This window comes from Leptosomus discolor, chromosome 7, assembly GCF_034619465.1.
Source record: "Leptosomus discolor isolate bLepDis1 chromosome 7, bLepDis1.hap2, whole genome shotgun sequence".
NCBI lineage: Eukaryota > Metazoa > Chordata > Aves > Leptosomiformes > Leptosomidae > Leptosomus > Leptosomus discolor.
In genome coordinates, this window is record NC_141397.1 from 64,076,785 (window position 1) to 64,145,534 (window position 68,750).

General features: G+C 48.6%; 4 protein-coding genes across 12 annotated transcripts; 2 read left to right on the forward strand and 2 right to left on the reverse strand.

Annotated features, from left to right (window-relative positions):
• Positions 1–3,349: 3,349 nt before the first annotated feature.
• Positions 3,350–13,585, forward strand: RARRES1 (retinoic acid receptor responder 1). Its single transcript, XM_086467550.1, has 6 exons — positions 3,350–3,583; positions 10,692–10,754; positions 11,667–11,844; positions 12,276–12,412; positions 13,222–13,284; positions 13,379–13,585. The coding sequence occupies exons 1-6, from the start codon at positions 3,350–3,352 to the stop codon at positions 13,535–13,537; spliced, it is 834 nt and encodes a 277-aa protein (XP_086323676.1). The 3' UTR covers positions 13,538–13,585.
• GFM1 (G elongation factor mitochondrial 1) lies at positions 13,486–40,879 on the reverse strand. Of its 5 annotated transcripts, none has more exons than XR_015183549.1 (19): positions 40,823–40,879; positions 40,034–40,186; positions 39,192–39,324; positions 38,768–38,972; positions 37,929–38,045; positions 37,227–37,377; positions 33,026–33,180; positions 31,995–32,079; positions 30,843–30,980; positions 30,053–30,154; positions 29,355–29,411; positions 28,818–28,955; positions 27,725–27,807; positions 20,668–20,830; positions 19,420–19,564; positions 18,761–18,921; positions 17,863–17,916; positions 16,776–17,097; positions 13,486–13,514 (listed from the first exon to the last, which is right to left on the reverse strand). XR_015183549.1 is itself a non-coding variant. In XM_086467547.1 (19 exons), the coding sequence occupies exons 1-19, from the start codon at positions 40,877–40,879 to the stop codon at positions 16,966–16,968; spliced, it is 2,253 nt and encodes a 750-aa protein (XP_086323673.1). In that variant the 3' UTR covers positions 16,671–16,965. The 5 variants fall into 5 exon arrangements, 4 of the variants coding, with proteins under 4 accessions (XP_086323673.1, XP_086323674.1, XP_086323672.1 ...); XM_086467547.1 differs by lacking the exon at positions 13,486–13,514 and adding an exon at positions 40,736–40,760 and having other exon boundaries at positions 16,671–17,097; positions 40,034–40,189; positions 40,827–40,879; XM_086467548.1 differs by lacking the exon at positions 13,486–13,514 and having other exon boundaries at positions 16,671–17,097; positions 40,034–40,193; positions 40,833–40,879.
• Positions 21,573–27,489, forward strand: LXN (latexin). The gene is made up of 6 exons (XM_086468104.1): positions 21,573–21,701; positions 22,650–22,712; positions 23,305–23,479; positions 24,083–24,219; positions 26,189–26,251; positions 27,382–27,489. Exons 1-6 carry the CDS (start codon positions 21,573–21,575, stop codon positions 27,487–27,489), a joined length of 675 nt encoding a protein of 224 aa, XP_086324230.1.
• A 1,457-nt stretch (positions 40,880–42,336) lies between the features above and the next one.
• MLF1 (myeloid leukemia factor 1) lies at positions 42,337–58,937 on the reverse strand. Of its 5 annotated transcripts, XM_086467805.1 has the most exons (9): positions 58,891–58,937; positions 53,270–53,432; positions 50,265–50,309; positions 47,830–47,919; positions 46,839–46,967; positions 45,597–45,756; positions 44,876–45,008; positions 43,421–43,571; positions 42,337–42,501 (listed from the first exon to the last, which is right to left on the reverse strand). In XM_086467805.1, exons 1-8 carry the CDS (start codon positions 58,935–58,937, stop codon positions 43,469–43,471), a joined length of 870 nt encoding a protein of 289 aa, XP_086323931.1. In that variant the 3' UTR covers positions 42,337–42,501; positions 43,421–43,468. The 5 variants fall into 5 exon arrangements, with proteins under 5 accessions (XP_086323931.1, XP_086323933.1, XP_086323932.1 ...); XM_086467807.1 differs by lacking the exon at positions 42,337–42,501 and having other exon boundaries at positions 43,059–43,571; positions 50,268–50,309; XM_086467806.1 differs by lacking the exon at positions 42,337–42,501 and having other exon boundaries at positions 43,059–43,571; positions 47,830–47,916.
• Between the last annotated feature and the right edge of the window lie 9,813 nt (positions 58,938–68,750).

The window sequence follows — 68,750 nt, forward strand, 5'->3', positions numbered from 1 at the left end:
GTTAGAGGACGTGCTTTCAGCTTTTAAGGGCTGCAGAAAACCAGGGTTTGAAATAAATACGTTTTCTAAATGTTGTGGAAGCAGCAAATGCCTGTGCTTGTAGCATCATCCCCTCAGCCCTGACCTGGGCCCGTTCAGCATTTGAGCTTTTGTCTTCCCAGGTCAAAAAGCTTTGCAAATTCAGAGTCACGTCTGGTCAACGGTGAATGACAGCAACACGATCTCTGCAGCAATTCAGGCAGTCGCCACGGAATTGCCCCCGCTTTGTGACAGAGGCCCTGGACATACTGACCCTCAGGTCTGTTACTCACAACCGCTTTGTTGCACCCGAGAGGAAGGAAACGACCGTATCAGGGACAGCGATGCTGACCAAGAAAGCAGGAAAAGGCACACAAGAGGGAAAGGGAAGTACACAGAAAGGTGCAGGTGGGGTCAAAGCCTCACAGCTCAGACATCGGGGGTTTGCAGGCTTTTCCAGCACGAGTGACTAAGATCTACGAGCTCTTACCTCTTTTTTTAAGCTCTTACCTCTCATTTAAGCCTCTGAACTCCCACAAACCCTAAAGCATCAAGACCGTGAGCGCGAAACCTCTGTGCAGGGTGGGTTTCACTTCTTCCCTCAAACAGGGACAGCTGCAGGACACGCGCACACTGCCGTGGCGAGCCGGTGGAGCTGGCCCCTCGCAGTCCTCGCCTCCGCCCTCCCCACCCTGTCACGCATCCTGCACCGAAGCTGGTCTCACCAGCGATCCCTCGCTTCACCTCGCTGCTTGCCCTTCCGTGGCCTGCGCTTCCTCCGCTCCCACGACGTCCTCAGCTGCCCGTCCTACCTCCAGAGCGCTCCTCTGAGAAATGGAGCGCGTGGAGCGGACTGGGAGCGTCAGGAAATGCTTGGCGCTGCTCGAAACCCCTCCAGTGTCAGCGAAGGAGGGTCACGCTTTGTGGTTCATTCTGAAAGCGACGGCGGGGCTGTCCTCGCAGCGGGGATAAATGAGAAAAGATGGGGTGTTGCTTTCTTCCAGCTAAACAGAAAGTATTGGGGACAACCATGGCAAGCATCCCGATAAGGAAAAAATTAGCCAGCTCCCTCTGCAAAATTTTGTAAACACTTTCCCCCCAAAAAAGGTATGAGAAGTGCCATTACCCTCTGGTAAGCAGCTGGGTGACTCCAGATATGGTGTTAAGTAAAGCAGTGCAGTGTCAAACTGAGAGAGATGTCAAATTAATCTAAAGTTAACCTTTCTATATGGGATATAACTCAGCTGCAGATGAGAAGTTTGGCCCCTAGATTAGATAAAAGAAACTTAATTTGCTGCATAAGTTATTGACAGTGTCAATTAAGACTGCAGGCAAAACCCCCCGGAACTGTGTAGCAGCACGCTTTCTCTTGGATGCTGAACTTATCGAAATTGAATTTACTAAAACTTTACCATCTTCTAGTATGACTGGTATCAGAGAACAAATGATTTTTATTTTCCTAACACAAGTCCTGGAGGGAACTGCCACACAGGTTGCACAGACTCTCTGAGGATGAAGACAGACAGCTAAATAACGTCGAAGAAAGGGATGGGAAAAGAACATGTTTGTACTTCTCTCTGCAACCCGTCGTAGCATGTTACAGAAAAACAATCATCAGACTAGGGTAGGAGTACCGTCAGCAGAAAAGAAGATGACCTTAAGTCATGTTCAGAGCCTTGCTCGCCTGCGCCTGACACGGGTTCATGGGGAAACCGGAGTGGTTTGCGGAAGAGAAATCTACAGAAGGTTACTAACCACCCAGAAAATACCTCTGCTGTCTCAGGAAATCACGGAGCTGTAAGCGGTGGGAAGCTGGGAGCGTGTTCCTGGGAAGCCTCACCTATTCTTGCCTTGTTCGTACAGCTTTCACAAAGCAAAGGCGCTGTCAAAGCATACTGGGCTAGACGAGCTCTTGGCCTGACCCCACACGGCTGTCTTCGTCTGACATTTTCACTCAAAACACGGCCCATTTCTCTGGAGGTACTTCAGAATTTGTAACAAAGAATTTGTTAACAAGCAACAAAAAGGAATAAAGCAAGCGGCAGAAGGGACAAAACAGAAACAGCACGGGGTTTCTGGGAAGGAAAGGGGAAAAAAAAGAGAGGAATGACATTTGCATTGCTACCCCAATGGAAAGAAAGAAAACAGCATGTCAGAGAAAGTATACAAAGTATTATCTATTGAAAAGTTTATTGAAAATATTTCAGGTAGGAAAATCGTAATCACTAACAAAGCCAGGGCAACTAAATGAGTTGGGTGACACAGACAACGGTGTGATAAAGAATGTTATTATGCCTTTATTGTAATAATTCTTTCCCTCACTTAGGAAAGCCTCAAAAATACTGAATTTCAAGTTCTATGACAAAGCGTTACAGTAATAAAGGCAACTTAATGCTCCGTGAGAGACAGTTTGGGTCTTTAACCAGAGTTCTGATTTACTTCTTTGACGTCCCAGCCCAGAAACGTGCCCCAATACACATGCAGAAGCATAAACACAGATTCCCAGCTGCGCATACTAATACCCATCTGCTTGAATGGTTATAGAGTAGGTCATTAGAAAAAAAAAAAACACAGCGTTTTTAACCCAGGAAGTATTGCAATCTTTTACTATATACCACACTCAGCCTTTCCAAAAGAAAGAGATGCTTCCAGGAGCGGCAAGGCAGCACTTGTGTCCTAAAAATCATCTTAAGGGAAGCTCTGGCTGCCAGGCTGCTGTCTTAGTTCATTTTCTTCGTGCTACAAGAGCTATGACCATACCGGTTCCAAAAAAACTTCACTTGGTGAGATTTATTTCAGGGAGGAACGCTTCCTTCTGCTTCTTGTGCACAATTTTTGGAATATTTCAGCTGCATCTCAGGAAAAGTCTCTCTCTCTCTCTCTCTCTCTCTGATCCAGCCTGGGAAGTGTCGAGTTCTTGAAACTCTGAGGAGGAGAGAACTGGGTTTTTTTCCCCCCACGTAATTACCTGTATTTGTTCCGATATGTGTTATTACGGTTGCACATCTGGCTTGGAGTGGGTCTCTCACCTCTCTCCTGGCTGAGGGGGCTGGGGGGTGGTCTGAGGGGAGCCGGGGGGCCTGAGGGGCTCCCCTCAGAGCACCCCCAGCCCCCCTCAAGCCCCCCAGCCGGGCTGAAGCAGGTGGGAGGGATGAGGGGAAGGGGAGTAGCCGAAGAAGCCAGAGTTTCCCCGGGCGCTTCCCGGCACTGACAGGGAGCGGAGGGAGGGCGGGAGGTAGCGGGCCGGGCTCCCTCCTCTATTAGTACCGGCCCTCAGCGGAGCCCGCCTCAGTGCGGAGCCTCCCCGGTCACTCGCTGCCCTCTCAGCACCATGCAAGGGCTCAGCGCCGCGCCGCCCGCTGCCTTCCTCCTCTTCCTCCTCCTCCGCCTCAGCGCGTTGCTGTTACCGGCGGTCGCGGCGCCGGGCGGCGGCGAGCGGGAGCTGGACCCCAGCAGCCCCCTGGCCGCCGGGGCAGCGCGGGTGGCTCTGCACTACCTCAACTTCCACACGGCTTCCCCCGGGGCGCTGCAGGCGCTGGGGCAGGTCCGCAAGGCCACGCTGAAGGTAGGGGATGGAAGCCGGCGGGGAAGGAGGGTGGCTGCGGCTACGGAGGAGCGCGGTGCGGGCGGGGGCTGTCCCCAGGCGGGCAGGCGCGGTCCGAGGCTGGGAAAAGCATAATTAGCAGTAATTTATTGTAATAAAAGAGTGGGGCAGGGATGCGGAGCTGAGCCGCACGGAGGTTAGCGCGGCCCCGCGCGGGGCACCAGGCGCCTTCCCGCCTTCCTCAGGGGGCTGCGGTCCCGCCGCCCCTTCCCCCAGGGATCCCGGGGCACCCGGGTCCCCTCAGGGCGCTGCGGTCCCGCCGCCCCTTCCCCCAGGGATCCCGGGGCACCCGGGTCCCCTCAGGGCGCTGCGGTCCCGCCGCCCCTTCCCCCAGGGATCCCGGGGCACCCGGGTCCCCTCAGGGCGCTGCGGTCCCGCCGCCCCTTCCCCCAGGGATCCCGGGGGACCCGGGTCCCATCAGGACGCCGCTGTCCCGCCGCCCCTTCTCCCAGGAATCCCGGGGCACCCGGGTCCCCTCAGGGCGCCGCTGTCCCGCCGCCCCTTCCCCCAGGGATCCCGGGGCACCCGGGTCCCCTCAAGGGGCTGCCGTCCCGCCGCCCATTCCCTCAGGGAGGGTCGGGGCACCCGGGTCCCCTCAGGGGAGGAGTGGGCATCCACCTCGAAAGGTCACGATTTAAATATCCCCCAAGCCCAGCGCCCTGTATGGTGGTTGAGGTTGCTCCGAGTGCCCCACGGCCAAAAGCTGTGTAGCGCAGAGGAGGGAAGGAGGAAACCGAGGCACTTAGTGGGCACAGGATGGAAAGAAAACAGGTTGATATGGAAATATTTTCAGCAGAATGATTTCTGGGGTGGCCATCTACTTTGCCTTGAGTAGGGATGGCAACGGCTTGGCTTTCCATCTCGGCAGACAGAGAACTTCAACTAAAAGCAATGCAGTTCCCATCAGAAGTCATGCCTTTATCTTCCAAAAAAAACCACGTCAAGGTGAAGTGGTAAAAAGGGGTGGGAGTCCCAGACAAGAGCAGCTACGGGGGCAGAGCTTTCACATCACGGAGACTTGCCAGGGATGCTCGAGGCGGTGCCCAGGGCATGCCCCGTGTACCTGCACCCTGCACACTGACAAGCAGGGCTGCTGCCCTTGAGCACCATGCCATGCAGCCCTATTCACCCTCCAGCCACAGGTCTGGGGTTTGGGTTTTTTTTTTACAGCTTACTCTGTTTCTGAAAGTAAAAGAACAGGCAAAAACTTCTGGGGAACATTTGTCCAAGGCTGTAGAGCCTGGAAGGAAAGCACTACCTTTCTGGAGAGCCGAGGAGGGTCTAAGCTATGGCAGTGGATGGGATTTAAACCCAGTTTTTTTCCTAGTTTCCATCGCAGTTTTTCCCTCAAGGCTAGTGCTGGGCAGCTCCCTAGAGCGAGGGCTGGTTGTTTTGGATTCCCAGTCTGAAGTGCCAGATGCAGCACCGGATTCCACTGAATCCTTTTCAGAGCTTACAATATTTGTCCTTCAGCATCTGCGTGGCATGTTCAATTCAGGCCCTCACTCCTAAAACTGAGAATAAGATGGTGTAGTGTAAAATCTTCCCTTTCAAGTAAGAAGTTCCAAGCTTGCCTAAGGCGCTTAGGACGTACTGTTGCGGTCCTTACACCATTGAACTTGAGCCTCAATCTTTCACATACATCCCCGTTGACTGTGGTTCCACAAGACTGAGTTGCACACAGTATTTAACAGACCAGAATATTTTCCAACTAAATTTGACGAAACACGAACCGCTGCGTAACTATTTAGAATTTGTGTATTACTTTGGGCGTGAGTCGTGCTACCCGCCCGGGAACGCAAACACAGGGTCCTGCTGTAGATTTATCCCAGACCACACCCTTCATGTAACTCTTTGTCCTCATCATCACGCCCAAACGCGTCATTAAACGTCCAGTTTCACAGACGCGGAGCGGGGATGTGCTGGTGTGATGTTTCATTCTTCCTGTGAAAAGGCTGCAGACGCCTGTGACACACGTTCACTGCAATATTGGATACTTCTCTCGAAACCGGCAAGTGCTCCTGCTGGATTTGCTGGGCACTGTGCATATGCATATATTTACATATACAAATGCTCGTGTCTCTTTTAAGCACGGCCCCTGTGCTCCTGGAAGCACGCGGGTGTCTAATAAACAGGCGCATCAGAAGTAAGGGGTTGGTGCAGATCCTCTTTCCAACCACAGTGCAACTGAGTATTTCTGAGGTGGGTTTTGTTGTGGGGAGGGAAAGGGAGTTTTTTTCCGCCGACTATCAGCCACCTGCCTTTTAATACAGGAAAGAAAAAAATCGGTTCATTATAGAGAAGTGAAATGCCTCATTATTTCCTCACAGTACTTGATGCTGTTGGAGCTTGCAGTAACCACCTTCTGCAGTTTAGTTCCCCTTTTTCTTTGCACGCTCTGTGAAAACAAGATGAGAAATATACTAGACACGGTCACTTCCTTCTTTCCTGTCCTCCACCGTATAAAAATGAGAAGAATTTCCTGAAAGGAATGTGCTATATTACATGAACGCAAGAGACAGAGCTGTTGGGGTTTGGGGGGTTTTTGCTTGATTAGTTGGTTTCTGTTCTTTCATTTTTTTTTTAAGAAGGCCAGTTGCCTGTTGGTTAGTATGTTACTGGAGCTAGTAAGAATACAATAATTTTCTAATGGAATTTAATCATGAGCACTGTATTTTAAGAAGAATGTTATTAGCCCACGAGCCCGTGAAACCCTGGTAATTAGAAACAGGACTGGAGATGGTCACCAGTACGGTGCCTCTGCTAGATGCGAAGGATTTTTCAAGCACAGGTAGAATGAGACTTCGGTGCTTTTCTCTCCTAGCAACAAACAGTAGGGATATGCCAAACATAGAATAATCCCTGCCTTGCCATTGGCTGCAGTTTTCTTTTTGTTGTCCCTTCTCATTCACGTGGTTGATTTTTTTTTTTCCTTAACTTAAGCGAGTATCTTCTAGGAAACACCAGCGTGCACCCCACGGAATTGCTGACAGCTGCCCTTTAAAATACATTTTTGAGAAGAGCAGCAGCGTTAGCGTGTGCCAGCTGGAGATCCCAGAATCCAAGAGAGAACCTTTCAAAGCACTGACGTAGCAGCCTCCCATACCAGGCTGCCCTGGAAATGGTAACTGAGCAGTAGGTAGGGGAACCGGGAGGTGAAGAGTACGGGTCAAGCCAGGTCATCCCTTGGCTAAACTGCACCGTTTGTTTAAACTGGACTACAAAATACAGTTTTACAGCTGGGTATTTCTCTTCACAAGCTCACCTTGACACAAAACAGTGTAAAACCAGAGCTATGGTCCTAATAGCAGAAGCCAATTAAAAGATTTCCGCTTATTTCCAACAGTCAGGACCCCACGTCAGGGTGGGAAAGGTAAAAATCAGTTGCAGGGTAGGTAAATTGTCTCAGGGAAGCTAGATACAGAGCGGGTGAGAAAATAGCCATCTCCGCTGGCTTTTCCCTCCTGCCTGGGGCAGCCCGAGAGCTCAGCTGGCTGCTCGTGGGTCAGACGACTCCAGCACCCCCAGAAGCCACGGGCCACCTGAGCTGGCTTGCAGGGACAGCGGCAGGGCTGCGAGGTGGGACTGGCCCTAGGCAGGCCCCCAGCAGACACCTCTCTCTCACGGCTTCTCTGTGCCCAGTGCCCAGCCCAGCCTTCTGATCCAGCGGCCAAAAAACTGGTCGCAGGGAAGAAACGCTGGTGGGGAAACACACGGAGGAAGAGATGGAAACCTGTGGCAAGGGGCGACAGAGGGATCACCCCTTTCCGTGCCAGCGGGGAGGCAGAGCAGTGTCAACCAATTTCGAAACCACCTCCTTTGGGACCTGGAATGAAACTGCTCTTAAATTGCTGTTCTGGCCTCTACAGTACTCAAAATCGGTTATGAAAGTTGCATTAATTTTGAGCCTGGAAATAAAACAATCCTGTGACCCAGCTATTCAGTGGAAAAATGAATTACTCACTTGTTTTCTTCTCTTTTGGACACTTTTATCTTTGGCTGCTTTCAGCCAGCCATCTTCGTGCGATGTCAAATATTCCTGAGCTCTGATTTAACTTGCACTATGGGATGGTTTACAGTGATGCATTTTGGGATGAGAGTGGAAAATAACCGTGGAAATAAAAGTGATGTTTTCCTTCAAACCTAGAAATAGTTTTGTAAAAGTTGAAATTATTTGATGCCAAAAGTACCTTCTCCCTCTCCCTGGTACGATCAAAGAAGCCCTCTTGTATCATACCCAGACTGGGTCTGTGTGGTGGCCGCGTGGCGCCATTTGAAAGCTTTCTAGGCGAGTAGTACGGCTGTGGTGGAGTTGTTGCAAATGAAGGGACAATATCTACTTCAAAATCCATGTAAGCCCAGAATTACGTATTTTTCTTAAAGTGAGTATTTACCAAGTCATTAGCCATGAAGCTTTTCTATCGCCTTCTATTGAGAGGAATCAGAGACTGAAAAATTAGTTTACAAAAAGTCCCCACTGACTTTGTTTTCTTCACTAATGCTCGATATCAAGCAAAGGCAATGAAACTGCTGAGATATTGTGTCAGACTGATTACTGTACTCAAAGTTATCACAGCTATAAAAATGAGGTTTTCTTCAGCACAGAGAACGGGTGACACCAATACAGGAACAAATCATACTGGAAGACTAGCTGGCTGTATTTTAAATGCCTGGATATGCCGGACAGCAAAGATCTGACTTAACTACAAAAGAGCTCCCGTTACAGACTTGGAGACCCTGATGCTGTACCTGGGAGTGCAGTCAGGCTGCTGTACGGTGCCCCCCCAGGCAAAGGCTGAGCAGGAAACCCCGTCTGCTCTCAGCGGGTCAATCAGAGCGAAGCTCCTGCTTCAGCAGCGCTGGGGTCCAACTGACTCTGTTTCAGGGTCTCTCATCTGCGGTACTCACGGCAAGAAAAGGAATAAGCCTGGGTCGCTGTGCTTCAAAAACACCCATACTTGATCAAATGGAGAACGTTAGAAACACGAGTGACGGCCCCTCTCGGGCAGCTCTGCAATGGCTGGAACTTTAGACTTCACTGCAGTGATTATCGTGAGAGATGAGATCTTTCTTTCAGCACCACGAGTTACCGATTCTTTTGTCAACCTGCTTTCCAGAAAGCTAGTTTCTACTATTTTAATCTATGCCAAGAGTGTCTCCTCACGTCACATTCTCGCTCATTTTGAGGACAACGTTTTAGCTGACACAGAAAACGGGGGCAGGAGACGGGGAGAACGAGGAGGCAAGAGAAGAAAGAGATTACGAGCGTCTGAACTCACCCTCTCTCCGTTTCCTCCATTCCCTTCGCAGCGTGAGCTGGGCCCAGCTCCACACTTGCCTCACCGTAAAGCTTCATTCTATAAAAGTAGAGCAAGTGACTCAACCGATTTGTCCTTTTATCTGCAGCGTGTGACTCCACGTCCGCACTGAAGGCAGGTGCTGGGCTGGTGGCTTTGCCCTGGGAATGAAGCTTTGCTAACATTATGCTGGAAGTAAGTAGGGTGGGAACACAAAGGCTCAAGTTTAGATAAATAAAACACACATGTTTGCTTTGGGTTCTAATCTTCACAATTACGTAAACAGCCAGAATTCCCCCCCCTCCCATTCATCTGAAGAGCATTGTATTCAAAAAGCAAACAAACAATCAAATCAGGGCTGTTGCTGGAATAATTTGAGTTAAATGTACACTCCAGGAGGCAGCGAGCATTCTCCAGCAAAACGCTGCCTGCCTCACCCGTGCCCCAGCGTAACAACAACGCCTACACCAGCAGCGAACAGACGAGGTTCATGACAAGGGAGAATGTCTCGTATCAAACCAGGTAATAGATGCAAAAGGAACAAACTTTCAGACACAGAAGTGACCTGGCTCGTAGAGCAGAAAGCTTGTCTACTAAATCACAGTTTAGCATACAAAAAGACTTATTTTCTTCCCTTATTCCTTTCTGATTTAATCCAAGGAAAGGCTTGGAAATGTACCTGTCAGGTGATACGTATTGTCATTTTACAAGGAATTAGCTGAATGAAGTTTTTCCACACTATTTGTTACTTGGGACTCCCCACTCAAAAACAAATACAGACATTTCAAAAGTGAATATAAAAGTTGGTAAGAAAATGAGAGACTGACTGATGAAGGGAAGAGCACATAATGCCAGGGCTTTTTGTTAGGCTCTGCTCTTACACTGCCGAATGAGACGCTGATCCTGTTTCACGGTAATTCATATTTTTCATGGCCAATATTCAAAGCTGGTTTCTGTTTCAGCATGCTTGGGGCCAGGACAGCCTGTGATATCCCACACCAAACATACAATGGGTTAACGGAACCATTTCTGTCAGCAACGGGGAAAACAAAAACCCAGACAAACCGAAAAAAAAACCCAAATCCAAGAAAATGACGTATTTCAAAGGTGAACATTTCTAAGGCTTTTCTGATGTTTTGTGCCGCAAGAGGTGCTACTGGCGGCTTCCCGTGAGCAAGGAGTATTCTTTTATTTTTCCTTAACATGGGGAATCTTGGATAGTTGTTTGGGCGACTTAATGACTGGTATTTTCAGGGCAAAAGAGAGCAGATCAATCAGAATTCCTGTCAGAATCTGAAATTAGTCTCTTTCCAGTCACAGCAGTAAAAGCCTAGCAAGGTTAGCGACCCCAGGATTCCATGAGCCCGCGTCGTTCCTGTTCTGCTGCCCCAGTCACCGAGATTTGAGTAATTTATGTATCCAAGGGCACTCTGTGCAAAAAACGCCTCCTCAGAAGCTGAACACTGGTTTGTAACTTTATTATTTTTAAAGTTCCTCAGTATCACTCCGTCCTGCGAAGGACTTCGAGCTGTGTTTTTCTTCTGGCATATCTCCGTGAGGAAAAGCTTTAAAATATCCCTTAATGTGAGGGTTAGTTATGGTTGTGGTTAAGCCCTTTTGTGTTTGCTGCTGGGACCATCTCATCTGACCGATCTCCTGGTGCTGCAAGGCCCCGAGGCAGCCACGGGCGCCCTCGCTTTCCCTCCGCGGCGCTCACGGCACCCCTCGGCACGCTGCAGCTACGCTGACGGCTGAACCCTTCTCTCTTCCAGAGCATCCCAGACTCCGGGCACAAGTACTACCTGCAGTTCACCACTGAAGACTACAAAAGCGGGGTGAGTTGACGGCCCTCCGCGTTCCTCCCGGCAGCGTGGGTTCAGGGAACGCCACCATCCCCACAACAGGGTAAATTTAAGCGTTGGCGTAAATGGGGTTTTTTTCCCCACAACAGAAAGATTCACCTTTACGCTTCGCCCTGCCTGTCCAAACTAGGGGCATGGCTTGCTCTTCGGATCGCCCGAGTATCTCCTGCAGTCAGTCCTCTGCCTCCGCCGGGGGGCTAGGGCACTGCAGCTGCCTGCTCTGCTTGGGGATTTGTCTGGTTTCAAGTCACATCAGGCAACCAAGCGCCCGAGGGAAACTTTTGTGGTGGTCCCAAGTCAGCCCCGCAGTATGGTCCTGGCAGCCAGCTGTAGCGCCCACACGCCAAAATGAGAATAAAGGGGGGGGACAGTTGTGTCTTCTTTTTAATTATAACCCCCCCACGCCCGCTGCTGGACAGCTGTCGTCAGCGATTTGACTGTAAGCATCCGCTTTGCCTTTACACACACATTTTATGGAATACAAATTATTTTCAGAGTTTAATATGAAGCATTAGATGATTTTTGTTTCAAGGCTGAAGTATCGTACAATGGAAGTCCCTCTTATCAATTAATGTTATTTCTTGAGAACTCCCAAACATATTTCCAAGATGACCTAGTGCATTTCTGCTACATGTTAATTAAAACCTTCTGTTAGATCACTTCAGCCTTGTGGTTTTAACGTATTTACTTTTCTGGAAAAAAAAATGATGTCCTTCTAAAGACTTTCTTGACCCCTGTACAGCTTCACACAAAGCATCTCACAAAGACACATTCGTACTCCACGTGGATATTTCACATGTTAATACCAAGAGCTTTTTTAAAGAATATGTTGCTGGTAAATAAAATCTTGATTAAAGAGAAGAGTTTTAAATTCTGCCTTTACAGGAAGATGCGGGGAGCTGCCTGGCTACGGTGTTGTATCCGAGGAAGAAGAAGTCTCCGCCTGTGGTCAGCATCAAGTGCACCCATACCAAAGACCAGAAGAAAATCCAAGGAGAGGACAGCAGACTTTACCAAAAATTCAGGCGCCAAACCAAACCAATAATTGGAAACAATATTCCAGGTACATTCCTCCAAAGAATCACCCGTACTTCATTTTACCTTAAAAAGCCTGGGCACCCACACACCTTCCCCAGCTGCGGGGGGAAATTCACAGGGAACGACTTACAGAATTTGTCCATCCTGGAAGCAGAGCGCTCCAGTCCCTCTTGTCCTCCCGGCTAGGCAAGGACCTCCGTTGTCGTGGGTGCTGGGCTCCTCACCTCTTTGTGGGGACCCTGCGAACAGCGTCTCTCGGCCGTTTCGGTTCTGTCACGCTTTCCCGCTTGTACTACGGCTGCGGGTTGAACGCCGCTCCCGACTGTAACGCGTCGGAGGGAAGAGTCGCTTCCCAGGAACAGTGCGACGCCAGGCAGAAGTGCTCTGTGGTTTATCATTTTGCTGCTGAACAGCCAGAATTAATCATTTTTATATTATTCTCTTTCTCCCTTGCAGACAGCTATGGAAACATTGAACCTGCCCTGGAGCCAGTGTGGGCTCTGGCTGTCGCTGGCAGCAGTTACATCATGTGGGAAAAGTCAACAGAGAATTTGGGTTACTTCATGGCACAAGTCAAGTCTGTGAAGCAGTGGGTAAGCGAAGCGGAACTTCCACGTCCGCCTCACAGGAGCTAACGGAGTCTAGCAAGCAGCAGAGAATGAAACAGCCATCACGCTGCTCGCTGTAATGGGTGTCATTCTCCCCAAATCCCAGTGGCTTCTCCTTACAAGTATCTCCGCTTCTGGACGAGTATTTTGTCCAGGTTTTGGTGGAAAAGTTTAACTCATTGGGACCAAATTTGATTTTCCTTGTTTGCACGAGTGGATCTGCTGGCTTCTGCAGGACAAACCGGGAGATTTGAAGATATGGTCCTGCAGTTCATCAGCCCCACTCTAAGTCGCTCCTAGTACCGAGCTCGAAGGCGGCACCAGCCTGGTAGCTGCCGCGCGCTCTCTGGGGAACGTACCTCACCCCTGCAGCGTTATCAAACGGGAGCTCCCAAAGCTCTGTGTCCCTGTCACCTGGGATCGGTAGGCAGCGCTCCGTTTACTCCCAAATTGTGTAGAATGAGATTTTTCCAAAGGAGAGATTAACAGGCAGGTAATAACCTCACATTTATCTGAGGGCTAAACACAATTAATTAGCATTCAAGTCAGCCTAGCTGGATGGCAGAGAGCAGTCAGGCTGCAGCTAGTGCCTTCAAAGCTTTTAAACACTCCCAATTCCCCGTCTCTCCACATCCAAACGCCGTCTCACTCCAGCCCACAACCACGGCCACCTCACGCCCTATTCGTCTTGCTCCCCAAGCAAGCCAAATGCGGCCGGGTAGATCAGGGTAGGCTCTCAACTTCAACAATACCACTTGTGTTCTTTTTTTTTCTCCTCTTTGACCCATGCCCAGATAAGGAAAGATGATTTCGTTGAGTTTGACTACACTGTCCTGCTCCATGAAATCCCAACTCAGGTAAAAAAGCGTACGCGTGTAATCCCCCCCTCTCATCAACAGAGGAACAGTATCAAGATCATAAAATACGTCTATTTTAAAATCTCTTCTCCAGGAGATTATTTCATGCCACATGCGCCTCACTTGGCTTCCTGGTCACCCTCTGAAAGTGAAATACTTCTGCGCTTCGGAGAATCAGGGGCTCGAAGATGGATCTGGAGTGGAATCTGGATCAGCTGCTGGGATTTTACCTGAAAGGGGAGCAAATTTTTGAAACGGCTTTGCGCGTATCTATTGAATGAGAAAAAGCTTGTGTTTGTATCCCCGGGGCTGTGATCATTTTCTATACAAGTCGATCAGCGTATCTGAATGCTTTCACTAGGCTCTTCTGTTCCAAAATTAATACCTAGAATTTCTCAAACTGCAAGTCTCGTGTTCTAGAGTTCTACCTAAAAACCTTGCTACTACCTATACACACAGATACACATACATAAGTTGATTTTATGTCACTAACTGTTACGTAGAGTAACATAGTTTGTAAACAAAGTTAATATATTTGGATAAAAATCTTGAGAAAAGTATTAATCTGTCACTACGAAATATTTGTCTACTGATTTTTAATTTTTTTTTTTTTTTTCATTTTTTGGGATAGATACTCGCTGATTTTTAACTTACATCTCCAATAAAACAAATACCATTACGCAGGGTTCGAGGCTGGGTTTTCTTTCGTGCTGCTGCTGCTGTCTGACCCCCACTTTCCGTCTCCTCCCGGTGTCCGCCCTGTAAAAGGCTGCGGACAAGCATGGGCAGCGAAACGTCTCCCTGCCAGGCCCCGCAGAAGCCAGTAACCAGCGTCTGCACGGCCCCGGTCCCCCTGCGGCGTGAAGGGACGTAAAAAGAACGTTTCTTCTCTCGTATTTGCGAAGGCGACTCAGAAAATATCGATTTAAGGAGAACATGTTGTGTTGTCCCCCGCATCGGTCACCACTCCAGAGCGCTCCGAGGCAGCGCTTGCCCGGCGGCAGCGGAGGGGGTTGTCTTTGTTTGCAGCTCTTGCTGTTTTACCTCGAAGGAAACCAGACAGAACTGCGGAGGGGCCGGCTCTGTACAGATGAATTCCCACATCTGGGTTCCGTGGAGGAACAGCCACTGCCAGAACGCCCCGTCACGCAGCTCATAGCAACGACTGCCGTGACTCGTACCCGTCCCAACCACAGCAAGGTCCTGTCACAAGAACCGTCCTTGTCCTTTCACGCCAAATTCCCCACGCGGGCTTACAGCAGAACCCCTGTCCGGCTGTTGTACACCGAGATTGTGCCAAACTGCCTCGAGTTCGCCTGTTTTTTCCCCCCCATTAGCAAGATTTCCACCAGGTTAAATTAACGCCGGATCAGCGCGTACACCTTCCTTCGGAAAACGGGCCGTGGGCCCCGCTGTCTGGGAGGGTTATGTTCTCTGTGACCCGTGGTATATTGAGCTCTCACTGATCTGTAACGATGATGAAGGTATCCAACATGTATTTAGGCTGGGTGATCTGCTGACCCCCCAAATTCAGGCATTTTACACAAGTGTAGTAGTCTGAAATACTCTTACTGACTGCAGCTTTCTCTATGAGCACACAACAGGCATCGCAATAAATTCGGTGAAGCAGCATTTCGCACACTCTTGGTGTTCTCTTTTGTGCTGGTAAAACATTTCTCACCATCAAAAGCATGAAATCAGAGCTTATAATGACAATGTTTCTTAAAGAAATTGGTGATGAAGATATTTCTGTAGAATGAAAATGGGAAAATAGGGTGGATCTTGCACTTTGGGGCTCTACTTCAGCAATGCACTTAACCACAAGTTTGGTTACTTCACCTTGTTTTTGCCGCTACTCTCCAGACCGGGAACAGAGGGTCTGGCACTTCCAACTTGCCAGACTGGTGAAGCTTTGGGCACCAATACGCAACAATATGTCAGTTAAGAAACCGCACAATGACTTCTGGATAAGCAGCAAACCTGTTGGAATTCAAAGGCAAAAATTTCCACCGCCTTCTTTAGGGCCAAGAATTCAGTCAGTGGATCAGAACCTAAAATCATACAGTTTTGACCCAAGCAAAACTCTTGGTTACATCCACGTAGCCGTTATCGGAATCGCGGCTCAGGTGGGTTCACGGGGAATTCTTCGCGCTAAAAACCCCATTTGTAGCCGATTTGTAAGAGGCACAGACAAGAGGAACAGCGCTCTCCCATCTTTGCTGCTAGGAAGAGTTCGCCCAAGTCACACCACGAGCGCGATCAAATGGAGCCAGAAATATAAAAAAAAAAATAACAACCACCCCATTTCTGTCGTGCTTTCATACCGCTTTTATAAGCCACCTTTGAATTTTGGTAAATGCGCTGTATTTGCTTGTTTAAGAAAATCTCCAAATGGCAGAGAACCCACAGGGCTTTTCTTGAAACGAGTTCCAGCTGAGTCTTTTCACAAAAACAAAGCGACGGATGTAAGGGAATCCAGAAGGATTTGGCCACAGCAACATCGTACTCGCACACAACATTAGGCCTGTGTTCAGTTAGCATGTACATGTCCCCGATGAGCCTCTGACACCGTGCTTTTTTCAAGGGTAAAATAAAGAATTTTCACTCTTTCTGTGAAGGCTGAGGAGAAGCAGCCCGTCTGTGGGCGTCTGGTAAACATCAGCCACAATCCTGTGCCAGGAATGTAGCTGGGTTTGAACTGGAACTTCACTCTCTGTTTACTGGAAGTCTGCAAAAACGCCGTTAAGCCGAGTAGGTCAGCAAAGAAAATTCAGCGTGGGTCTTCTGGTTGTAATTAAAAAATCAAATCAATGATAATATTGTCTCTTTTCCACCTCCCTGTAACAGCCTCGTTTTATCTCTCTCCTACGAGTGAGCAAGATCTATTAAACGGATCCCCAAGCTAAGCACCGTCAGCAGCACACCCTCTCGATGGAAAAGGAATCTTGCGTTTGGTTTTCTAACAAGGAGCTGACAAAAGCGAGCCCAGAAAATAAACCCAGGTTGTTCTGCATTTCGGAGAGAGTTAACTCCTACCTACGTTATTATCAACTCTTTCCAAACGCCTTGTACCACCAGACGTGGTCACAAGCAGGTTGCACTGACAGATGACTCTGCCCGGTCCGTCAGGAGTCCGGCGCCTCCCAGCACTGCTTCTGGAGGATGTGGAGGGAAAACCCATGTCTGTTCTCTGGTTCGGATGCCGTAAGGGCAGGAGCTAAAGGATGTGTGCCTGGGCACGTACGTGAGAACGTGCTGGATGATGCCTCATCCCCTGCACCTCTCCAGCAGTTCTCAGCCAGCTGAGTCTCCTGAATTCAGATTTTCAAGCTTCCGAAACCAGAGAAGCAGTAACTAGCCTGATTACAAAATAATGATCTATCAAGTAAAAACATAAAATTACTTTAATACAAAAAGATTAGGACAAATTTCAAGACAAATTGTCATCAGTGTTCTAACATTTATGTATTTCATTAAAGAGCAGCACTTACATGCGAACAATTCCGCCGTAATCTCCTGGTGGCTTCCGAGAACGCCACAAAGGAAGGATATTACTGTGAAATGACAAGTCCCAGTCCCTGCAGCTGGCGCTTACCCAGCCAGCCCGGGCTGCTCCTCGGGCAACCGAGCCTTTAGAGAAGATGGTGAAAAACTGTCCCAACGTTCTCCAGAGGAAAGAAGTCAGCTCTTGGCTTTGCCCTTTTTCGCAGGCAGTCGCCCGGTGGCTTCGAGGTATTTGTTGATCACTTCTTCCTGAGTGCTGGGCGAGCACGGCTGGTATTTACAGTATTCCATCGTATATTCCCCTTTTCCCTGCAGAGTTGGAAAAAGAAGAGTCAAAGCGGGGCTGCTAAAGGTGTATTTCGCAGCAGGCCACATCCTAAGCTGTGAAATACCACGCGATCGTCACGTATACGAACACCGTGCGCTGAGGCACCGACGTACGAGGCACAAAGCCACACAAACGGTATCTGAACAGTTCCAGCGCCCCAGGGCTGTAAGGTCCCTCGTGGTTCCCAGCTCATCGGGGCGACAACGCTGCTCAAAACCCCAAGGCGATGGCAGTATTCACGACAACCCGTCGGCACTCGCGCGGTCACGAGGTGCGGAAGAGCGAGTCTGACGTCACGCAAAAACCCCTGACGCGACTCAAACGCGTTGTGCTGCAGGCACACGTGTTCCTGACCGAGGACATCCCAACACCGCCAGCGCTGCCCTCAGAAACCTCTTCCACCCGCAGACGTTTGTACCTCAAGGAACACGCCTGCGCTTTTGCCGCCTGTGAGTCTGGTACCTTTACCAACCCCTCTCACTTTGCATTACTTACGACTTCGAACCTCTTCCCCCTTCAAAGCATGAAAGAATTTTTCGGCCAGAAATGACACCGCCAAGGACAGCCACGTTAATTAAAAAGCAGTTGAAGCAACAGTAAAACCTCTCAGGTTGTTTTCCTATTCTGCATTTGTTTTGATTTTTATCCCTCTTACTGCTGCATTGGGATGTATGAGACGTCGCAAACTGGCACACTGGGTTTACAGAAATAAACACATTCTGTCAAAAAGCACCGAGAGCACTTACCTCTGTGCAAGACCTCAGCTCAGTGGCATATCCAAACATATCGTTCAGCGGCACCTAAAATCAAAGCAAACTATTCATGTAAAAACAAGGTATTTTTCCATCAGCGTTGGGTTATCATCCAATTAATCTCAATTAGGATATAAAGAGTCAGCAAAATCTTTGTAAACAGCACTGATCTAATTATCTACTTTCATGAAGTACCTCGTATTTCAACTAATTTATATTCACAACGTGTTTTCAGCAGGAAACCCCAAAAATCTGAGTTCCAATGCACCAGATACCAGAGTATCCCAAATTCAGTAATTTGCATCACTCAGCGAGAGATCACAAGGTTTGAAGTATCTCTGAAGGCTGCAGCTCTGAACACGAAGCCGGACCGACGCAGCGTGGGGTTTGTCACCAGCGAAGGCTTTGCTGAACGATTTACCCTCCCGCCACCCAACGCGAGAAGGAATACGTCTTCAGAAGGGACGCTGGGGACAAGTCATCTGCGTTTATCTGCATTTGCTGCACGCAGGAGCTGAAGGAAGAGCTGACAAAACCATCTTCCCCCGAACCCCGTGCGCCTGGATGGCTGCACAGGCTGGTTTCGCTCTGAGGCAGCACCGCCGCCTCAAGAAACCCAAGTTCTGCTCCTTTCTCTGCCACCGCGCGGTGGGAGGTTCGCAAGGCGGCTTCTCTGGAGCAGGACAGGTTCAGAACAGATTCAGCGATGCTGCACAACCCACTGCCACGAGCTGAAAATTAACGTCACGCTTAGCCAAGGAAAAAACCTGACATTTGTGCACTGAAAAACCGGGCTACAAGCTCAGGCACGTTAGTCACTAAGCAGGACAGCAACGGGGTCGAAAGGCCAGGCAGGGGGAGAAAAGGTGAGGAGCCGGCGAGCAACACAGACCTCGGCGTAGAGAGTGAAGTAACCCTCTGTGCCGTCCTGTCCGGTGATCACCCCGTGACGGCGGTTGATTCCAGCTATCACTGCTCCTTGGAATTCAGTGGGCGCCATCACCTCCACTGCCATGACGGGCTCAAGTACCCGCACAGTGGTATTTTCCATAGCTGGAGGGGAAAAAAAAAAAAACCTGAACTGAATAATCACACATCAAAGAACAAGCCTGGTGTAACCCAAGACACCCCGACGCGCAGCAAAGACGCGGGCTTTGGTTAATGCCAAGTATTTCTTACATCAGTGGGGGAAAACAACAATCGGCCAGGTGGAATTCCAGCTCCCCGGCCTTTTATTCCCGAGACGGTACCCCCGGGAGGCACACGGTTTGATAAAACGTTCTTTTGATACCTGCGTAAGGATGAAGCTGTTGGGTGTTTCTTTGTTCTAGGAAAGCAGGAATTCCTTCCTACAACTGAAGGAATTATCGTGCCTCCCTCAAAATTTCTACAAACTCTCGCATAGATTCTGCTCCACACCACCAGCCAAACTTCAAACCGACGCATGGACACACCAGGCAGCGAACGAACCTACACAAAGGAGGTCGTTCCATTGAACTCCACCGATAAAGAAGCCAGCAGGGCCACGCGTTCAAACGACCGGCTTTGTACCTTGCTTCAGGGCTCCTTCTCCTGCTCTGATGAAGGAGATCTCATTAGAGTCCACCATGTGATGCGCACCATCCTCTAGGACGAACCGGACTCCAGAGATCCTGTGCCCTGACACCAGACCTTTTTCACACGCCTCTCTGAATCCCTGTCAAACAACATCTCCAAGTTAGCGGTTTCTAGACCAGAATGAAGCTTTTAAAAAAAAAATGTAGGAGGGACAACAGCCCACAAAAGACATTGAACTTAAACCCCCAAATAACAATAACAAAAAACCCCCAAAACCTTCCATGATTTTTAACAGCAATCCCCCACCCACCCAACAGACCTTCTTGCTTGATAATATGATGGAAGAACATAATGGTGGGGAAAACCTTCAATTCCCAAGCATCTGAAAACTTTGTACTGTCGGTTTTTGGCACCTCAATTTGATACTGATTTTTTAAAACAACCATGTAACGAGCTAAGGACAAGAAAAAGAAATGTACTCAGGATTTTGCTTTGTTAAGGGACCGTATGATCAAAACCCCAAGGAATGCTCTGTGTGGACAGAACTCTAACCACTTGACTGAAAAACAAGATTCTTTTAAGACTGCATGCTTTTTCCAGGATTTGGCAAAAATCTTAAAGCGTTGCATCATGGAATAATGAGGGAATTATTTTCTGTTGACCCATTATCACAGGAATTGAAAGATCACGGTAAGTACTACTTAAAGTAGTACGTGGTAAATTACACAGCTACGGAGAGGCAGACACAGAGGAAGCCTGCAGGAGAGATGAAAAAGAAAGACTATTTGGTAATTCATGCAGGAAATCTAGCTTAATTACAGTTTCCTACATAACTGGCCTCGGAGAAGCTGCAAAAAAAGTTACATACTTTGGGGTTAGAGACGGGAATCGCGCGGCCACAGCCAAAAGCAGAAGAGGGCTGTTCAAAAGCAGACTCAGCAGAAGGAGGCTCGTTCGGCCCTAAGAAAGGAAAGCCTACTTCTGCACTGAGGCACTGCTACAGAAACAGGGCAAGCACACACCGCCAAAGAAAACAGGCAGCAGCTTCTAAATGAAGTGGAAAACCCAGGAATGTCAGGTATTAAGCAAAGCCACACAAATTTGATGCTGCTTCCACTGCAGTAATGGGAAAAGCCTCCTTGCCTGGGGCAAGACAGTCACGGCAAATGTGGACGGTGCAGCAGAAAAACAGCAAGAATCAGTATTTCTTATCCACATGCACCCACACAAAATGATTTGTACCTTTTCAATAGCGGGCACAAACTGTTTGGGAATATTTGTCCCAACGGTTCTGTCTTCAAACTCTACTTTTGTGTAGTCCTCCGGATCCAGGGGCTCCAGAACGCCGATCACTTTGCCATACTGGCCCGCTCCGCCCGTCTGTTTCTTGTGTGTGTACTCAAACCTAAGAAGAAACAAATCCCCCCACGTTACTCAGTACACCAACCACGCTCTAGCCACCGTTTTCCAAGGGAAAAATTCCCACTCCGCGTTTTGCTTCACTCCGTTTGGTTACCGTGTAACCGAACTGGCCAAATGCCACGGCAGCGGCTGAACCAAGGGCCGAAGGCATTCAACGCCTGAAGAGGGAGCCCCACAGTTCTCCAGCCCGCAAGCAGGAAGCCGAGGGATCTCCCTGAGTTAAATCTCCCGATAAACAACCGCGAAACCAAGCCGCTGCCGTGTGCGGCACGCAGCGCCAGTAAAGCCTGCTCACCTCTGGGCCCGTGCTGCTCGCTGACCGAACAGCGAGAGGTTTGTTGTTGTGCCTGCACGTCCCTACAGTTTCCACCCACAAAGCACCTCGATGTTAAGTGCAGGCGCTGAACCTGCGAACATGAAGCGTTAACTACTTTTTAAGGGAAAACGGAGGGATCCGAGCTCTCTCTGAAACTCCTGTCCGCTGCGGCGGGCAGGCTGGGGCGGGGGGGAAATGTGGCCCTTCGGCGGTGGGACAACCCTCGCCTCTCCCAGTTTGCCCCGCAGGGTCCCCGCCGCGCCCTCAGCCAAGCAGCTCCGGGCAGGGCGGGCGGAGGAGGAGGAGGAGGAGGAGGAGGAGGAGGAGGAGGAGGAGGAGGAGGCGGCCGCCCCAGCCCCGCTCCACCCCGCTGGCTTCCTGCGGGAGGAGGAAGCAGCTCCCCGCCGCCATGGAGCTGCCGCCCAGCCCCGGCCTCGCCAGCCGAGCAGCAGCGCTGGCCGCCGCCTACGTCTGCTACCGGCGGGGGAGCCCCGGGCGAGGGCTGGTGCTGCGGGCCCTCCGCCGCGCCGGCAGGCAGGTGAGAGCCAGGGTGGGCCGGGGCGGGCAGGTGAGGGCCGCTGGCTGGTTTCCCGCCTCGTCACCGGTGCGCACCGGCCTCGCTCGTCTCCTGTGAGGGACGAGGTGGCGGGCGGCGGCGAGGGCAAGGTCGCCTCAAGCCGAGGCGTCCTGCCAAACGGGTCTTTGCGTGTTCTGCCCCCTGAAAAAACCAGCTCTGTGCCCCCACCCAGGGCTCTGGGAACACTCGAGGTGCGCCGGCCGCGCGCGCCCACGCACGCCTCGGTCTTGCCACCGCTGTGGGACCGAGCCCGGTTTGCGGCAGCCGCCCGCAGGTTGGTTGTTGGCAGCAGGGCAGGTCCGCACCGCAGCGGGGAAGGGGCTCCATGTCCGGACAACGTCCCTGCGCCGTGCCCGCGGCACTGCAGCAAGGCTTCGGTCCGCCCGCACCTCCCAGGAGACCCGCTGGGGAGGAGGCGGCTCTTTTCCTTACTACCGGGACAAACCAAACTCTCACCGCTGAGCTGTTCTGGATTTGGCGGTAAACCTGCTAGAACAGGGGTTGTGGCAAAAGTAACCTGTTGGCTTAAGTCGCTTTCGTAGATATCCAAAACATACACAAGAGGATGCAACTCAGAATGAAGCGCAACGTGGGCTCAGTGTAAGGAACCCAATCTAGACCCTCACCTCAGCATCTAACCGAGCAGCACATTATTGCCCATAACCATACCGGGAGCCCAAACACGGCTGTTAAGTAGTGTACAAGGCGAGGAAGGGAGGAGGAGGTGCTACACCAGGTGCACATTAAATGAGCGATCTCAGTAAGAAATAAAAGAACACCCCAGGTCTGTCCGGGCCCTGCCGAGAAGGGCACTGCTGCAGCATGTCTGCAATAGCTGGAGTATCTTCCACAGGGCAAAGAAATTCAAGGTTTTACAAAATAAACGTTCTTGATGCTTTCCTTATTTAGGACATCGACGGTGTTGGGCATAAGTATCATCTGGAATTGGTGCTGGAAGACGTCCTTGACAGAGTGAGTTCAGATTTATTTCATGAATACATTCTGTGGGCGCAATATTGATGTGTAACAAAAAGCCATCGCTTTGTGCTGCTGATCCTAGCTGAGGGCAGTGGACAGACCAGTTAATAACACTTGATACCATGTTTTGGATTTTCCTATACTGCAAATCAGGCAAAAAAAAAAAAAAAAAAAAAAAAAGGCTCAGTTTTACCAAAATTCCATCATTTCTCACACCGTAACAGCCCCGAACATCTGGTGCCTACCACTGTGACACAAGAAAACGCCTGAGGGATGACAAGGACTTTTCAGTGTCATTCAGTTTCAAACTGAAGTCATCTGAACCCATTACTCCAACTGAACAGCACAAGTGACATTCTGCACCTCAAACACTGCCCGTTCTATCACTGCAGGAAGAAAACTGCCCTTGCAGCGTATTCACAGAAATACTATGAATTTAACCTTGTCTTAAATAATCACAAGCCTCTATGGGCCAGGCTCAGAGAAAACTACATAAAGAAAAAAAAAATAATTTTAGAAGTGCAAGTTACCAATATTATACATGTATCTAATCAACCATTAATACATGTAATTAACTCTGTAACAGGACGCTACTGTTAACTGCACTGCTGAGGTTCTTTATCATCTGGGCAACCAAAACATTGCTCCAGATGTGCAGTTCACACTGGAAGGAGAACTTAAGAACACCGATGACGCAGACAACATATTCTACAATCGAATCAAGAGCCTGGAAAAAGAGCTCGTGGCAGAAAACATACCAGGTACAAAGAAGGGGTTTGGGCGAGAAGGGAATTTTTGAGACCGTATCTTCCGTGGCCAGAAGCAAACCTGAGCTCAGCTGGTGGTGGCCCACGATCCACATGGGAGCCCCCGCTCCAGAGGCCCGGACCGAGGGGGATCAGGCCGTTGGCCCTGCTCTGCACACGTGCTGCTGCACCCCATCCCGTGCAGGCGGGGCGTCAGTCACCGCGCTACTACATTGAGTCGTCACGTCTGAAATCCAGAACAGAGACACCACGTGCACGCGGCTGTTCTTGGAAACCACCCGCTGCTGTTGCCTCTCCCTGTGCCAGCGTCCTGCCCGCTGTCTGTGGCTGTCCTTGGGCGTCACTGCAGCGCGAGGGTCTGCTCTTACTTCAGAGCAACCCCTGCCTTGAAGGCCTTACATGTTAAGGGAAGCAGCGGGAGGCAAACACAGTGCTGATGTAGCAGCTCTTCCAAGGTTACAGGGAAGATCTGTGACACAGCAAGGAACGTAAGGGAGCGGCTTTAGCACCAAACCCTACTATTAGGTGATAGGGCTCTGTTCACGGCTGCAGCTCCCTGGGTCTGGCTTACTGTATATCGTTCCTTCTGTTTGCCAGACAGCCACGGCAACGTGTCCCCAGAGATGGAGCCCATCCGCCTGCTAGCGTGGGTCGCCTCTGGCTACGTGATATGGCAGAACTCGACGGAAAACACAAAGTTCCAACTTGCCCAGATCAAACGCGTGAAGCAAGTGGTAAGTTACCAGCAGTGCCCTGCAAGAAAACCACTACCTAGGAGCTAAGCAGTTGTGCATGTACGGGACCACAGCTGAAGCCAAGCTCTTAAGCAAGAAACCTCAACTGTGTCTGAACTTCTTGGCCTGGTTTGTTTTCAAGCCAGCGTTTGGGTTTTGTTCCACCCGCCTCTTTCCTCTAGCAAAGCCTGAATGCCTGAGTGTTTATTTAGATCACCCCTCCTCTTCATAAATTTGGCTTATAGAAGCCATGTCTTCTTGGCAAGAGCAGCATTCACGCTGATTCAGTTACGGAAACTGACCCTTCCCCTTGGAGGTCATCACGTTGACCAGAGTTTTGTGTTACTTTCCCGCCTTTCACCCGTAGTGCGGGCCCAGCTGACGGAACTCTTGCATCTGACCTCCATCTCCTGAGCTGCGCCGCGAGCCAGCGCCCAGGCACCGTGACGCTGCCTGGCAGCTCCGCGAGAGCCGTGTCCGGACACGCAGCAACGGGCTGCACCTCAAACCCAAACACAGTCTGCATCGCTCTTGTCTGCAGCACGGCAGCCCCCCTGCGTGTGGCAGCTCACCTCAAAAGGCTAATGAAGAAAGAAAATACTGACGCAGTTCCACTCTCATGATTAGCTTTTTTTACTTTGGTTCCTCCCAAACTTACTGTTACTCATTTTTAATTATTTGGTGGGGGGAACCTAAAATTAATCTTTACTTGAGCTCTTAGACCTACATCAGCACGATGAGCACCAATTATGTTTACGATAAGAAAACTGAATTCAGGAAGACGTGTCACAAGACAGAAAGGGAACAGAATAGTTCAGGACAAAATATTTCCTATTTTTTGCTTGTTTCTGAGTGATCTGTTCATCTTGAGCAGATCTGGATCTGCCCTAAGCTAAGAAATAAATACGACTGGCAGATCTCACCGCAGCTATTCAAATTAATCGAGGCATTAGCTGCCACTATCAACAGGCCTTGCAAGCTTAACTGATAATGCTTTCAGAAAAGTTATTATCAGGGCAAAATTTTTGGTTTTGTTTCTAAATTAATACAATTCTATAGATTCTCCCAGTTCTTCTCTATTTGGAGAAAATACACTCCAGAGTAACTCCTAAAGGGATGGTCAGGTTTAAATTCAAGGGAATTTCGCACGCAAGCTAGGATAAAGCAGCAGGGCTTCGTATTTACAAAACCCAATGTACTGGGAGTCTTCAGAGCAGGGCCCAGATGTTTTGCCACTCAGAACAGCCGGTGAATTCCCATGAAGTTCTGGGTAAGAAGGAAAGGCAGAAACTCATTCTGGGAGCACGATTTGTTGACGTTTTGCTCCCTCTGATGGCTACCCGAAAGCAGCTCAGGGATGCTGCAGGGCTGCGTGCGAGCAACGTTTTAAAATCCTCTTTAACAGACCAGATGAATTTAAGGATAAGGCAGACAGAAGACTTAAACTAAACCTGCTGCTGTCTCCCTCTGGTAATTCTCATTCCTTTTTTCCCCTGAAAAATAGCTATATCAAGAGTATGTTCCAAAGGCTAGTGCATATTCTGTCGCCCACAGAGTCACTGGTAACTTGTTATCCACTGTAAGGCCTCTGGAGTGTGTTCCAAGTCTCATCCTGTTGCAAATTTTATTTAGGATTATTCGGGTTAAATTGACACCTTGTAGAATCAGGTGTTCCCTTCCCAAATGAGTTCCTGAAGCTGAGATCTATCTAGCTGCTTTAAGGGAGGAATTAGCACAGTTTTAAGTTTCGCATTCAGTCTCTCAAACACAAATTTGGAGTTCACAGAAATACAAAACAGTATCTTTCTGTTTTGCTACAGTGACTAAGCTCCATCTGCTTTATTCGTTAACAAGAGCTGCCAGTTTCGTCTGAAATAGAGACTTTTCATCCTAACCAAAGAGAACTGATTCACTTCTTTTAAGATGGGGGGAAGCCTCAAACTCAGCCCTTTTCATCTTGTCTTTCCAGAAAAGAAGCGATGAATATCTTGAATTTGACTACATGATTCTGCTTCACGAAATGGTGTCCCAGGTAAAGTCTTATTTCCAAAAAGCCTTTTTTTTTGTTTGTTTGTTTTAAGGCCACCAACTGTGTAACCTCCAAAGACAAGCAGAAGGTGGGGCCTCCCCAGGTCAGTTAGCACACGGGGTGAGGTCGGGGCAAGGACCGCCCCTGTGTCTCAGCGTTATCAGCTCCTGCCCCTGTGCCGGCAGGAGACCACAGGTCTCCCACTTCAGTCAGCAGAGAGTCATTTTCAGCTATTTCTGGGCCTTCTTGGGAATGGCTGAGGTTCGATATACCGGTCATTCCCAGATCTCTCCTCTTGGGAGATACGATTGCCAAACTGGCGAGGGATAAAGGGAAGAAGCAGGTGCCAGCACCCCGGAGAGCTGAGCTGCCTTCCAGCTGGAGCCGCAGAGTGCCTCCAGTACAGCAGCGGTGCACCAGTACACAGAGGCACCGTCTACCCCAGTAGCTCTCAGAAGAAAGGAACTTTGGTTCCCAGAACAGTATTTACATTCTATGTTACTCTCCATCCTAATTTTGCGATCTGAGCAACCGTTTTCGTAAGAAAAGCACAGAAAAAAATTGACAAAATGTTAAACCAGCTCTGGGTTGTGCAACCTCCTGTCATAAACCATTTGCTGATAACAACTAAAGAGATCTCGCTCCCACTTCTAGCCCCACTGCTTCCTACCCCACTGCACGCTCAGTTACGTTGCAGCCTCCACAGTAGTTTTAGTTCCCACGTTTCCCATGAAGAAAAACTCCTGAGAAGCAGCAGCTGCCCAGCTGCAGAACAGCAGCACCGGTTCTTCACCGTGCTCCGTTCGGCGAAGGGCAGGTGCCCCCAAGTATCAAAAGCATCAACAGCAGGAGGGGTAAGCCAACATCCATATGCTTGAGCTGCACAACTTGCCCAGATGAAGGAAAAACCGCAGTTGCAGCAGCATGGAGCCCAAGGCAGGCCGCAGAAAGCTCGCAGGAGAGCCTCAGGCCACAGGACTGCACGCTACAGCGCGTGCCCTGCACTGCCACTGCCGCCTGAGCAACCTCCTCGTCGTCAGCCCACGTACGGCTGCGGGACAGCCGGCAGCTCCCGTTCACTATTTCCGGGAAAATACCTTCTCACTTCCTACAGTTTTATTTTCTACCCGCAGGAGGTCATTCCCTGGCAAATGACAGTTCTCTGGCGCCCACAGCACGGCGTTCAGGTCACGCAGGACAGCCGACAGCCGCGCCACGGAGCAGAACAACGCACCGCCTGACGCTGCGCTGGAAGGAGCTCCGATGCTGCAACGAGCATCTGAAGGGAGGGCAGACAAGCTGGTGAGGGTGGCTGTGCCACCACGGGACGCAGAAAGAAGTCCTTCCTCAGGGAAACTTCCTCCTGTACACTGTGCTTTGACCCGGTAAGCCAAAAGGCACTTTCTCTGCTACCTAATTCAATTCTGCAGCAAAATTAATTTTAAAGAAGCCTCTGTTACCAGAAGGAACACTTACGGCACAGGTGCGGAGATGTTCTCCCTGAAGGCAACTTTTGGCTTTCCCATGGTGCAAGGACAACCGTATTCTCTTTCCATTCGCTGCGGAAAAACAAAAAAAAAACCCAGGAAAGCGGGATGAGATACAGAGCTGCTCCACTGGAGCGATAGGTTGGAAATTGGTTTATTTACAGGCTTTTCTGAAATGAGAAACTTAATCAGGGTTAACCGGATTTTTGGTTTGGGGTTGGATTAATTTTTGGGGTCTTGGTGAGGGCTTTTTTTTGTTGTTGCGGGTTCGTCTGGTTTTTTTTTTCAAATGCTGCAAATTATTCGCTGTCATTCTGCAGTCCTTGTTTAGGGGCTATCGCTTTAGACACAGCAAAAGGGAACAGCAGTCATTATTTTAGTCAAGTTTAAGTTTTCCAAAACAAAAGCCATCTTTTCTTCACTCTGTCAACATTTCAGATACATCTGTTGTGTTAGATTAAAATAAAGTACGGACACGATTGAAAAGAAACAAATAAATCACTGCAAGTAACTATTCCCTCCTGCCTGCACCATCTCTTATTATGGAATGACACCCCTAAAAACACAGAAACAGAATATTTCTTTCCCGTAGGAAATGGCTGACGGCAAAATTCATTACAAGCAAAGGCTGCTAAAGCAAAGCACAGTGCTTAATACAACGTTTTTTTCATGGCTTTGAACCAAAAGGTAAAACTATTCCAGGCAGAAGTTTCATTTCAAAGGATTACAAGCCTTCCAAACAGAACCGCTGGAGAGAAAGAATCTTCACAATTTAACTAAGAAGCTAGGCTCTTCCCTCAGCGGCTCACGTTAATGCCACAGTGCTTTCTGCTGGGAAGACCTCAGAATGGTTGTCACACGACAACCTTGATCTACACAAAAGCCAAGCGGAGTCGTGCACCTCCAGATGTCCTGTGAACTTGGCGTGCGCTTGGTCACCCCCACTACAAAACCGGGCGTAAAGGCTGGCATCAGTCAGCCCATCTGCAGGTAGATCTTGGTCTCAGGCACAAAGGAAGGAGAATTCTCAGTTGGGAAAACAAGTCAGAAGCAGAGCCCATGGAATCTGCTTTCCAAATTACCTGGGCATAGATTTCCAAGTGCAGTTCCCCCATTCCCGAAACAATGGTCTCTTTGCTCTCGTCATCAAAATGGATTCTGAAAGTCGGATCTTCCCTTGTAAAGCGGTTCAGGCCCTTTGAAAATTTATCGAAGTCATTCTGAAAAACAATCACACACGCGAGAAAAGGTGAACTCAACATCCAGAAGTCGCACAACAAAAAGGCCTCAAATCTTCCTACAACTGCTCAGCCCTTCTACGCTCACGAGGCGACTTTCTGAAACACCGCCATACTTTTACAGCTGCATTTATCCCTCCAGCTACTGCAAGTCCACGTTTACCCAGGTCAAAGAGGCGCCTCTTTATGGCCAAGTGACGCCATGTAACGCAGTCACGTGCCGAGTGATCTGAAAGTTCTGAAGTACTTCAGACAAAACATTTTAAAACACTGCTCATTTTAGTCTGTGCCTCCAGATTTAACTGCTAAACTGCCTAAGATTATAAAAGCAGCAGAGGAAAGGTTGCTCACTCAGAAGGAGGTGGATTCGTAGGCTCCTACCTTGTTGGAAGGCTTCATAGCTACGGAAATGACGGGATCAGGGATGTGAATTGATTCCTGCAACGACCATAAAGGAAGAGATCAGACAATCGAGCTCCACCACCCCTGGTGAGGTAACTTCTCCAGGAAAGCCTGGTCACAAGAACTCAGGGTGACAGACAGGGCTGGTTTATGTATCTACCTCGTAGCTAACACCACGCAAAACAGAATTCCCCAACTCCCCTGACAATTACTGCGAGGCTCTGGTGTAACGCGCGCCCTACAGCCCACCACAGCTTTTCCAAGGCTGCTCCCTAGCTGCAGGACAGGACCTGGATTTCACACTCCTTAGAAATCTCTGCTTCCCACCAGAGTTTGTAAATATATATATATATCAATAAAACTGATGTATTTAAATACATATACCAATACATAGCTCAATACTTTTGGGTAACAGCATCCACTTCTGACAGCGCGGAGCAGTTCGTTAACACTGAACTAATATTTGACGCCAAGTGTAGCAAACCGGGGTCTGTCTCTCTTGCACGTACCCTACTTCTACACATTCAGGCTCCCGGAGGTGTAACAAATAATCACAAAAAAATATTTGTGGTTGCAAACGAAAAAATGTCTCAGCTGAACAAATGATTACAAACATTTACAACAAACCCCTGGTGAATTCCAAAGCACGAGGCACACGGACAAACAGGCGTGCTCACCATGGAAATGTCAGTGCTGGTTTTATCCGTGAACGTGTCCCCGCTAGCACAATCGATTCCAAACAGCGCACATATGTCTCCTGCATAAACTTCATTAACATCCTTAAGAAAGAAAAGTTTATTAACGAAATACCACTGAAACACACGTTACAAACTATACCTCGTTTTAAGAGGATCTATAAATACTGTGTTGAAAAGCTTGAAGTCAAGCTCCTTTGAAAATTCCAGCTTTGATAAGATGCTCTGTAAATCTTCTCCCTCTTTATTCAAAGCCCAAAAAGGAGACCCCAGCCTGGATGCTAACTTACCCTAGTTCACGGACGCAAAGCAAACAACATGCCATGTTCCGCGCAATCCTGACCCCGCTACAGAGTTCAGGAATCTTAAACCGAAAAGCGCAGGATTTGCAGCAGTCTGAGAATCAATTTTTAGTTTAAGCATCGTCTTCGGTGCAACCACACGGGTGAAAGCTTTTTTGCGTACTTTGCCAACCCTGTTCCCCCTCTCCCAGCAGCACGGAACGGGGGGGGATAACGCCGCAGCTGGCTTTCTTTAGCTATCACCTCAAAGCCATTTTATAATCTTTTTGCACAAAGATTCTCCCATTTCAGTGGAAATAATACACCAGCGAGCACTGCCGTTTCTTGCAGAGCTCTGCCAAGTGCCCCAGGCAAGTATGAATTAACGGAAGCAGAAATCCGGCATATCACAGTGCTCAGAGGCAGCCGAAAAGCGAGAGTGAGAGGGGCCCGAAGGTGCAACGCGCGTCGACTGCGCCTCTCGCACTCACCTCCATGTTGTCCGAATGCATACGGACCAGCCTCTGCACACGCACCCGCTTCCCAGTCCGGGTGTTATAGATATAATCAGATTTCTTCAGCATCCCCTGATAAACTCGAATATACGTTAATTGCCCAAAACGGCCAGCCTGGAATCAAAATTGATTAAAAATCAGATATAACCATTCTGGGAGTCAAGACCACGGCTACTCAAAGCACCACCTGCACCTGAACGTTTCTGGTTCGAATTTACACACTAGGGGGGTCAATTAAAACTTTTTTTAACATAGTCCCAGTTTTCATTTGGCTCCGGAACGGAACTGGGTGGGCATCTCCTGGCAATTTTCTTTACTCCACCAACTGCACCGCTCCTACGCCCTCCCAACGGAGGCACAGGTTAACGAGCAATTCGGCCGAAACCCCAGCTCTGCTGCTCTCTAGGTAGCAAACAACTCGCTTGGTTAAGACTGTGGATGTTTTCACCTCTGTTCCATTGTTTTCAACTTCAAACAAAACCAGGATTTTTCACTGAAAGTATTTGAAATAAGCCCACAAAACCCACAAACATTCAGGTTTTAACAAAGGAAAAAATCACGACGTATTTGAGGCACATAATCCATTTTAAAACTTCCAAACTGGCAGCGTTTGATACACTGGTGGATTTTATGGTTGAAACCAGTTTTTTTTAAAAGAAGTGGTATCTAATTTGAACGTAAACATCAACTGATTTTAAAATCGTACGTTTTCACAGTGTCATCTGTTTGGACTTGCTCTGTTTTCTACTCAAACCAGAAATGAAGAATCTGGATGCCTGCCTTTCTCCGTCAGGGTTAACACCACGCAAGTTCAGCTTTCGGCCTGCTGAGGTCCGATACTGGTGGAGTGGGACTCGCAAGCAATCAAGTCAGCTAGGTGATGCTCTGGGCATCCCTTCTCTAGAAACTTTCAGGTTTACCATATACACAGGGACCACGGAACAAAGCCACCACGGGCACAAAGGGTGCAAACAGGAAGCTTTAAACCTGTGCTTTTCCCAGGCATCGAGGACAAGCCACCGACAGCTCGGGGCGAGCAGGACTGGCGTACGCCAACAGCTCTTGCAGGAAATGCCCTGCTTCTCTACGGGTTTTGCTGCATTAGAAAGGAAACCAGTAACAGCTTACCTCCAGTTTAAAAGCAAGGCCTATAAAAGGTTGGGTGTTGTCTCGAGCAGAGTTCAATAGGAATTTCGTTGTGTCCTCAGAATCCCTTAAAAACAGAGACGGAGAGGGAGTTTATGTCATGAAGCAAACAAGGCAGCCTCCTCTAAACATGACCCCAACCTCAGAAAGCCCCAAGGGCCTTCAGTTTCACAGGTTTGTAACTGAGACTTGAAGATGCTCACATACGTAGGTCCCACAGGCTCAGAAACGATCTCGGAGAACTGCAGCATAGTTTCGACCCAAAAGGAGGTCGAAACTATGACAAGTATCACTAGTCCTTCACATCACCCAACGATTTTGCCATGAAAGCAATTAATCACAGACACAACTCATGAGCAAGCCCAGTTTTGGGAGAGAAGAAAGACACTGCAGTAGTTCAGGAGCCACGCGAGAAGTTTTGGTCTGTCTCAGCAAGCAGACATTAGGGGCAGCGAGAGGCACAGCAGCAGGGAGGAGGCACAGACAGGTAACCGCTGGGAGAAAAAGTCATCAACTGTGCTTATCAGCATCACCTCTGTTTAACTACGATTATATTGTCTGAAGAATTCAAGCACGTCAAGACACCTGATGGCCACCCCTAAGCCATGACTGGAACGTCAAGGGCGATTTACTGCCTCTAATGTTGGGTTTCATCCTTTTCAATGGTGAAAGCACATCAACAAACACGTCCAAAGAAAACATATTTCAGCTGGGTGCTCTCCTCTACTGCAGGCATGGTTTTAAGGGTTGCCATTAATTGCTGAAGAACTGTCTCATCAGACAGTAATTTTTCAAATTTAACACTTAACGTGTGTTAGTAATACCAGAATAAACAGTAACTCTCAAACGAGATGAGCTTTCTTCGTTCTGGAAGTCTGTGCAAAACTACGATGGCATTATTTAATACAAATAGTAAACGAGGGTGTATTTCCTTAGTAACGTTTCCTGCTAAATCCTACACCGCGTTGAAACCCAATTCCAGGACCACTCCGTATGCTCGGGGGTGTACTTACCCCTGGTTAAGAATGGCATAGTTCTCCACCTCGGAAGGATTGGGGAGGTATTCCAGGACGGCATCCAGCAACGGCTGCACTCCTTTGTTCTTTAAAGCACTTCCCACCAGCACTGGGGTGAAGGCCTTCTTCAGGGTTGCTCTTCTGATTGCAAGCTGAAAAATACCAGTGTGTCACTCTTGTCCCCCCAACCACCTCAGGAGTTCGCAGCAGTACCAGCAACACAGCAGTCTAGATTCTCTCTCTCTCCCTTTGCTGGTCAGCCCTACTCCTGGAGTAAAGCAGCCGCTCCCACACAGTCTCCTGTACAACCCCCTACACAAGAGCTTCCCATAAAACTTGCTCACCACAATTCTAGAGAAGCGTCAAGATTTTTTTTTCCCCCCCCTTCATCTTAAATTCAACTTAAAAACGAAAATGCTTAAGATAAGTATAATAAGCCCAAAATACTAAGAAAAAGTTTCTTGATTCTCTGCTGGTGGTCAGGATGCTTCATTTCTGGTTTAGAGGTCTCATTCCCCCTGCTTAGTTACGTGGGGAAACAATACATGTTTAAATTTGTCAAAGTTAAGATGAGATGCTTCAGTACCTTTAAACTATAGAAGATTCCTCTGAAAGATGAAGTTAGGTGGTAAGGGATACTTGGCTACTTGCCACACTCAACGAATCATCATTTTTTGATGAAGGATGTTTGAAAAACACGACAGAAGGACCTATTCGCATTCACCTACAGACCTCCTGAAGTCGCACCGCCTTGGGCACCTTTCCAGGGTGTCCCAGCAAACGGGCCAAGACGAACTAACCGCAGGGTCACCTCACGCTTCCTCCGCACCTTCCGCCCAAGCACAACTGAGCACCGACGGGTTCCCTAACACTGATCGTAGCTGTCTTCCAGAAAGGTGGACAGAAGCTGCCTGCCCCCCTCCCCACCCTGCAGCTAATTACTGGCGCCAAGATTGCCACCTCGGCCCCACCTCTCCCTGCCACTAGAGGATGCCACCTCCCCGCGCTCACCGAGGCCCTCACTCCAGCCCAAAGCAGCTCCTGTCTCCTTTGATAAGCTAAAATAAATGGATTCTCCTTGATGGAGCAAGATAGTTAAACACATCGTCTCATCTGGGAGTTCTTCAGAGTACCCAAAGACAGACAGTTACGCTGTCTTCATAACCAACAGAGAGAACAGGGGTTCCTTAAATTTGGTGATGTAACAACTTCACAAAAATAATACAAGGAAAAAAAAATCCCCCATCAACAATCCTGCTCATCTGGCCCATGGCTGTTCTCATCTACCAGAGCCCTGGAAACATGGCTGTGCTGGTGCCCGGTGTTTTTATTTGGCCACGTGTTTTCAGACGAAGCAACGCGATTGCAATTTATCCTCATCAACAATTACCTTGGGGGAAAAAAGTGATTTTATTTTCACATAAAGATGATTGTCACCGACTGCCCCACGGAGCACCCGGGGCACATCGGCTCCTTGAGGGCAGCATTACGGACAGCAGCAAAGGAGGTGATCTTTAAGCAGCTGATCCTCAGCAAACATCATACGCTGCGACCGTGGTCTGCAGGAGCGATGCTTTAGCATTGTTTCCACAAAAAGGCAGTTTCAGTGGAAACTTGGCTGCTGGCCACTGAAAGAAAATCCATCTTCAGGGACATATTAGTACAAATTAACCTGCATCTGCAATACTATAGCCATTAGAGCTGTAATTAATTGCCTTTCAGAAGTGGGAAGCAGAGGCATGCTGAATAGACAAATTCGTCTTGGTAACAGATTTCCCTCCCAGCAGGAGCTATCAAAAGCAGCCTCCTGCTAAAAATCCCTCACCTCTTACAGCACCACAGTGTGTAATTCACGTCGGTGCCATTCCCTCTGCCAGGTGAGGGACAGATCCTCGCAGGTCTCCAAAATTGCTGTTACAGTTCTGTCTTTAGCAAAGCGGGAAGGGCTGCTTTGTAACAGGAAAGGCTTCATAAAATTACCTTTAATTACTGGAATAACTAAACGCCTGGTTACCAACAAGATACACATTTGCTTGGTACTTTCAAAAAAAACTCCTGTGCTTTTGTCTCGAGCCAAGCTGGGATATACAGATTCCCGCACACTCTTCCTAGAGACACCGGTGAATCACTCAGGCAGCCGAACCAATTTAAAAACCAAAACGCCTCCAAACCCAAGGTCTGTAACAAAGCTAAAAGCCATCAAAATCGAGGGGTCAGGAAGATTCAAACAGATAAACCCTAAGGGAACTCGCCAGATGCATCAGCTCTGAGGGACGGCCGGTCCTCTATATCCCAACAGGAAAGCGGGCGCGGCAAGCCCCGACTGGGAAAGGACCACTGCACGGAGGCACCTGGGCAGGGCTAGCGGGCCAAATCCTTCCAAGAGGACTTAAATATCAAAGCTATGTTTAAAGGAGCAACCTTGGTGACCACGTCTGACTCGAACTCAGCCGGCCTAGCAGGCTGCACCCAGAGAAACAGCTCCTCTTATAACACCCACGTCTCAGTTCAGTGTGTTGTCTTCAGCTACCAACTGAAGCGCCCAGCTGCAGGCACAGAAAAGCAGGAGGTGGTAGCAAGTGCCAGGTCAGGCAAACTCCAGCCCCCAGGGAGACTCCGTGCAACACCACTGCTCAAAGACAAGCTGTTCCAGCTCCCACAGCAGCTCTCTTCAGAAAAGCAGCCTGCCCACAAGGCTTCTCCCACTGCGACGGGCTCTTCAGCCCTCGCTTTTTTATTTAAAACACAGAAAGCAACCGGTTTCCTGTAGCAGTTTCATGTCTGACTAATTAATAGCTATTAACAGCAGGCACTAGAAGACTACTGCTCAAGGGAACTCTCAACACCAGCAAGAGGTGCTGGCAAAACAGCACAACTCCTCGCACCAAGCGTGCATTAAGGGCAGAACCCAACCACGCCGAGATCAGGCCTGCCAACCACACGGCCCTGTGTTGTTCCCGTCCTCTACCGCCGGCCAAGACAGGCAGCCCAGCAGACTGCTGCGTGTCAACAGCTCCACGTCCCTGTCTTGAGTCCCACACCCAGCCCACGGGCTGCGCTGTACAGGCAAACCAGCCCAGCGCTGCTCCGAGGGGACGCGTCCTCAGATCACCCCTACGCTCCCGCACAGCAGGAGCGGGTCCACGTGTGGCACAGGCTCCAGCGCTCACGCCAGGAGAGCCGAGCTTTCGCACCTCTCCTGCCTAAAGCCAACCCCACAGCAACTCAGGAGGGGTCACTAGCCAACCACGAACCTTAACGGGACTGCCACCCCCCCTAACGAGCTGCTACAGCACGCGTGGATTGCCAGCGACGACACGAAACGCCCCAACAGGAGGAACACACGCTCGCCTGCTGTCCGGCCTCCACGGCGCCGCACACGCGGCTCTCACCCCGGAGTAAACCGGGGCAGGACTTGCACACAAGACTGCACAACTGCAGCTGACCTCCCGAGGCCTCCCTACCACCGCCTGTCACGTCAACGGGCACTGGAAGCAACAGCCACACCAAACTGTCAGGAGAACAAGTCATTTTCAGTCCACAGCCATCTGATCGCTTCTGCGAGCATCCTCCTGTGTGGCACACCTGCCATTTGATTTCTGATGTGTTTCGTAAAATAAATCATGTATCAATTTTTTTTCCTCTTTCAAGAATTGCAATTCTCTTTTTTTTTTTTTTTCTTTTCTCTCCAAAATTGTATTTTGACCTGGATTCTTTTCCTCTGGACCTTCCAAGTCGAGTCATTCCAGTTCCCTTCCAGTGTACTGCTCTTGTCACTTCAGGTGAACACACAAACCACGGCAGGATTTCCTAGGCACAAAGACTTGCTGTGGGACGACAGCACAACTGACTCGCTGTGGGACACGGAGCAAGCCATGGCCGCCAAGCTGTACCACGGGCAAGGCAGCAGAATGCCCAAACCAGCCAGATGCACCTTTGAGCCACTGGCTGGTCCCTAAAGGGCACACACAAGCCCAGACTTCCCAATGCAAATCAAAAAAAACAATCTGGAATGGGCTGCCAACAGGGAACGGAGCAGGAGTGCACTGTGGGAGGTGACACTCGTACCAGAGAACTCAAGCAAACCAAATTTCTTCAAGCCTTCAAGAAGTTTTTATTGGGGGATGAGCAGGGGGAGGGGGGGACAGGAAAAAGCAAGGTCACAGCGCTACAGGAAGAAGAACCACCATCAAGTTACCTTTAACTCAGCGGCTGTAGGAATCTTTTCTTCCAAAAACAGCTCCCCAAGTTGATCATCCGAGTTAGCAACACATTCGATCAACTCCCGACGTCTCTCTGCAGCCTCAGCTCTGAACTCAGCCGGAATTTCCTCGTAGCGAAGAGTCTGGCTGCAGGACACACAGACAACGCGAATCAGCCTCTCAGTCGCTGATCGCCAGGACGACCAACCTGGCCAAGAAGGATCCACCACCCACACGGCTACTGAAGAGAAATCACAGGAGAGTATCGACACGTTGCCTTTGACGCTCTAGCGGGAGAGTGTTTCTCCCCGCTCATGGCAGGGGTGGATGCAGGACAACCTGTTCCACCACCTCACCCACACCTGACCTTCACCCCAGCGAGCCCACGCCAAGCGGACGCTGTCAGTCCCCACTAGGAAGCAAGTCTCCTTGTCTCAGGGTGGCAAGCGTGGCCGCCAGCCCTTCACACCGCTGCCCTTAGCCAACAGTCGGCGCCGCAGCCACCCGTCACTCACCCTGGCCCTGCAGAATCGTTTCGCTGTAACTTGGGAGAGCTGAAGGGCGACACCTCAGCCCTAGCACAGGCCACATCCCTAACTTCCCACAGAGAGGCTCTTCCATCTCCAAAGAGAAGCCACAGGGAGCTCCTCACACAAAGACTAGCTCCAGCTAAGAAATAAGCAAGTTTCAAAACTTACCCGAGCACACCATCAAAATATATCGCTTTTTCTTCAATCAGATCTATAACTCCTTTAAAGTTTCCCTCCAGCCCGATCGGGATCTGAACAAAAGCTGCATTGTGTTTTAACTTGGATCTGAAAAAGTGAGCAAACACAAACTACTGCAAGGAAAAAGTAGTTTCTATATCCGTCCTCCCGATGGTCTTGGAACCAACATCCCGCTCCTACAAAATCATCATGTTTTATTCTGCAGACAGTGCCAAAAATCTACCAATCCTGACAAAAAAGTCGCATTTTAAGCTGAGTGACTGCCAGCCCTCTATGTCCCAACAAGTACAGGGAGCAACTTGCATGGGAAAGACAAGCTGGTTTCAGATTAATTACTTGATTATGGGAGTTGCTTCTCCCTTAATGCATATTAATGCACGTATCTCACAGCTCAAACAAGGCACAGAAAGACTGCAGGCAGGAGCAAGCAGGACTTCTGGTATCTGAACTAGAAACTGCCCAGCCCTGTGTCATCCCCCTGCTGTAAGCCACGGCACGTTTGCTGTCAGGATCTAGGAAAAACGAAAAGGCTGTTTTCAAAGTGGCTTCAAATAGAGTTCCGTCAACAAAATAAATACCAAACCCCCAACTCTCGGTCACCGCAAGCCTGGGCTGACGCTCACGTTTGTTTTTCTTGAGAAAATGGAGACCCGTTATAGGTCAGATTAAGATGTAACCTCAAGTCAGGTGTTATCCCCCAAAACTGCGATTACAGACCCCACAAAAGAACGTTTTTCAATATTCTCAGCATCAACCTGCTCCAGGAACAGGTCAGAGTTATTTCGCAAATAATTTTAAACGACAAATACCTCAACTGCTGCACTGCTCTGGCTGGGCTAGAGCCCAGTCTGTCCAGTTTATTGATGAACGTCAAAAACGGCACGCTGTAACGTTTCATCTGCCTGTTCACCGTTATGGTCTGGCACTGAACTCCTCCAACAGCACAGAGGACCAGAATAGCTCCATCGAGAACTCGCAAAGATCTCTCCACTTCAATCGTGAAGTCCACGTGTCCTGGAAAACAAAACCCCCCGTTCTTCACAGACGATCAAAGGAGAATTGTTTCCTCACAGCCGCAGAAAAGAGCAACAGCCAACAGCACCGCCTCCAGCTCTACAGAAAGAGCCCCGTCACCTCAACCGGAGCGACTGATGAACACAGACGGCACCAGGCACCACGTTCCTTGCGCCCACGAAGGACCAGCAGCGGTGACGCGGTCAGGACCGTCCTTACCTGGGGTGTCTATGATGTTGATGTTGGTGTCTTTCCACAGGGTGTAGGTCGCCGCAGACTGAATCGTGATTCCACGCTGTCGCTCCAGCTCCATGGAATCCATGACGGCTCCAACTCCATCCTTACCTCTCACCTTAGGAAAAAAAAGAAAAGAAAGAAAAAAATTGAGCCCAAGGGAGTCTGCTAAGAACACTTCATATGCAGGAGTGATGTTTTATATACTGAGAACCATCCTTCACGCAGTGGAGAAAAGCAGACACGGCAGAATCACGTAATCCTTGAATTACAAACAAGATTGATTTTTTTTTTTTTTTGCAGCTTCATCTGCAACTTTCAATATATTTTGCTCTCCTGAGGATCATTCCTGAAAAAGGTTGTCAGAAATCTGCGGGACTTTATGCTTCCCTGTGAATTTAACAAGATAACATACCTGAAGCTAAAAAAAGACATCCCTTCAGTCTCTGTTTCTCACAGTCATCTTTGACTACGTTAAAAGAAACATCTATCTCCCATTGTATGTTTACCATGGAAAGGGAGCAGTAAGTCGTGAAATAAGATTTGAAGTGTCCTGAAGCAGGGAGAACACTGCAGTAAAGGAGGGATCACTCTGTGTCGCCTTGCCCTCCGCTTATTTTTCAAGGGGTATCAGGAAAACCAGCAGATTTTTCAGAATTCCTCCTCCTGCTCGGCCAGAAGAGCCTCCCTGGGCCTGCCAGGCGCAGCTCCCTCACCTCACGCACCGCGCCGTGCGGACGAACGAGCCACAGCGACGCCACGATGGCACCCAGGGCGCTCAGCGCACCAAGAGCAGCCCTACCCTGGGGGTCCTCCAAAAAACCCACCTCGTGCATCTGCGCTATCCTGCCCGTATAGAACAGGATTCGCTCCGTCAACGTCGTCTTCCCCGAGTCGATGTGGGCCGAGATCCCGATGTTGCGGATCCTCTCATTGGGAAGGACTCCTGAAGAGCAGCGCCTGCAGGAGCCCAGGGCAAACTGAAAGGCCAGAGAAGGTCGCTGGTTTAGTCAGGAGCAGATCAAACACAGCTCACCGTGCCGACAGAGAAACTTCCAGTCAGCTTTTCTACAGTAAATGGGTCATTTACAGCCAAAATGCCCTTTCCCAGCACCCACAAGGGCACCTCAAAGCCCTCTCGAAGAAACCAGGCAACCCCTCCACGCTCAGCTCGGCTCTGCCAGCCCCTCCTTTCAAACCCAGCCGTTATGTTCCCAGTCTACCCTTGCTTTCCCTCCTGTTCGCTTAAACTGAGCCGCTGCCCGTCCTCCTGCAGCTGAGGCGGCGCTTTCGGGCGGGCCTGTCCCTTCCCTGCCACCATCCCCTTCTCCCTCGCCTCCCCCCGCGCTTTCCCTCCCTCCCGCCGCCGCTTTGGGAACGGGGGAGACCGAAACAGCCCTGGGGCGGGCCCGCACCGCCCGCCTGAGCACCCCGCGGAAAACCGACATCTTCTGCCCGGCCTCCCCGCGGTCACCTCGTCTACACGCCCGCGGGCGGGCCGGGCCCCGAAGGGCCGCGTCCCCGGGCCGCTGCCTCCTCCTCCTCCTCCGCCTCCTCCTCCGCCTCCTCCTCCTCCCGCCAACCGCCGCCCCTCACGAAACGGCCGCGGCCGGTACCTGCTGCTGCTGTTGGAGGCGGCTCGGCGCCAGGCCGGCCCGCAGCACCCGCAACATGGCGCCCTCCTGCCGCCGCCGCCGCCGCCGCCGCTTCCGGGGCACCGCGCATGCGCAGCGGGGAGCGGGCCGCCCTCCGCGGGGTCAGCGCGGCCGCGGAGCGCCGCGGGCCTCAGCGCTGGCAGGTCCCGGGAGAGGGGGACGGAGCGAGGGCCCCAGCGGGCGGGTCCCTGCGGGTTTCTCGGGACCGAACCCCTTGAGCCGTTGCATGAGCGACCGTGAGGCAGCGAGGAGGGTTTGCGCTCCCGCGGCGGGGCCGGGCCGGCGGCTGAGGGCACCGGGGGGGGGGGGGGCCGCGGGGGAAAGAGGGGCTGGTGCTCCCCGCCACCAGGAACGGCCTTTCCCCCCTCAGAGAGGGCTCTGAAGCAGACAGGCAGCCTGGCCCTCGCCCTGCGCGAGTTCCCCCCGCCTCTGCTCCCTTCCAGCCGCCTTTTTTTTGGGGGTAAATACACGTTTTCCTCATGGAAGGTGCGGTGCTGTTGGTGTCCCCGGTGCAGGTCAGAGCAGCCCAAAATAAGGCAGGCACAGCTCAGTGCGTGGTGGAGAGTAAAGCCAAACAAGAACCGTAAATAATAAATAACTTTATTACAGAAGTACAGTTTGGGATGATTCTACGCAGGACAGTATCTTTTGCATCATATTTTAGAACATGGCTTTGCGTAACGGAGTAAGCTGTAATGAATATTGGCCTCTTCCCCCTGTAATTTTAAAAGCAAGGGACGTAGTTTATTATGAACACATACCGCGTTTTGCCGTCTCACTAAAGCAGCAACAAAAATCGAAGTTGTCAGATAAATACTATTTTCTGTTAAACAGCAGCATCTCTCAAAGATTCCTTCTGAAGTTAGGATGCAAAAAAAACCTTTTCTGCTGGGAAATTCAAGTGACACCTGGAAAATGCCTCCACGGTCTCACCCTGTCAGTGGCATTTATTGCAAAGCTGGTGTTGTCTTCAGCGTAGGGCAGCTGAGGCCCTACAGCCGTACTCCCACTGTTTCAGGAGGGTAAAAGCATCCTTTAGACTCTGGGTTCGGGCAAGCACGACTGGTACCACACAGCTTGAGCCTGTCCTTCTGTCAGAGGCTGCGACCCCCGTGCCTTGACGGCTCCTAGAACGGTTCAGTAACACTAACTCCTGGCCGTCGGTGTTTGCTCCAGTAATGGGAGACCACTGCCTTCAACAAGGGTTGTCAGAGTTCAACACAAGTACTTTTGAGGATTTTTGCACGTTAATAAACACAGAATTAAATAATCTGGGGAATCTACAGAATGATATGGTTAAAAGGCCATTTCCTTTGTAGCCAAACAAGCATTAACTGACCAAACCTACTTTCTGTAATCATATAAATAGTGCTTTTTAAGGCTACACTCCAATGTTTTAGCCTCAAAATACACACTGCAGTGCTAACGCTGTAACGTTACAGCCTACAGAAGTTGTTTACGGTACAACATGGGGATCAATCCTGCGCAACAGAACAGCAGGCGAACTGACCGGTCGTCCTACCCAGAGCTTTCCTGTCCTCCGTCACCCAGCTGGCTTTTCTCTAGACCGTCAGGCTCTTCAACCAAACAACAACGTCCCCGGAGACGAAGCATTAAAATTTCGGCTCATTCTACATCCGCTAAAACAGGACCCAAGAACACAAGAACATCTCATCCCGGCTGAGGGGGAAACGGTTTCCCGAGGGCAGAGCCCTCGTAGCTTTCTACAGTGGAAGAACTGGTGTCAGCGTTGATTATCCGGTTAAACTACTGCCTGCTCAACCCATTTCTCCCACATTTTTCTGGCTAATAACTAATAGAGCCGAGGTGCTGAGGACACAGTGGTACTATTAGAGGGATTAGAAGCTACTACAGGGAATCTTCAAGAATGAAAAAGGATGGGCCACCTCCAAAGGAAACACACAAAGGATCAGAAATACAGAACTGACAGTCTCGGCACAGAAAATACGTGCAAGCACAGCTTGTGAACGTAGGAGCGCTGACAAACTAAAATTTATTTAAAGCATTTGCCACCTTAGTATTTCCTCTTCTTCCTGTTAAATCAAGGTGAATCTGGGGATCCTGTATCAATTTACAGTGTGATTTTAGAGAGAGATAGAGGGTGGCTATAGTGCATTCAAATTGCTATTGCTTTATCACCTAGAAAATCAATAATTGTATTTCAGCCACACACACACACAAAAAAAAGAGAATTTACTTTCTGTGCAAGTTACAGAGTGTGGGAAAAAGTAGTTGCACTACCAGCCTTAATAAAAAGTCTGAGACTGGTGCAGTTGTGGCAGAAAAAAATCTCACAAATCAAAGGTTTTTTTTTTTTAAAAAACAGAATTAGTGATAATATGTTAAAGTGCTTTTAAGTGGAAAGTTAATGGTTTTTTTTTTTTAATTTACTGAAACTAGATGGTTTAGCCAAGGATCTGAAGTTTTAAAGAACATTCAGTTGTCAAAAGCTGGGAGGAGCAAGGCACGCTCACACACAAAACACAGAGATTGGTCATATGTACGTGTACACGTCAGGGAACATAAGCAATGCAGCACCATTATCTTCTCCGAAGCAGCTCCGCTCAGATGGAGAACGGAAGCCATTTATTTTTTGCTGCTTTTGATGGGGACGTGTGTTCCTTTCACACTGAGGTTCTCCAAAGAAACTCTGGGCTCCCTGGGACCCGCGATGGCCAGTGGTTTCTCTCTGAAACAAACAAACAAAACCCAACAACAACAAAAAATAATCACCACCACCGTACGGGCTGGGGGAACGGGCCTTTTGTGGATGACTGCTGTGGAGGTGCAGCGACTGTAGTCGTCAGGCAGAGCTGACTCTCCCTCCAGAACCACTGCCATCCACCGAGTCAGACTGTTGCCTCCCCCTGAGCGGGCAGAACCCGCTCGGTTTGAGCAGCGGGACGGAAGGTGAGGCAGCCTCTGGACCAAACCTCCCGAGCTGAAGAGGCGCCGGAGGGAAGCGCTCTGTGGGCCCAAGAAGAGGGGCGCTTCCCCTCGGTGCCACCCCCTACCCAACCCACAGGGGATGGAGGCCTCACTGACCCCGCGTCACCGGGCGAGGAGAACACGTGAAGCTTGGCAGGCAGTCCCTGCAGGGGGGCTCCTGCGTTCAGATCAAGCCTAGGTCCCTCACAGACGTCCTGGCTCTCACGCGGGAAGAGGTCTCGTTTGAAATCGAACCCTGAGGAGACGGGGGTGCATCTCCAAGGGTAGGGAAGGTGTCTCTCCGTTTACCCAAGAGAACTGATTGACCTCGCCCTCCAAAACTTTTCATGTTACTATCCTGGGACCTCTTTGGGCCACTGACATATGGAATTATAGAACTTGAACTAATTTGCACTACCTGGGAATACTCAGGCTTTCTGGAAGAGTTCTCATCATTTCTAAAGAACTTCACAGCTTTAAGATATGCTTCCATGACCTCAAGCTTGGCCTTATCAAAACCTATATGCTTTAAGGGCTTCAACGTCACATCAACAGGGAAAAAGCTCAGAATAGCACCATAACTCAGGACACATATTTGCTATCGGGTTCAGTCTGCTACAGGCAGCTGGGAAACTCCACTCCCAAAAAACTCCAAAAAATCTTCCAGCGACATCAGCTTGCCTAAGGTGCTTTGTAATGCTTAGCACGACGTCTATGGATGTAGCAAGCAGGCTGGCTGTGCCTGTCAGGGTGGCCCTTTCATGCAGCTAACCCGGCGGCTACAACATCTGCACACAGTTGAACGAAGAGCACTGGCCTATTTCTCTAGAAAAACCCACCATTTTAGCCTATCAATTCCTTCAGCAATTTTCAAAGCGAAAAATACTAAATTTCTTCCAGATGTAGTTAACAAAACACTGCCTTACACTGTTTGTTGTGAAAAAAAGGAGGAACAAAACGTGCCATTTCTCCTCCGATTTACAGTAAGCATTGTTTGTTCACACACAGACTGCATTCTCGTTCTGTTGCTAGTATTTCCTTATTCCGGTAGGAAACTATTTTTACCTTCTTAGTCCACCTTCCTTGGGTACGTGATGAATACTTCTGTACTTCGGAGCTTCTAAATTGCATCTAGTTCTAGATGGCTTGAACTTCATAATCTCTTTCTGCCACTCTTCATCGAAGGTCTGGGCCTCAGCTGAAAAACAGAATTTACTTTTTATTTTTAATAAATGCAAACGAGATAGGAAAAAAAAAAGCCACGTCATGAGAATTAGGTTTTCTGAACAGTGCTTTTGAAAAGCTTGTGGATTCTCCATGTGGCCTGCAAACTACTTCTAGGAGATCTGTAAAAGACAACTGAAAGCCTACTGGCAGTGGCTTATGTTTGGAGGATAAAAACAACGTGACAGTCACCGTGTTGTTACAGTACATGCACATTTTAACCACGCATCTCTTAAATGTGTATTTCATATTGGCCACAAACACACAGCAGAAAGTCAAATTCTGTTAAAAGTTTGTTTGAAACCATGAAATATCATTAGAAATCCTGTCAAATATGAGCAGCTACAAGCAAAGAGTACCAACTGCATCATCACACAACATTTTCAGGTCTAACCGGTTACTTTAAGTCAGGTTGTCCAAATTTATATCAACTACAGAAACCCGATTCGCAGATAACCCTCTGAAACACAGTCCCTTTTAAGGTGTCTCAAGCAGGAACTGCAGAATTGGTATGTGAGACAACCACATAAAGCCCGCGGGAGAACTGCATGAAGAGACATACTTTCATCCAGGTTGATGAATTCTTGGTTCATCTCTTCGTCACCAGTCTTTCTGTTCTTGGATTTTTTAATGACATGAGCACGATCATGAATGTGATGACCAATAGCCATTTTTTCCAGTCCACTTTCAGAATCCTTGAGTGCTTTTCTTGTCTCCTTAACCTGTACAAAAAGGGAAGTATGAGTCTTCCAACCAAAAAAAGTTTTTTAAAAAAAAAATATTCAGTTTTCTTCCCCAAAGGTTTTACATCTTTCTTTTGAAAAAGTTCAGTTTTACCGACTCTTCCAGTTGTGTCACTCACTGCATTGGCTGCAAATCCACCACCAAAGCAGAGATCAAGTCTATTTTCTTTTTGCCAACAGACAGGAAGATTAAACAAGAACACCTAAAGCTTCTTGAGTAACGCACATACGGGATATTAATTGTCAAGGAAAAAAAGCCTCGTCTAAATATACTACAGGTCTTCAACATTCTCCTTGACAACAGAACGAGCAGCAGCCAATGCCAATATTCTCGGCATGAAGGGACAACTCATTACTAGCTTGTCATGTTGACTGGCTTGAAACCCAGGCAACCACTTATCGCTGCGTTCAGAGGTGTATTATTAGAACCTTTCTGATAACCGAGTGTCTGCTTGAGCTTGAACACAACCCACCGCCAATCGTGCTCAACGGCCTTTGCTGCTCGCATATAGTCTTTCATGAACCTCGCTTCAGGGTTCAAATTCAAATTCAAATTTCTGAGCAGAATTAGACGCAACAGCTGCAAGGAAGTCAACGAAAGGGCATCTTCATCCCAAGCGTTAGGTAAGCACGTCAGAGGGCCCGAGGAGAGGGGGCGAGTCGAAGCCCTCTTTTGCACAAACAGGCTGACTGCCTCTTGCTGTCTGGTACCTCAGACAGCGTTTGAAACGTACCAGAAAAGGATTAATTATAGCAAAGAGACACTGGAGACCGCCTGGAAGAATCGGCCGTGCCGGCACTCCATTTTTCCAGCCTTTGATAGGCAGATGATTTATTTAGATGTATACTTAGAAGCATACAAATTACAAGGAGGAAAACCGCCCTGTAGCTTACGAAGCCTTTACTAGAGAGTAGTATTTGAACAGACATGTATTTTTCTAAATTATAAAGAGTAACTGTCTCCAGTAAAAAGAACCTGAAGGAAACTGCGGTTCAGTACAGATGAACTTAGATCCCGATAATTACACACCACCTTTTGGCTGCATCCCAGCACTACTTACACCTCCTGGAGCTGTGCGTGTCTGAGCCGAAGCTTGGAAAACTTTTGGTGGTTCGTCCCCTATTTTGGAGTAGGTCATCACAGAGGAGGAGCTGAACGTGTGTGCCTCTGGATGGATGGACAGGTCATCCTGCAAGCAACGTAGACTTCTTAGTAATGGCTGTTAAAACTTGTGGATAATAGGGGTACTTACATCCTGTGAGAAAGAATACTCCTCTGAAAAATTAACCCTCAGTCCTGGCACCACAGATACGCCCCATGGGGAAGAGACCTCGGCATTTGAAGCGTCCTCACTCCTGTCCTGGCCCTGTCTGCCCACAGGCCTGCCCACGCCAGGAAACACGCCAACAAATAAAAGGCGTGGGCAGCAATAAGCAACCGCTCGAGCGCTCGCCCTGGCATAGTCGAGTTTAGTAACCAAGGTACAACCTGTAACATCGGTCTTGCCACACAGGGCAGAGAAAAAGGGGTGTGAAGAGTTCAGGTGAAACAGGACTTGTAAAATGGCTTGTAGCTGTTGTTGCTCAAGGCCAGTACAACACAGTAAATACACTCAGCCACACTTAATAGGTGTCAGTGGTATCTTCAAAGACTGCGAAGAAAGATGCAGCACTGAAACTCAATTCAGAGGGAAGTCCGTAGGCAGGGTGGCGTTTAGGGGTTGGTGGCTTTGTTGTTTTTAAGCGTCCAGTGACACCTCAAACTGCTCCTCACTGAAGGCGTCAGCTCTGGCAACAGCCACAGACCAGATCACTTACAGCGGTTCTAACGCTGAGAGAATCAAGCACGCATTTACAGCACTGTTGTCGGCAAATAATCAGTGACAGCATAGAGAATCGTAACTATGAGGGGGGAAAATAAAAAAAATATTCTTACTATCTGGTTGAGACTAGTAACCCTCTTCTTGGCAGGACTTTGAATAATATTTTAAACAACTGTCCTTCTCCAACACAATGGATTTTAGGACAATTTTTTTTTAAAAAAAAACTTACAAATTTCCTTTGCATTTCCAGCATACTGTTTCTCATATTTGACATCATCCTGTCCATCGCAAAAAAAGGTTCCCCAAAATCTGCATCCTGCTGAAAGAAAAGACAGGAAAATTAAAACAGGGTCTCCTGGTTCTTCAAGTGCTGAGGCTGTTTGATTTTTTTTTTTTTTTTACATGCGTCTTTAATGCAAATCAGGCCATCAGAAAGGTTTTCACAGACTGCAATTCACAGACATCGGCAAGCCAAAACCGCGTCTTTTCAAATGAAAAATTGAAAGCTAGCAGGGAGAGCTTGACAGTTAAGTTGGAGATACTGGAAAGACAGAAGCGAGAGATGCGACACCAAAATATCAAAATAAGCTCATGTTGCGGCCGCTGACAAGAACTGTTCTCCTATACCTTCTCACCCAAGTAGCTTCTGCTGTAAGAAGGGCTACAGGACTCCCCACATCTCATCGTCTATGGAAGATCAAATTATCTCTATTAGCAAACGCCTTGATGCACAGGGAATCGCCCTGAAAACGCAGCCCAGCCGACACAGCCGTTGCTTTGCAGGAGCGCGCGTTACTCGCAAAAGAGCAGTGTGGAAAAAGCAGAGAACCATTAACTTGGTATTTTAAGGGCAGCTTAATTCCTTGACGCTATAGATGTGTTCCACAAAACATCCATTCACTATTTTTACAGGAAGGCGGGAGATCCAGTGCTGCACAAAGGGCGGGCTTACACGCACGGGCTTTATTAACAGGCTCTGCAGCTGACGGCATATACTGACCGCACTGCTGCGAGCCACCTTGGGGAGAAGAGAACACAAGCAGAGAGAGAGACAGGGAGACAGAAAGGAAAGGGTGAACTCTCCGAAGCGACCATCTGGAAGACAGCAATGGTGTCGCAGACAAGCATCCTCCTCTGGGCTCCTCTCCAGCACAGCAGGTGGTGATGAGAAAGACCATTTTTGCCATGCCTTCCCTCTCCTCCTACCAGCTTCTCCTCAGGAGCCCTCCAAACTCCCTCCTGGGCTCTGCCTGGCCTCTGACACGAGCAGCCCCGCTTGGATCAGGAGCGGTTCGGAGCCAACAGCACACGCCGCGGAGCTTCCAGACACGCGCCCGCCGTGCGGCCCCCACGCTCCGGTCCTCGGGGACGAGGCCGTGAGCAGTGCGGGGAAAGCGGCTGCCAGGGGCTCCGTGAACCCAGCAGCTTCGGCCAGAGCCCGGTGGCCAGGCGGCACGCAGCCGCCCTTTGCGCTGCTGAGGTGCTACGCAACACCAAGACACCGATTGCAAACACCCCACGTTCCTCCAACTACTGGAAAAACAGAGTTAAATTTATTTAAATTCATTTAAATAGCCATGTATTAAAAGTTCAAAAAGAAAATCTGCCGTTTGAGCACAAAACTAATGTTCAAGTATAGAAAAAGCTTCAGTTTGTTTCTTAGGGATTCAGGTTTCTTGCTACTCAAGGGCTGTCAAAACCTCTGGGCAATAATTATAGATAATTTAGAGCATCAAAACACTGCAAGTGGCAGTAACTCCAGGAAACTGCCTTCCCCAGTTAGAAATCTGGACGTTGGCCAGTGGCATTACCCAGTAATCAGCTGTACCTATGGAATTACATGCCATAGATGGGGGCAGGGTGAGTAAAACCATAGCCTGGGCAGTTAATAGCAAAAGAACTTTGATTACTTCATATTTTTGCATACAGCAAGTTGCCAATTGGTGCCTCTGGAAGAGATAATTAAACAAGTAATACTTTTAAATCTGAAAACTCAAAAGACCCATGCTTATTTTTATCTGCTCTGCAAGCAAGAGCCACTCTCCAAGCTACTGGTTTTCAATGTGAGGACTCTTTCACGCCTTCCAAAGGAAGCAAAAAGCTCCGTGAGGGTCATCATAATAAACCTGTTTTCCCTCAGGTACTTTTTACAGATCTTTCACAAGATATTCCAGCGCCTCAACAGCTGAAAACCATTCCAAGCCCAGTTCCAGTGGAAATTCTGTCTCCAGAAACCAGCCTTAGCTGTGACCAGTGCTACAGGTCTTGTCGGTACCACCCCCACAAACACCCTCCAAGGCGCCAGCATCTGTCAACAGGCAGCACCCCCAGTTTGGGGTCTCTCTCCAGGGACTGTTTCATTCACAGCCGTCAGGAGAGCCAGCACCAATGGATACGTTGCCGAGTAGAAACGCCAGCTGCTGAGCAGTAATTTTTCCAATCGTGGCGTCAGCGTATTTAGTCTACCACAGCATTTTAATTTAATAAGAAAACCTGAAAAAAAAAAAGATAATCTTTCTTGAAGGATATCGTTCCCTATACCTAAACACCACCAGCAGCAGTTTGCAAGCACACGGAGACCAGCCTTTGCCCATGCTTTAGTTATGCAGACAGCATACACACACTAGCAAGAGCTCCAAGGATTATTGCTCCTGGGATACTAACCACTCTACCAAAGCCTGCGAAGGGCATGAGGGAGCAGCTTGTTGCCTGGAAGAAAAAGGACCAGCGTCTTTTAGTTACTATACCCGTTATCAGACACAGCAGAAGTAACTTTCAGATACAGCAGGGGATATTAAACATTCCCGACCAAATGAAGAAGGCACTCAAGAGGACCTTGGTAATTGATAGTGTGCTAAGAGAATAGAATATGAAGTAGCCTCTGTGTACACAGGAGTAATTTCTACTAATGATAGAGGGTACTTATACTAATGATATCGGTGAGCGATAGCTGTCACCACATCTAATAAGTCACATTCATAGGTACGTACTAGAAGCACTCAAAGCTGGAAGCTGAGAAGCAGCCGTGGACCACAGCAACCTCTGTACCAACGTTCTTTAGAACGTGGCACAGTGCTTCAGGGATCACTCGCTCCTCCGAAAATCACTTCATTCTACTCATGCAAGAGAATCCCACCACAGGAAGGTGATTAAAATCAACAAATCGATAGTCTCTTTGATGTAAATTTATGTAATTCCAGAAGGCTGGCATATGATTTTAGAGCGCAAAAAACCAAACTAAGTGATGCAGCTGACCTGCTCACAAGCACTCTTTAGGTATTACAAGAGATTAAGGTAAATATAGAAGACATTGCTCTAAAATATCCATACATCCCCTGCGATACACAAAACCAAGTCTAACTTGTCAGCAGTTTCAAAGGTCACTGCAAAGAAGTTCTAGGTAAATCCATCATCATATGCAGAACCACTCAAAGACAAATCCCCCACGAGCAAATCATATTCTTCTGCAGTTGTATAAATAGATGTAGCTATAAACACGGGCAAATACAGTTCCTGTTTGACCAACCGGTATCAAATATCCCTATGACAGGGCAAGGAGGTGCTGGAAAACACACTGATGCTTCCAGGAAACGACAACTGGAGAGTTACATAAAAGCCTGCCTAAAGAAAGGCTGGTTAGACAGCAGTGCCAAACACCTTACAACAACTTTAAGTACAAAAGGAAGGAATTATCCTATTCTTGAATACCCTCATGAGCTCTTTCAGATGGCAGTTCTGTCTCACACGCAGTGACAGAAAAGAATATTTGTGTTATTTCTATCTATATATATCAAGTGCAAGGGGATATCCTCAGAAATAAAGTTGTTAGTCAAAAATTGTATAAACTCCTTGTTCTACAATACATACCAAAAGCTGTTAAGTAGTTGCCCAAGATATTGGACAACCAGATATCCAAACAAAACCGTGTGACAGTATCTCTTAAGATCTTTTACCCCATTCCTCCTGCTCATATCCTTTCCCCCTCCTCCACGAGGCTAAAAACTGACACTGCAAACCTGCCTGAGAAAGGCAAAGCAGTTTCCAGTTTGAGTGCTACACGGCTGCTGTTCCTCCTCAAGCAGTTTTAGGCACGCTGCAGTCTACTTCAACAGAGAATTACAAATCAGTGACCAGTACGGGTCCCTTTAACAAAGCGTATTTTACGTGGCAGTAAAAGATACCCATCTTTTCATATATAAAAATCTAATGATTTAAGTGTTTGAATCACTGGAGGGAAACCAGTAAAAGCAGTTTGAGACTCCTACAAGGCTCAAGTAACCAGTGCTGAGTCTTCCGTGACACCTGACAGCTCAGCAGAAACATAAGGAACACCAAAAGATACTGGGAAGATTTTAGGAGGTGTGGAATTCTTTTGTGCTTATCAATGCCACACAGCACTCTCGCACCTTTAACGCCTTTCTGCGCCTCACATTTATCCCTCCCTGCCCAGAACAAGCGACACAAGCCCCTAAGCTATTCGGGTAAGGTCTGACACATCCTTCCCCTAAAGGAAAAAGAAGTCTGATCTGGTTGGAGGCATCTACTGAACCAAGGCCTAAGAACCTGCAGAGGAAAGATCACGCCCTAATTTGATCCAGCAGCATCTATATTTGAAACTAACCGGCAACGTATGCGCCTGGAGGAGAGAATCTGGCAGTCACCCTCCTGACTCGTAGGGGACAGCCTGTGTTCCAGCTAGGGTTATCAAGCTCTAACTATCTAGGTTTGAACAACCAGCCCCACATCTGGCTGAGTTCCACACGCCCTTGTAACCTGTCTTGGTTTCCAATGTTTTTTTAAAATCAAATGTGATCCATTGAAGTAAGAAGATCATTCAGCTGCAAAATTATTTAGCCTGGTGGAGGGAAAGGACCCAACATATAACCTTTCTAAATACAGCAATTAGATAAGGTTTAGCAACAGAGGCATAAGGTAAAGTTGTCCTGTGTGCCCAAAGAGTTCAAAAGATACTTTATATAAAACAGAGATCATTGCCAACCTTTCCATTTCGGGTGGTAATTCACAGAAATAGAAGGTTTCATATCAATTTCCCTGATCTTTAATTCTTAAGGCTTATATCTAGAGGAAACATCAAGAATCAGACCAAATACAGAACGTGAAGCCTTTATTCACAGTTGCAAAGTTGAATCAGCGTTTCAAATACCGGTGTAGATACTACTTAGGTGGCTGAAACACAGGTTTGTGTTAAATCAAACCAACATAAGTGACCAGGCACTAAATTGCAGAGTGAAGGCCTAAACATATCCAGGGACCTTGTTAAGCAAAGTTAGCATAAAAGGAAGTGAGTGTTCAGAGAAGGCTCCGTCACTGGACATTAACGCCTTTCTGTAGCAGAAACATTTAATACATAACGCTTATTAAACCAAGTCTGTTGAGTTTGTTCCATTAAGTATTGTGTATTCGATGTTCAATAACAAGCAGACTTGTTCATAGTCCCAACAGAAGTTTGTCAGTGTTCAGCAACAGGCCATTAAGGAAGGTTTTTCACATTTAACTGCGCTGAAACAATCTGACCGAGGCTGCAATAGCTGAGCCAGGCCTCTGTTTCCATGGGACCAAATTTAACAGAAATGGAAGGGCGAAGCCAACAGTATTCCCAGTAACGTAGAGTCCGTGTAGCAATCCTCAGAGCTTAAGGAAATACTTACTCTGCGATTCCCTCTTAGAGCAACCCGAGTGTCCTGGCATGCTCTTCGATCTCCTGTTCTCTCCCCGCCATCTGTTATGCTGAGAAACGGATCTCGTCCAAAAGGATCAGAAAAGCTTCTCATCATCTGCCGCATATATTCATGGTGTGCAGCAAAAGGATCACTGAAAAAAAGAGATATTTCACATAGAAAGTCATCGGGGCTTATTCCAAGCAACATAAAATGGCTCTGAAATGTTTAAAACGCTTTTTAAAATTCATTCCATACGGCTCTTCACGCAAATCCTTTATTTTGATAGGACCCACCTAGGCAATCTCCTGCCCCTCACAAACTCCCTCCCTCCACTTTTCTTCCCATCTCTCAGGCTGGCTGGGTGTTCTAGTTCTTGTGTCTTCTCAGCTGCCTTCACTGCTCTCCTATGCTCTCGGGGGTCGGTATTGCTTTTCCTCTTTTCTCATCTTTTCCAACAATATTCCATCCTTTGCAGCCATCTTTCACTCCAGCCTGGGAGTTTCTAGTTTCTGCCAGGAACTGGAAAACTGAAATATATTTTATTGATCACTAATTTCTACCCCCAACCTCTGATACTAAAAGAGTTATTCCCCCACCTTTTGTCCAAAGCTTAGCACAGTACTGCGCCCTGAACTCATTGTGTCCCACCAGATTCTTCCCCCCCCTCACCCCTCAAATTTCTTCTGCTGCCCACTCCCATTCTACTTCTCGCCCTCCTTGACCCACACACTCTCCTCTAAAGTCAATCCAGCTCCAGCTCCTTCACTTCAGTCACCTGCTGTTGCCTCTTTGCCTTCCCTTTCCTTCCCCTCCACAAATCATGTTCTCGCATCCCTCTTCTCCACTTAGGAAGAAAAAGTCTTACCGGCTTTTTGCTTCCCTGTTAGTTTCCCCCCTTCTAAACACTCAACTTCTGTTTCCAAAAACCTACAGAAGCCCACTGGTAATCCCAAAGCTCGGCTGGCAGGTACAACACTGCTCACGTTGCTCTCCAGCGCTACTTACTTAATTCTTTGCATCCTCTAGTTTAGACAAGAGCTAAGTACTTCTGACTGAGGCCAGAAAAAGAGAAAAATATTATTTTTGCCAGAAGCACAATATACGATCAGTACTGTTGCCTGGGGTCCAAGGCTACAAATTATTACTTCATACAAAAAACACGTTTCATTTCCTCCCTTCTTCTCTGGTCTAATTTTCATTTTGCTGTTCCGCTGAAAGCCACTTTATTACCATTAACAGTAATTTCCCAGGTATGTTTACTCAGACTTAATAGCACCCCATCTTCCTTCCTATCAACTTCCCGGCACTCCCCAGACACCTCACACCCTCGTTCTCTCCAGGACACCCCAACCTTCCCTGTGACATCTCATGCCTCCACGAAAAAGCTTCAGGCTGTTCCTCTGACTTCTCCAACACCCAATCATCTCTTGAAGGTCTCCTCAACAGCTTCACCATTCTCCCCACCCCTTCTCTCCAGTCCCATGAATACCAGCCTCCACATCACGGGGCCACTTCCATCTCTTTGCTTTGTACCCTCTTCTGCCAAAGTTGCATATACTTTTTTTTTGGCTTTCCAGTGAAAGGAGGTTACAAACGTGACGCTGGGTGAGTTTTCAAACAAGACTTAACACACCAACATCCCCGGAAGCCAGGCATGTCCTCAACTCGCTCCAGGGCGAGCGGACCTTTATGGTTTAGGAGGAGTTTTACCGTGGTCGTTGAGCAGACCTTCCTCCACCCCGCTCACATGACTGTGAGCTTTAACCTCAGCCCCAAGGCGATAAGCAGCTCACAGGCAGCAAGCCCCCTGGCTCTTCTCAGGATGGAGACCAGATGGAAAAAGGCCAAGAGGAGGGAAGCACACAAGGCGCTACGGCAGCACGCACACGCTTCCCTCAAACCCACTCTGACACCACAAGCTGCAGAGAGGGCTGGTTATCAGAACACAAATACATCTGAACTGTGTTCCAGCAGGGTCTCAAACGCAATTTCTCCCTGGTCCCGTCCAGTTCAAAAGAAGTAGGACACTCCTAAAATAAGTTACCTGCAACACATCATAAACAAATCAAGATTCCATCGATTTAAGGTAGATAAGAAGAAATTGGTTGAATTTAGAGTGCGTAACGTGCTGTAATACACCTCCCCTGACACAAAATAATGCTTGTGAAACTGTCCTTTTGGTCTTATTTCCATTTCTCTGTCAACTTCTCCTGGCCATTCACACCACACCACCCCCCCCTACATCTATTCGATACACTCATCCCTGCACCTAAACCTAGGAGGGTTCATTGTTGGTTTTTAAAAAACAACTTAAAGGTCTGTGAAACAGTTTAGAAATACAGCTTCTTCTTCTTACCAGGGACAGGGAAGTAATATATACACTGTGGAGTGACAGATTTAGGAACAGGAGCAAAGTCTCCCAACTCCCGAGGGGCACTTTAGGGAGCCATCTATAAAAAGATCTAGTTTTGTCAAGCCTCAAAAGAACTACTACAGAATTGGTGTGCTCTGGAGTAGGGCAAAACCAAGGGAAAGTCAACAGAGAACCTGTCCGGAATACAAGACTTCTGAGGAATTCAGCCCACCACCTTGACAGTTCTGATGACTGAAACCCAAACCATAACTACAAAAGGAGTATGTCACACTTACAAAAAAAAAAAAAAAAAAAAAAAAAAAAAAAAAAGTTAAACAAGTCAAAGTCTCTCACATAGAGGACGCAAGATCTTAAGTTCTTTGATCCAAGCACAGATTTTATAGGACAGCAACAGCGGTAGAACACTCTAGTTTAATCGCCATTGAGCACACCTGATTTAAAATCTGACTTCTTTAAGGGCAGGGGAAAAAAAAAAAAAAAAAAAAAAAAAAGATACTTTTGATGAGACAGACCTGATTTCTTCACAGTATCATACCATAAAAGTGGTGGGGAAAAAGAAAGGGGGTTCTGTAAGGGCTTTGCAGACAGAATTTGTGCCCATGTGGAGCGCTGGAAGTTATTTGCAGAATTAAGTCCTGGAGACAAACTATTTATACATTTTTGTTCCACTATTGTGCAGTAACAAAGTTTTGTCTAATAAGCAGCTAAGCTGACCTTCACCTGACATTCAGGTGTTGGCAGGGATCAGTACAGGGAATAAAAGTCTTCAGCCTCCGAGACTGTTACGGTCTCAAACGAGTACGGCTGCTACGTGGAGAAGGAGCCATTAAACCCCAGAAGGCTGATGCTGCTAACACATCTGCAAGCAAAGATGTTCACCAAGATGCATCTCGCTTGGGAAGTTCTTGTACGAGTCAGGCTTCAGCTCTGAAGTTTACGGCTCAGTGTGCCAGCTGAAACCTTCCCCGGTGTTACAGCACAAGCACAACGCTACTCCTTACTTCAGGGTGTTTCTGCTCAGTTGAGAAATCAGTGTCCTAGAACAATAAATCTAGTTTATTATTTCGGAAGACTGTACTTAGTATTAGATTTTTTTTTTTTTTTTTTTTTTTTTAACTTAGGAAGTTGTGCAAGCCTTAGGTTGCGGAACCACGCTGGAGCTAACACCTGGAACGATAAACCAGTGCAGTGGTGAATTAGAGGCCAAGTGCACTTGGCAAAGGAGACGCCACTTCACCTGTCCAGGCTGCCAGGGACAGCCCTACGGCTGCCTGCCTGCCTGCCTGACTGACTGCTGCGTCCCCAGGACAGCTGCTCGCAGATGGAGACGCTTCTTTTAACCCAGGCACTATTTCCAGTTCAGCAGTGAAAAATCTCTCCGTGTGAGGCAACAGAAGCTTATTATTACACTATTTTGGAAGCTAATCTTATCTGAAGTAATAAGCTTATTTCCTTAACTATATGCAAACCAGATCTACAAGGACACTGCTAAGAAAATTAATTTCAATATCAATCTCTCTCCCTCTCATCTCTTTCACACACACGCCCTTCCTCTATCTTCTGCAATCTTTTTTTCCCTACAAGTTTAAACCGCATCAGTGGCACAATAAAAATTAATAAATAAAAGGTGTAAGAGGAAAGCAACTGGTACTTCAAAAGCACGCTACAAATTACTACAAACAAGACTTAATTTCCATTACTCTTTTTATTCCACGCAGAAGATTTGCACAGAGCAGTTTTCTGCACAGTGCACCCTGCACGTAACTGATGAGCTGTCATAAGAGCGCTCATATTCCTAGAGACCAACAGCACTAATCCACCTTGTGCAGCTTTAGGAACTGCTCCGCTGCTGGGAATGGGATTTTGCAGCTCGGCAGCAGATTCTGCTTTAAGCGGTACAAAGGCAACCGGAGCTAGAATGTCCCGTAACCAAGATACGGTCAACAAACCCACAGCACAGGGCCCGGTGTGCGTTACCCGGTGTGCGTTACCCTTCCTCATCCACCCACCGGCACCGCCCCTGCGCTTGTAATTAAGCTCCACATAGCCAGTGCCACGGCTTTGGAAAAACTAAAGTCACGCAGGCTCCTCTGAGTTCTCTCATCCCATTGTACCTGCTACGCATTAGTTTCTGACAAAAGACATAAATTGGGGCCAGACTAGATACTCCAGCAGCTTCGGCTGTCCCAGCACTCCAGGGGAGCGTTTGCACAACACCCCACTTCAATTTAGATTCCAGGGGCAAAGAAAGATTCCCATGGGAAACAAACTGATTTTAGAGTTTAATACACAGACAGGCTCTACCCCCGGCGCTATCATTGGGCTCATGGTATAAAAACAAAAACCTCCCACATTTGCCGAGGTAAAGCATCAATGTCCGCTCGGGAAATCAGGACAAGGGGACGGACAGTTTGCCTTTACCGATCTCACGTTTGCAAAGTTTTAATACAACAACACCTGGTGTTATCCTCAATGTGTGCATCAACAACGGGAGCTCAGAAACAGAATCACAAGGCTGGAAGAGACCTCTGAGACCATCAGGTCCAACCGTCACCCCAACACCCCCGTGCCCACTAAGCCATGTCCCAAAGTGCCACATCTACACGTTTTTTGAACACCTCCAAGGACGGTGACTCCACCGCCTCCCTGGACAGCCTGTTCCAGTGCTTGACCGCTCGGTCAGTAAAGAAATTTTTCCTCATGTCCAATCTACACCTCCCTGGCAGAGTCTACCGCAAAAAACCCCCCTGGAATAAATCCAGAAAAGCTACAACATCCAGCACCTGCCCACTTTAAAAGAAGCTATAGAAAAAAAACCCAACCAAACCAAGAAGCTCAAGGCAATGGCAGTGAAGATTTCTCCTCAGTCGCCGCCGCTATGAAACGAGGATGAAGTTCTTCCCCGTGCCAGGCGGCAGCAAAGCACTGCTGAAGAGGGGAGCGAGAGGCAAGACCGGCACTGAAACCCCCCGGCACCGCTTCAAACCCCGCCACGGCTGAACGGCGCCCTCCGCACCCCCGCCGGCCGTTAACCCCGCACGGCCACGCGTCCCCCCGGCGCTTCGGGGAGCTCCTTCAGCCGCCGGCCGGGCAGCGCCGCGGCCTCCCCGCCGCCCCCTCGCAGCCTGCCCGGCCCCTCTCCAAGCGCTGGGGCCCGAGAGGCCGCCGCCACCCGCCCGTCCCGGCGCCCCGGGAGGGGGGGGTGTGCAGCGGAGGCCCCGGCCGGGCCCCTCACCGGAAGAACGGGTCCTCCTCGAAGCAGCGCCCCAGGCCCCCGAACATGGCTGCGGCTCCCCGGCGCTCTGAGGCGCCGCCGGCCCCGCCGGTCCCTCACGGCGGCGCCCGCTGCCCCACGTGACGCCTCTCAGCGCCCGCCACTGGCCACGGCGGCGGTGACGAGCCGAGAGGGGCGGGGCTCGCTGGGCGCCGCGCGTTGCCGTGGTAACCGGCGCCGCCTGGCGGCCCCGCGGCGGAAGGTTGGAGCCGGGGCCCGGCGGGAGCGGGGAGCGGGGGGGGGAGGGAGCGGGGAGCGGCAGCCCCACGCCCGGAGCCGCACGCTGCGCCTCGGGCTACCTCTTCCGAAGCCCCGGTTTGCCCAGCGAGGCCGCCGGGTCCGGTCCGGCCCGGCCCGGCCCGGCTGGCGGGGTGATGGAGGGAGTGCAGGCCCCGGCGGGGAGCAGGCCCAGCCTTCACCCCAGCTCCCGCCAGGCTTTTTGGCGGGCCGGGGCCGTCGCGCTTGGCCGCTACCCTGTGTTGGGCAATTTGAAAAACGGTTGTAATTTTTCCAGTAGGTGGCAGTCCAATAAAGCGGCGGCGTGGAGCAGGCGGCCGCCTCAGCGGGAGCCTTGGGGCGAGCGGTGGCACCCCCGGAAAGCATCACCGGCCTGCGCTAAAAGCGCCTGTAAATAGCTTTTCCAGCAAAATAGAGCAATGAGGAAAAACGGAGGGCGGGCTGGAGGAAGGATATTTGACGGTAGTTGCTGCTGGGGCCATCCCAGCCGCTCGTGGGGCAGGGTTACATTTCGCTCCCCAGCAGCTGAGCACTGAGGCGGAGTATCCGATCCCGGGGGCTTTCTGGTAGTTACCTTCTGGCCAGCAGTTCTTCCCGTGTTGTTTAACCTTTGGGAGTGAGGCCAGTTAGGATTCCTGGCTAAACAGAAAGGGACAAAAGAGCTCTTTATCTTCCCGGCAGAGAGAAGCAGCCCCACGGCCAGCTTAGAGGAGAAACCCCTCAGCAAAGCCTGTCGCTGGGCCTGGTCAGCAAAGGAAGGTTTCTGTAAAAGAGCGGAGCAAATACACAAGAAGCGTTACGTAGGTTTGCTGGAGGGCAGAGTGGTTGTGAACATGCAGGGGTGTGTGTAAGAACTGTGGTTACGGATCAACTTGCTCCTGAAGAAGGGCAGTTTGAAAGAACCAGAGGTACAGGAATCTCAGCTTCATTCTTCATAAAATGGGAGAAAAACATTTATGTGTTTGGAAAAACTCTCCTGGTCTAGATGGCAAAGTTTCTCTGGGCTGGGAGCCTGGGGGTCGTTTCCTCTCTCGCATCTCCTGTCAAGATGCGAGAGCAACACGTGCGGGAGAGGGGACAGACTCTGCTACAAACCTGTCCTCCTCTCCTCCCATCACTTCCCATATCCCAGTTTTTTGAGGAAAGACAGAAGATGTGCCCCAGATAACCAGGTGGGATTAGAGAGCAGCGGAGTATTGACATGGCAGTCATGAAAGGAGATCCTTTGTTCCGCTAAGATCCATCACGCTGCAGAAGCAGCTCTGCTGGTATTTGGCCCAACGTGGAAAACCCGACATGAAAGATGAATGAACTGAGCCTGCAATATTTTTTGAAAAATATCTGTAATCGGGTGAGCATTGATTTTGCTGTCTCCTGATGTAGACTTCTCTTCAGATCCTAGCAAGCGGCGATGTTGCGGCCTTAAGATGCGCTCCGAGTTTGAGCCGTTCTTACAGGGAAAACGTTTATGCCGGCTGACGGGTGGGCAGGGAAGCATGACAGAAGCAGGGGTACCCATTGATTATCCAGGTGAAGCCTGTGAACTGTTTGTACATTCCTGATGAAAGATTAGCAAATAAAACAACCCGGGCGGTCGTCATGGAAGTGAACTCTGCTGCTTTGGGGCTTTTTCTAACGAAATCTTGTGCCAGTTATGATGTTATCAAAGAACTTTGTTATTGCTCGGAGACAGAACTCAAGCTTTGTTTCGAACCACGCACAAACACACGGCAAACGTTGCAGCAAAGCCGTCCTCTGCCCCGTAGTTAGTCTTTCGATCCACAGATCTCCAAAAACTCCTCTGAAGCTGGAGTCTATCCATACTAGAAATGCAATAGCAGTAGCTTTACCATAGTGATTAGGTCGTATACAGCGCTCACTTATTAATTACTTGTCGTTACATTTTGATTAATAGACAGATGCCCTGGATCAATTTGGTTTTGCTATTATGGCAGTTCGTTAATATCCTAGAGCGCTCGAATGTTCACTCCAAACCAGCAAGGTGGATTTTCTTTGACACATTTAGTGCGCCAAATACAAAACCCTGCAAATTCTTATCCTCCTGGAGCTTCATCTTCACAAAATGTTTGTTTCGGTGTGGTTAACTTGCTGGCAGTCTTCTACCAAAACCTAACTAGGGTGGGTTTTTTTTTGCGATATTTATTTAATGTTTCTGAACACGGACACAAACCAGACTACAAGTTCCGTGAGCACCGTGTAGCCTTGGTACGAATTCAGCCTTGTAAAGAGAAACCTCTTCTGCACAAGGCTGCAGCAGGAATGTGGGGCTTTCCAACAGCTGGCCCGAGTCCCTCACAGCACCTACACTTTGCTGCTTAATTGTCTGCGGACTCCGACTCCAAAAGATGAAATTTCTTTCCAAGTCCGAGCAGACCCAGAGCCGGATTGCTGTGCGGACGACCAAGCAATACAAGATCCAGCTGTTAATTTCCCGGCCGCTGGTGGGAAGATGGGCCCCGTTAGAAGCGAGCTCATTACGAGAGGCTCACCGACGCGCCAAGCCAGTACTCTATTTGCACAGAGTGATATCTCTAATTGCTCCGGCCTTCTTACGGTTGGTGTCTGCTTGAGTTAGGTTTCTTTTGTGTAGATAAAAAGACTTCTGTAAGAAATCACCTCGGTGCTACAGCACTGTCAGTCTGGAGGGCATCTCCAATGAGATTAATGATGTCTGCCTTAATAGAAGAAAACTTTGCATAAATGAGATTATGGTTTCTGCTGAAACCTGCCAACTCTTATTCATTTGCAGTAAATATTATCTTTAATTAAAAGTTTTAAGGTATCTTGTTCCTGAACTAATGAGTTCTACAGTGATTTCCCTTAGGAATTAATTTACCTTCTTAATTCTTATTCATTTTGGTGATATGACTATTTAAATCTGATTCAGACTTCAGAGCTTTGCTGAACATATTCATCTAGAACAAAAGGTCATTTTGCCATATTGATGTTTTGTTGGTATTTATAATTCTCTGTTCTCCCTCTGTTCCAAGGGTATGTGTTTAGGTTCCTGCCCCAAACATTTTCTACTAACTCTTCTGTTCATCTTAACTCTTGAGGCCGAGTGGCTCTTTTCCACAGCGATTTCACTTTGGCTTGTGTCTTCTGCTCCATCCAGAGTACAAATCAATTCTAGCGGTGCTGAAAAAAAAAGATCTTGACGGTGATTGACTTATTTAGAATAGCCCGGCCATGTAAACTGTACTAAAATATGTGGAAAACATTTGGTGCAATTGCTGAGAAACACAGGAATATCTCTGCCTTTATATTGGGGTAGCCATCAGCCACGCTTTCTCTACAAGGATTTTTTTTAACTAGTGGGGATGAAGGTGAAAATCGCATTCCTGCATGCATGGCTAAACAGGCAAAGCGCCAGCCAGCAACTGGTTTGCGAGAATGAGCGCCAGAACCCGTTTTAAGACTGTACCCCAAAGGACGACACTGCTAGCTCGATTTTAAAATGCGTCATTGTTACAGCTGAATTACAAGGTTCCCTTGTTTTAAAAATAAATACGTCCCAAAATGAAAATGTAACATCAAAAAGAAATATCCAGTTTGCGTAGACAAAGAAGACACCGAGAAAAACGAAAGAATAAACCCTCCTGAGTTCATTATCATGAGATGTTTCTACTGAAATCTAACCTGGATCATGAGACACCCTCTTGGTCTCTTCAGCGGTGCTCGAAGACGCCGGGTCTGACACTGATGGAGCATCAGATGGTTTAGAAGTGGGGTAATTACCCTGATGAAGTCAACAGAGCAAGACCAAAGTAAAACTATCTCTCGGTGTTGACCAGAGGTGCTTTTCTTCTTCTCTCTGATGAAAATGGAACGCCTCTCCAGAAGTACAGGGTCAGCATTAGCAGAGGAGTCGAACTGTATTTTACGGAAGAGGCAAACCAGCGAAGACTGATCCCTGCTTTTTACAGGAAGAGATGTCTGTCTTGTAGTCCAAAATTTTCCATTTTCCCACCCAAGAATTTGTGATGGAAACCGTTTCCGTGCACACTCCAAGCCTCCCTTTAGACCCTGTATATAATGAGGAAATATCCTTAAAATCTACTGTTCTGCCTTGGGAGTGGATAAAAACCCAAGAGGGCGTGACGCACAGCCTGCGTGGCTGCAGGGGATCCCTCACCCTGTCCTTCCACCACCGGTGGGCAAGAAACACGGCTTGTGGCCTCATCAGAGCCTGCACTGGCACAAGCTATATATAGAGTTGTCCCCGAGTTCTACAAGTTGTTGATAACCTTCCATTTATAACTCACTCGCGGACCAACTTCCTCCCATCGCACACAAATTAGAGGATTCTCAATAATGTATGAACGAATAAATAATGCTTGCGTGCCGTTGTCAGGGCAACAAATATCATTTAGACGGCAAGAGAGCTCCTCAGGTTGTGTCAAGTGTATTTGAAGTCTTCTGCATCTGTAAGGCTTCAGCGGCGCAAAAGAATGAGATATTCTGCGTTTCTCTGAGGCGGCTGAAAGAACTGGGGAAGTCTGTTCCGTGAGTCACAGAAATGGGAGAGATCTGCTCCCTTTTAAAAATCAATATTTTATTTCATTTACTTATTTAACAGCTGTTTACAAAGCAGCACGACAAACAACGCAGGAATTGCCAGATTGGATTACCTGGTACGTCTCCGTGGTGGCCAGTGTCTTATTTAGGAGTTACTCGGGCTGGATGTGACGTAAGAAACGGCCAGAAAGTGCAGAAGAGCTGCGTGCGACACAGCTGCCCTTGGCCTGTCGCATCGCTGTAACACAAACTCCTTGCCCAGACCTGCAGGATAAGCTTCTGTGTCTTTTTAAAAGTATTTGGATGTTACTTCCCAAATCCTCTACACGAGCAATAATCCATTCGAGGGTTTCTAAGCTTTTTGGCTTTATTTGTAGCAATGAGTTCCCGAGTTTAATTTTTCATCGAGAGAAAACAGCATTTCTTTGAATCAGCCCTAATGTTGCGACCTTTCCCTCCAGCTTCTGTTCTGGTTTTTGTTTAGCAGAGTGAAAACGGAGGCATATAAATATACACAGTCTCATTCTTAAGAAAACAACATAACCAAAAACCAGTCAGGACCTGGCCCCAGTGGGAGCGTTGATCGTTGATTCCAGGATTTGATCCAAAAATAGTATTTGTTTAAATGGGCTCTGCTGCCGTCCTGTACAGCACCTATTGATTTCCAGAAACGTTGGCAGTGCACGCTAAAGTCTTAGGGAGCAGAGGGAGTTCTGTCCCTGAGTCTCTCCAGTGCCTCATTTTGCCATTCCCAACGGCCAAACAACCTCCAGGTTAAAGACACTGAATTTGAACAGTCTTCCCTGAGATGACATAGTCATTTCTTAAATCCTGGCAACTTCTCTCTGGCACTGGGAGGGAGAGGGGGGAAAAAAACCCAACCGTACTCTCTTCTCAGCACCGTGGCATCCACGAGGGTTTTTTTCCTGACGACTGGGGCAAAACCACTTGGCACTTGGCTTGGAGGCTTCCTGCACCAAGAGAAGAGACCTCGGGCTGCCGGGCTGCGGGCATTTCTCTTACAACTGGGGAGAGACACTAACAAACTGCTGGCAGCAAGTGTATTCCTGGGGCAAAATCTTTATCAGGTCAATGGTGAGGATCGCCGAAATGGAGCTCAGAATTTGGCCGCGGCCTCGAGCTGTAAAATCAGACAAAGAGAAATGCAAAACGGACAGCAGTACACCCGCCCAGGGCCATACGTCAGTGAGGCAGCAAGAGCTGCGTGGTTTACCCAGCGCCTGCAAGAGCCCATTTCCATAGGAAACGAAACCCCAGGCTGTCCTGCTTCAGGGGCTTTGCCTCAGGTGAAGCCACATTTCTCCACTGTTTAAAACCGGTGACCACAGCCTGGACAGTGCTGCGTGTGTTCAAGGAATTGAGCTAATGGGAAAGGTCTTGCCTGCCTTAGGCTGTTTGTCTCTGAAACTAAAGACGAATCTTGCTCGTTGAGCAGGCATTATTAACGCCGCGTTTAAATTAGTCCTGTAGAAAACGAGTATAATAAATGCACACATCCAGTTTATACAGCTCAGAATATGACTGGTTGCACAGGTAAGGCAAGAATTAATTGTCAGTTTTAATCGCCAAGAGGCGTTTTCGCTGTTCACCTGAAGAAAAAAATCCCAGCCTTTATTACACAATTACTTTTTAATTACACTTGTTCCAGCCCCAAACTCCCAAAAGCACAGGAAAATGCTTAGCCCTGCTTACCCAACGGCTGAGAACCAGCCCAGTATATGAAAAAATAGGTCCTTTTCCTGAACTGGTTTGGAAAAACCCGGGAAGAGAGCGCTCGGGGGCCCCGCTCAGCGCTGCGCTGGGCGGTTCCGTGTGCTGCCCAGCAATGTCAGGAGCAAGGTTGAAGGTAATTTGAGAGGACTCAGACAATCAGCGCTCAGTCCCCAGTCAGTTCTGTAAGGATCAGCAGTTACTATTTAAATTTAAAATGCATTGGCGTGAGGGAGGTAGCCTTACTCCTCACAGTTAAGTTCTTTCACAGGTAGGCTTAAAGACACAGGGCAATTTCCAGAGGCTTAAGTGTGTTTTCATGGAAGTGGCCTTTTGACGGCGTGGTGGCACAGCTATTGCATTCCAGCCGTAACGTCGGCCCAGGGCAGCATCTCTTGCAAAGGCCGTTTGCTATAAATTGTTCGCAAATGTCAGATAAAAGCGTCGCTCTGCTGCAAGCAACTGGAGGTAGACGTGTAACAACATTTACATTAGTATTTTATTTAAATATATATTCAGTTCACATAGTCGCCCTGCTCTGTAACTTGTATGGATTCTGAAATAAGATGACGATAATTTATTAAAAAAACAACCAACCTCTGAAATTCACTGAGAAGGTATCCAAAAAAATGCAATCTGGCATTTTGACAAACGTTAGCTGTGTTTAGTCCCCGTTAATAACAATTAACGAGATGGGCTCGTGCCTTCCTTTCAGAGCTGCAACACGGGAATCCTCCGGAGATGGGGAGCCCTGGGGGGCCTGGAGGAAGGTGCCCATTCCCCCGCCAGCCCCAGAGCCCGGCTGTGCTGGCCAGCGGGGGCACCAGCCCTCAGCCAGTTCATTCTGCTGACGAGGGAAGGGATCGGTCCGTTTTTCCTTCCTATGAGCTCCCCCAGGGACTGCGCCACACAAGACACTAAATATTCGGAGTTTACCCTTTCGAGCAGTACTTTTGATTCAAAAAGCTGCAGGAGGCAACAGAAAAGTACGAGACAAACCGCTCTGTCTTGTTACCCAAACTCCAGCTCTGGTTTGGAAGGAAACGGGCAAATCCAGACTACGTGCATCTTGTTTCTACGGCCTTTCTAGCCAGCCACTGATGCTCAGCGTGACAACTGCTCTGGGATGGCAGAGACATTGAGTGGGAAGGAGATTTTTACCGCGGCAGCTCAGCAAGAGACGACACCTTTGAAACTACAGCTTTTTCAAAACAGCGCCTTCGAAAACGATGCCCAAGGGCCCAAAGGCTTCTCATACCGTTACCACCCCTGCAACCGTGCAGCCCCAGTCCATACTGTACTTCTGAAGGAGCAAAACGCCAGCCAAGTAGCGATTTCCAGTTTCAACGGGGTTTAAATCGTGGCGTAGCCATTTCCAGCCCACGAGGCTCACACCTTGGTGGGGTGGGGGGAGCCCGGCTGGAAGCGAAGCACAGCTCAGCGCTGCCGTTAGCGCCGAGCTCCCTCCTCCCCTCTCTGGGCTGAGCTTCAACTCCTGCTGCCTTCCAGAAAGAGCAGACGTGTCCGTGTCGTGTCACAGCTTAGCCCGGAGTGGGAATTCCAGAGTGACTCAGTGTCTAAGTCTTGCTCCCCAGGGTCACATAACCTGGCCCAGCCACTGCTGCTCTTTTTTCCTTGGTCTTAGCCAAGGAGGGAGACAAGGAGGGGAAGGAACAGGCAGGAAAAAAGAAATTAGGCAATGCTGAGCTAAGTCAAAATTACAGAATATTTTAAATTCAGTGCTTCCAGCCTGGTTTTTTATTACTGCTGTGAGCTGAAGAGTCACCAGAGCCCTGTGTCGTATGTGGAGTCAGTCACGGGTTCAAGCTGATCTCTCCTGAAACAGGTTTGTAGAGTTCAAGGAGCTCCACTAAAAATAACTTCCTTCTTGTAACTTGACAAATGGAAAACTGTAATCATCGAGAGGGTTGGTTTTGGGTTACTGATGGGAAAATGGCCTTTGGGATCATCCAGTCCTGCTTGCATCAGAGTGACTGAAGCAGAAGCAGCAAAATCTGATCTCCTGGCTGGCAGTATTTTCTTAGATACCACTATTTTAGTAGCAAAAATCTCTCTAAAATGTTGTAACAATGATAATAATTTAAACACAGCCCCTTTTCAAGCAATTATCATAATAAAAAATAGTTGTGGAGACGCTGGATGACTCAATAAACCAGAAAGGGCTAGTGACCATTTTACCTAAAAGTTATCAAATCAAAAGCAGCCCGGTTTGACTTTAATTGGCGGTGGCTGTTCAGCAGGCTAAGTGAAATGAGTTTGCTAATGTAATTTCTAGGGGTAGAGGTCTTTGCTGACTACCAGAACTCTGAATGGCTCAAGTTACAGCATTATCTTTTCACTCCTACACACCATCCGCCTGAGTCAGATTTAAGGTAGTTTGGCATTAGAGCAGACTGTACCCGAGACACCCCAGCACAGGGTCCTGAATGACAAAACCCTGTCACTGCTGTCCCTACAAACTGCAAATCACAGCTAAAAGTCCTATGTTTTGGTTGGGTGACTACCAAACAGCTGTTTCTTTCTCTTTCTTGATCAGGAACCCATTCCCTTTCACCAGGAGTGTGGAAAATACGACCAAAAAGTAAACTTTCCATAGGCAAGAGCCCTAAATGCAATAGGTGAGAACATCAGAAGACCTCAGAAGCAAAGGAACTAAGGAAGCAGGGTATGCTTCCATGAAGTAATCCTTATCGGAAGGTGTCGCTCGTTTTTGGACCAGGAAAAGCGTGGGTGGAGCGTCAGCAGTGCACTTTCCCACGTTAAAGGTGATCCACTTGTACACCCCGGTGTGGGTTTCATGTCCACGTTACGACATAGTTAATTGAGTTTGTATCTGGCTGATCAGGTGACACACGCTATCTTCTCCTCAAGCAAAACGGCCCCACACGTGGAACGGTGGAGGGCACGCACGTTTGGCTACAACCCATCTGTAAGGAGTCCAAGTCTTGTAAAATCATTTTAAGCAGCAAGTTTGTCAAGATTCTCTTTGGTCGTGCACAGCTGGTTACAGAGTGAGGTTTGTTTGTGATGTTGCTGCCTTCCTCCATACTTCATTTCTGATACTCAGCAGTCTGCCTGCCTTTGACAGGAAAATGAAGAACCTATCACAGGTTATTCTTCAAGTTTACTCTTATTCTACAGGTTTACTCTTCAAGTAAACGCAAAGTAAGGGGATGGTTCTCACAACTTGATCCAAGAGTGCTGCCGTCTAAACAGTTACACTTACAACCCCACGGATTGGCCTTATACAACCTTTATTTCACTCTGCAGGAGCAAACACAGCGGAACTGGGT

Excerpts from the sequence above, each read along its gene's own strand:
- MLF1 (XM_086467805.1), bottom strand. The coding sequence starts at position 58,937 with ATGTTCGGGGGCCTGGGGCGCTGCTTCGAGGAGGACCCGTTCTTCCG. Across the intron at positions 45,757-46,838 it reads CACGCACAGCTCCAGGAGGT|GTTAAGGAGACAAGAAAAGC; the intron begins GTAAGTAGTGCT and ends CTTTTTGTACAG. Across the intron at positions 45,009-45,596 it reads ATTCATCAACCTGGATGAAA|CTGAGGCCCAGACCTTCGAT; the intron begins GTATGTCTCTTC and ends TCTGTTTTTCAG.
- GFM1 (XM_086467547.1), bottom strand. The coding sequence starts at position 40,879 with ATGTTGCGGGTGCTGCGGGCCGGCCTGGCGCCGAGCCGCCTCCAACAG. Across the intron at positions 33,181-37,226 it reads CTACAGCCGCTGAGTTAAAG|CTTGCAATCAGAAGAGCAAC; the intron begins GTAACTTGATGG and ends GGTATTTTTCAG. Across the intron at positions 32,080-33,025 it reads TATGCCATTCTTAACCAGGG|GGATTCTGAGGACACAACGA; the intron begins GTAAGTACACCC and ends TCTGTTTTTAAG.
- RARRES1 (XM_086467550.1), top strand. The coding sequence starts at position 3,350 with ATGCAAGGGCTCAGCGCCGCGCCGCCCGCTGCCTTCCTCCTCTTCCTC. Across the intron at positions 11,845-12,275 it reads AATTGGAAACAATATTCCAG|ACAGCTATGGAAACATTGAA; the intron begins GTACATTCCTCC and ends TCTCCCTTGCAG. Across the intron at positions 12,413-13,221 it reads TCAAGTCTGTGAAGCAGTGG|ATAAGGAAAGATGATTTCGT; the intron begins GTAAGCGAAGCG and ends ACCCATGCCCAG.
- LXN (XM_086468104.1), top strand. The coding sequence starts at position 21,573 with ATGGAGCTGCCGCCCAGCCCCGGCCTCGCCAGCCGAGCAGCAGCGCTG. Across the intron at positions 23,480-24,082 it reads CGTGGCAGAAAACATACCAG|ACAGCCACGGCAACGTGTCC; the intron begins GTACAAAGAAGG and ends TCTGTTTGCCAG. Across the intron at positions 26,252-27,381 it reads TTCACGAAATGGTGTCCCAG|GAGGTCATTCCCTGGCAAAT; the intron begins GTAAAGTCTTAT and ends TTCTACCCGCAG.